Source organism: Indicator indicator, chromosome 6, assembly GCF_027791375.1.
Source record: "Indicator indicator isolate 239-I01 chromosome 6, UM_Iind_1.1, whole genome shotgun sequence".
Lineage (NCBI taxonomy): Eukaryota > Metazoa > Chordata > Aves > Piciformes > Indicatoridae > Indicator > Indicator indicator.
Window position 1 is genome coordinate 7,875,503 of NC_072015.1, and position 71,467 is coordinate 7,946,969.

The 71,467-nt window shown below is 44.4% G+C and overlaps 1 protein-coding gene across 1 annotated transcript; it reads right to left on the minus strand.

The window, feature by feature from the left end:
- Window positions 1-13,921: 13,921 nt before the first annotated feature.
- Window positions 13,922-56,952, minus strand: NEDD9 (neural precursor cell expressed, developmentally down-regulated 9). The gene is made up of 7 exons (XM_054381955.1): window positions 56,800-56,952; window positions 37,398-37,838; window positions 19,972-20,073; window positions 18,712-18,813; window positions 17,051-18,280; window positions 16,222-16,311; window positions 13,922-14,431 (listed from the first exon to the last, which is right to left on the minus strand). Exons 1-7 carry the CDS (start codon window positions 56,950-56,952, stop codon window positions 13,922-13,924), a joined length of 2,628 nt encoding a protein of 875 aa, XP_054237930.1.
- Window positions 56,953-71,467: the final 14,515 nt, after the last annotated feature.

Consider the following 71,467-nt stretch of genomic DNA (forward strand, 5'->3'; position numbering starts at 1 on the left):
ATTTCACTCCCAAAAGTGATTTTCAGTCTTTTTTGTTTTTTGTTTTTTTTTTTTTTTAGACAATTGATGCTATTTTTTTAATGTTGCTGTGACATAGCTGCCAATACGTGCTCTGCCTAGTCTATAACTTGAATGATCTTATTAGTAGCAGGCCAAAGGTTTATATTAGGCGGTTTGGAAGAATTTTGGAACAGTGATGTCTGCTGTCAATGCATCATTTTTTCTGAAGGAATCTGTAGTAGAATCTTTGTACAGGGCACTTCGTGCAAAGCTGCTGAAGCGAAGGTCTGTGTGTGGAAGCGTACATGTGACAAGGCCTGGGTTGAGATTGCTGGCAGTCCAATATACTCATGTCTTTGAATATTTTTACCAGTATACTTCTGCTGAGTGAGCACTTAACTTTGAATTGACTTATTTGAGTCAGAAACCTTATGAAGGCAACAGGTTACACAGTTGGTCTTGTTTTGTGTGGTAGGAACTATTTTAAAGCTGTTTATTGCCTTATTGTTGCAGCCATTCTCTTGAATGTATTTTGGGTTTTTATTTTAAATACAGTCATATCACCTTTCTTGCAGGGGCTGTGTAACTTTGAGCAGTAATTGATTACCTGTGTTGGGTGTGACAGTTAACTGAAAACAGTAACTGCAGTGAAGGGTGGAACAAACACAAGTATAGACCAGTGGGAAACAATACAACTTTGAGTGGTGTAAATGACTTTGTTCATGCTGAATTGTAGAATTCAGACCCATTAGGGAGCCACTGAGGTTATCACGGTGATTTCTTGTTTGCCCATGAGGCTGATTCTATGCAGTTCATCCACTCAGCACTGCTGCTGTAGCTTTACACAGTAAATGCCAGGCACCATGCTGTGATTTGTGAGCCACTTGCTGCTCACTATCAGGTTTTACACTGTACTAGACGCATGTGTGTACTTCTGTTTGGAAGTGACCAGCCTAAAGAACGTGTTCAGTGTGGTCATTTGCTCCTTCAGTGTTACAATACTGTACTTAAAGCTTCTGTGGTTGTCTGTTTTCATCGTTAACTGTTCTTTTAACTGACTGCACAGATGAAAAATAAAGTAACCAGACTTGATAAGAATATTTGACCTGAGTGGTTTTCTGACTGACTGTTTGTCCAAGTTTGGTCTACAACAGAACTGTTCTATTCAGTGATTTGGCTTTTCAGTGATGGCACTTTCTGAAGCTGATGGCATGTTTTCACAGACAGTGGCTGCTTCTAGCAGTGATGATGCTGAGGATTCTAGCAATAATAACATGATGAGGGATCACGAAGGTCAAGCCTTTTCTCCAGTGGCCATTGTCTGAGGAGGTCTCTGTTCTGCCCTTGATCCTGATCTGTATGTTCCTGAATCCAGCTCCTGAATGTGGTTCCTACCTGCTGCTGAGTCCAGTCTGGGACTTCCTCAATGCCTGCCCACAGGATCCATGGTGACAGTGACATAATTGCCATGAGGGGATTGGGTTCAATATTGGTTTGTATCTATTTAATTTTATTGTTATTATTTTCATAAAAGCTGTTAGGTTTTTTTTAACCCATCAGTCTCTCTCTTGTTCCCTTTCCCTTCCCCTTTGGAAAGGGGAGGGGTTGATAGAGAGCATTGGTCACCCATGTAGTGGCAAGCCAAGCTCTGACAGTTTACACCTGTGTCCTTCCCAGAACTGCTGCAGAGAAGATAGGACCTCTCTGCATGTCCTATCAATTTCCTCTCCTCTGTGCTAGCATATTTTAACTTAATTTTTAGCTTGATGAGTTCTAGAGATCCCTTCCAGCCTCTAACATTCTGTGATTCTGTGGCCCTGCTGTAGCAGGGGTGGACTTGATCTCCAGGGAGCTCTTCCAGGCCCTACCATTCTGGGATTCTTTATTTTCCAACGTCACGAGATTTTTTTTGAGCAGTTGTTACATTTAAGTACTTTCAATGACGCTTAATCTAGCCTTAGTTTTTACATTTCACTAAAGATCCAGGTACTGAGGGCAGACTTGATTTTGCTTTTCCTTATCCGTGCTTCTGGGATGTCCTGTTTCTCCTGAATCCTAGAAAGAAAGAGCATGGCTAGGGGAAACTGCTGGACTGGCTGCTTAAATAGCTGATTGCTCACAGAGCAGATCCAGTCTGAAACTCCAGAGGCTTTTGAATATCCAGGGTGGGTAGAAAAGGGAGTTTTGGGGCTAGCCTTTCACCACTAGATGGCATAGGCTATCAAGTTTTGCAGGCTCAGCTTTCAGGAGAATGGTTGAGTGCCTTCGTGTTTGCTGTTACTGTTTTTAGTCGTTCTGTTGCTGTTACAGCAGTGTTGGGAGGTAAAGGGCAGCTCTAGAGCCTTGTTCTTGTTTGGCTGTGTGTTTCACGCCAAAAAAGCTCTGGGACAAGTGGAGTCCTGTGCCTAAGGGGACTTGCACATTGCTCTGCAGCACAGGAGGAGCACTTGGTTTTACTGTGTAAAGGAAAGCAACTTCAAGAATTATGTACCCCAAGAAGAGAGGTATTAGATGTGCTAAAAGAGATCTGCTTTTCTTACCTCTCACCATGCTTAATTAAAAACAACCCCAAACAAGCTACAGCAGCACTTCTTCAGGGTCTCAGGGTTAAAAACAGGCTGTAACATCGTGTCCTGGTTTGAGCTAGAACAGAACTAATTTTGGTCAGTGATTTGGTTGCTTTTTCCAGGTCAGTCTCTTCCCAGTGATGGCACTTTCTGAAGCTAACAGCTTGTTTTCACAGATAGTGTCTGCTTCCAGCAGTGATAATGCTGATGGTTAGAGTTGCTGCCAAGGGTTGGGGTGCAGGAAGGCTCTTGCTTAGACTTGCTCCTGTGCAGACCAAGGTCACTGCTACATCTTCTGTGCTACATTGAGGTGCAGTAAGAGAACACCCCTGCAGGAAAGAGTGGACATGTTAACCAGGAGTGTGGGAAGTTTCAGAAGTAATTTTGAAGGACAGCAGGGTGAGCCTGTTCTAGGGAAAAGGAAGAAAGGAGGCTGAGAGGAGGAGCTGGTGGGCTTTGGTCTGTGCTTCCTGCTCAGGGAAGGGAACACACTGAGGACAGTGGTTCATAGTACAGGCACATGACTGGAGCAGTGTCTTTTCTCCAGGATCTCCAAGTACTTCAGAGGTGGCTGCAGCAACAAGTTTCTTTACATGTCCCACCTGTGGGTAACTGCACTTCAAAGAGTAGGTAATGAAAGCCTGTAACCTGCTGCCACAGGGTGTCACAAAGATATGTTTGTGGACATGTAGATACAGGCTAATGGAGTCTTCCATGGGCAAATCCCAAGTTCACAGGATAATGAGAAGTCTCTGCTGGGCTGTATTTCCTAATATCTGTGGTCCAATGATGACAAGCACAAGTCAGGTTTGTGAACTTACCCTGAACATACCATTCTGCCTCCCATAGAATACAGGGGGGCTATGTGCACTGTGGCCTGATCCAACAGGGCAGTTTTTAAATGCTGGCAGGCTGACAGCTAGAAATGCTCTGAGAACAAAACCAATGAGAACGTTTAGCCTGGAGAATAGGAGGTTCAGGGGAGATGTTATTGCTCTCTACAGTTACCTGAAAAGAGATTGTAGTGAAGTGGGGGATGAGAGGAGTGATCTCAAGTTGCACCAGGTCAGGTTTAGGTGGGACATTAAGAAAAACATCTTCCCACAATATTGGCTGTAAAGGGCTGGAACAGGCTGCCCAGAGAAGTGGTAGAGTCCCCATCTCTACAGGTATTTATAAGACCTGTGGATGTGGTGCTGAGGGACATAGTTTAATGGTGGACTTGGCAGTGTTGAATTAACAGCTGGACTCGATCTCAAAGGTCTCTTGCAACCAAAATGATTCTATGATTCCAAAGTGCAAGAGCTAGAGACAAATTAGGCCTGAAGGACTCACTGCTGTGTGCATGGGATGAGCTCTATAAATAGATGCCTTTCAGCTGGTGCTAGGCCCACAGCTGTGGCTTTTCTGAAGGCTTGTGCTTCCATCTCTGTGTCTGTGAAAAAGCAACATTGCTGTGGAATGGACTGGGGAGCTTGCTGATGTCTCTTCCTGGCTGCTTCTTTCCTCCTGGGAAACCATGAATGGATTCAGGTACAAAACACCATACTTCACCTTTCTACTTGATTGAGGTTTTTAAAGGATTGGAAGGGGAGAAATGTTCACAGGGCAGAGAGGTTTTCTTCTTTGTTACCTTACCTGGAGGTAGAGGTTGGTGTTTTCTGCTGAAGTTAATCCTTGTGAAATGGGCTCGTGGGTTACCCAAAAGATTTTGGTTTGCTGTGGAAGGGATGCCATAGGCTCCTGTTCTACTGCCCTCTTATGGGACTCTGATCAGTAGCTGAGGAGGGTCATGGTTCTGTGTGAAATACGTGAATGCTGGGCTTTACCCCTGTGCCAGCACAGCCTGGGGCAGATTCACCTTCTGGAAAACCAGTCAGCTACAGGAGTCTGGATTGCATGGTGCTGGTCTGGTGTCTCATGCTGGCCTCCAAGCAAACCAATGCTTTGATGAAACCAGTACCAGCTTCAGGCTTGATGGGCTGGGGGGACCCCATGAGTTTTTAAGGTGTTTTAGTGTTTGAGTTGTGACTTGAACTGTGTTTGTGGCCACAGCAAGTTTCAGGACACAGGTGTAGGCTCTGTAGGTAAGGGTCATCATCAAAATTTAGAAGCCTATGATATAGTCATTTGTACCTGAGCTGCCCTTGAAGACCTAATCATTGGAGATGATTAGAGAAGTGTTTTATCTCGTCTTAAAGTAGATTTAATCATATGACTTGATCTCTGTTCAGTTTAAAGGGGACCTTGATGATATCTCACATGTAAATGTCTTCAGGTAGGCAAGACAAATTGCATGTGGGGTGTCTCACACTGGGAGCAGAGCTGGGCTATTCAAATTGTGGCACTTCTGAAGGGAGTAGAGCACAAATCTTCTGAGGAGTGGTGGGAGGAACTGGGGTTGTTTAACCTGGAGAAAAGGAGCCTGAAGGGAGACAGTCTCCCTTTCTACAACTGCCTGAGAGGAGGTTGTAGGGAGGTGGGGATAGGTCTCCCAAGTCACAAGCAACAGGATGAGAGAAAACAGGCTCAAGATACACCAATGGAGGTTTAGGATAGGATAGGAAAAACACCACTGAAGGAGTGGTGGCGCATGGAACAGGCTGCCCACGGAAGTGATGGAGTCACCATGCCTGTAAGTGGTCAAAAAATGTGTAGATGTGGCACTTACTGATATGGACTGGTGCATTTGGCAGTATGAGGTTAATGGGTGGAGGCAGTGAGCTTGGAGGTCTTTTCCAACCTTAATGATTCTATTACCATCTCTCTGGAGGAGAAAGGTGTGAGTGAGAAAGAGGCTTTCTCGCTTTGTGTGTCTGGGTGTCTTCAGCAGCTCTACTCCTTAGATGGAGCTGGTGGATTGTATGAAATTTTTGTGAAGCCCAACATGCCTGTGCAGTGAGACCATCAGGTTGGCCAAGGAGAAGGGACTGTGTCACCCTGCATGGTCCCATAGGCTGGGATTCATCCAGGGCTCACCCCAGTTCAGCACAGGTTCATGGGATGTCTTGATTTCCACATTCTCAGAGTGCAAAGGCAACTCCAACCTGCTGCTGCTGCAGGATGCAAATGGTGGATCCTGCACCCACCTCCTTCTGTGTATGTATGCCAGGGAACGAGGTGTCCTGTGCAGTGCAGCCCTGCTCTAGGAACAACCTTTTGGTCATCATGGCAATCCCTGTGAAGGTGATACCAGGTGCTAGCAGTGCTGTGCTCATTCCTTAAGGAAATCTGTCAGTTGAAAGCGGTGTCTTGAGCAGTGTGTCCTGAAAATGACTGCAGGTCAGGCACTGCAGAACACACACAGACTCATTCTCATTTATCAAAAAATTAATTTTGCTTTGAAACATGGCATGAAGAAATGCCAAGTTGAGTGAACTTCTCCCCTTCTGGAATGCAAGTTAATTACAGGTACCTGTTTCCAGCTCAAATTGCCTCCTGAGATAAAAAGGCCTTTGGGTGGGCTGCTCCTACCATCCTTCATAAAAACAAAGAACAAGGTGGAAAAAACCAGTCAAAGTCCATTTTTTATTTTTTTCTTATTCATGGCCACTCACAATTGTGGGGGTTTCTCTTTGAGCTGAACTGGGAATAAAGCCAGACATGAATCAGTGCAGGGGGAAATGCCCTGGAGCCTCCTACCTGCACAAAACGCTTTAAAGATCTACTTTGATTCTTTTCTACAAAACAATCAAAAGCCAGAGTAGGCCTTTCTTTTTCTTTTTTTCCCGTCTGCTCTGTTCTTTCAGGTTTTTCTGTTTGTCCTGCACTGTAACCATCATCTAACTACCCTGAAGTCTGCCTTCACAAAAATAGCAGATGCTCCTGGGATACTGTTATTGCGTCTTCCTGGTCTGGGTAGCCCTGGCTACAGAATTGAGCAAGACAAAACTGGCTAAGGAGGAATCTCTAAAGGGCTTCTTGGATTTGGTTTCCTGCGGCTTTGCATCAAGGAAAGAGCTCCGATCATTTTCCCTGCAATTAAGGGAAATTAGAAGAAGAAAAAAAAAATCCCCTGTGATCTCAGGGGACAACATCCCTCAGCCAGCAGCAAGATTTTTACATCCCCTCCTTGGCTGACAGAAGTTGATACCCCATGGGACGAGTGTTTATGAAACCAGGGAATCTATGTTTTGGCTCATGGTTTGTTTAACCTTCTGGGAGCTGGCTGTGTGTGGGGGTGGCTGCTGCTGCTTGTGCCTTGCAGATGAGATGAGCTTTATCCTGGAGACCTGATACTTCATGCTCCTGCATTCTGTTTCTGACATACCAAGATGCTGGTTGCATGCTGTCCTGGTTTAAGCTAGAACAGAACTAATTCTGGTCAGTGATTTGAGGTGACTTTTCTGCTCAGTGAGGGCACTTTCTGAAGTTAACAGCTTGTTTTCACAGGTTCTAGCAGTGATAACGCTGAGGTTTAGGGTTACTGCCAAGGGCTGGGGTTCAGAAAGGCTCTTTCTTAGACTTGCTCCTGTGCAGACCAAGGTCATTGCTAAATCTTGTGTGCCACGTTGGGAGTGCAGCAAGTAAGAGGTGGTACCTGCAGGGAGGAGTGGACAGCACAGGTGATCCTAAACCGAGTAATGAGGGAATCCATTCCATCTTCTTCAATTCAGTACAAAGCTGAGGGGTCACAATGGTCAAGTCTCTTCTTCAATGGCCAGTGTCTGAGGAGGACTCTGACCATTCTGCTTCATTCCCAAACCATGCCTTCCTGAATCCAGCTCCTGAATCCGATTGCTGTCTGCACCTGAGTCCAGTCTAGAATTTCCCCAGTCCCTGCCTCCAGCATCAGTGGTGACAGTGATGTAATTGCTATCAGGAGGTTGGATTCAATACTGGCTTGCATATATTTGTTTCTATTTAATGTTCTTATTATTTTCATTAAAGCTGTTTTAGTTTTCCTTTCCAACCCATCAGTCTCCCTTATTCTCTTTCCTTTTCCTTGTTTTAGTTTTCCTTTCCAACCCATCAGTCTCCTTTATTCTCTTTCCTTTTCCTTTGGGAAGGGAGAGGTGTAAATAAGAGAGGTTCTGTCACTCATCTGGTGGCTGGCCTAGCCCTAGCCCTTGACATACACACAAAGATACTGTGTCTTATGGTGTTCAGCAGAGAAGAAGAAACCCTTGCCAGGGAGGTGATGAGTATGCAGCTGCTGTACTGCTCCTTGGACACTGACTTCCTAGGTGTTTGGTTTCACCCTTGGCAAGGGACTTTGAGGAATCATGGAGATGGAGAAGTCAATAGCAACAAGGCAGAATCCTGTGGGCAATATTGATGGACTTGTAGGTGTGCAGGGCCAGAATTTAAACCCAGGGAGGTGCAGAAAGAAAGTAAACTGCAGAGCCATCCTGGGTTGAGCCTAGCCCAATCCTATCTGCTGAAAGGACAGAACTGAAGCACTAACCCCTGTGAGGAGCTGCACTATTGCAAATTACACCTCAGGAGGTGGGGGGGAAAGTCATGTTCTGCTCAGAATTGTCTTCCTTGGTGCATTTCAGCCTCTCCTGTTCAGAAATTCACACCTGTGAGCCAAGACCACATTACTACAGAGACATGGGCTTATCAAGAGGCACAAGGAACTTTTTGTTGCCTTCCTTCTTCCCATGGCACTGGCAACTCCTCATTTTCTTCTGTCCAGAAGAGAAGAGGTTGAAGAGAAGAAAAGTTGATTGGTTAGAGCTGGGTAATCAGTTGGACTGGATGATCTTGGAGGTCTCTTCTAACCTGGCTGATTCTATGATTCTGTGAAAAGGGCTTTGCAAATACCCAGCTATGCCCTAACATTATTACATTCATTAACCTGAAACTCTCTGCCAGTCATTTGCTCTGGGAGGCCAACCCTAAGTGGTCCTAACCACTGGAAGGTGGTAGGATGAAGAGCACCCTGCTCTGAACCCAGCAGCTCTCCAGAAGCTCAAAGCAATACCCCGGGAAAATACCTGCTCTCACGTTTGGCTACTGAGTATTTCATGCCCTCTGGAACTCACAAGCAGCAAGGGCTAACTAGTGTTCGGCTTCTGAACCCGGAGCGGTGTACTTGCATTTCCAAAGTGATTCCAGTGGCTGGCAGCATGGTCCAGCATGATCAGGTTCTGGCTAATTATGTGAACTGTGCTCCAAATTTAGCTCTAATCAAAGCAAAATTGCCTCTGGGCACTTCATTGAAGGGAAACAGGTGCTTTGAGTCACTAAGAGTCTATGCTAGCCCTCATGCTAGCTCCTGGGACATTAAGTTTCGTGTTGCTCCTGCTGTCTCTGACATCACCAGGCTAATGATAAGGCTGGATTAGTTGCACTCTCCAGCTTAAATTCATGAATTTATCATCCTTTTTGAGTCAGAAGAACTTCTAGGAGGACTTTGCAATGCTAGGTGTAACTGGAGATTTCCATGTAGATGCAGCACCAAGGGATGTGGTTTAGTGGTGACCTGGCAGTGCTGGATTCATGGTTGGACTCGATGGTCTTAAAGGTCTCTTCCAACCAAAATGATTCTCTGATGCTGAAAATCCACAAAGTTGTATCTAAGGCTTCACAGACAGAGGAAGCTGCTGGCTTAGGTGGACTTTGGGTGCAAATAGCAAAAAGGAATTACTTATAAAAGTGAAAAATAACCCCACAGTTTCTGGACAGTCCATCTCAGAGATGGAAAAATCATCTAGCAGAAGAAAGGCTCCATTGATTTGAAGTGAGATGTTTATATTGCTTTTGAAACTGGCAGCTCAACAAGTTAAGATGAAATGAAGATTTTTCAGAGCTGGAAGGAATGCTCTGTGTTGTCCTCTGAGACTGGCAAGTCCCTGTCTTGACCCTTGACATGCCCCTGTCTAAATGTGGTCTGATGCCATGAACATTGTGAGAGGAGAAAGTGGCAAGGGAGGGTTAAGATCCTACCTTTGGAGGAAATCCTACCAGTTTCTAAAGCCTTTTGATTGAGCCTGAGGCATGTTAAGATGGAACAGGCAGCCTGGAAGTGGGATTCAACAGGGAAAAGATGGATTTGGAGCAGAACAGCTACAGATGCTTGGCTCATGGGCAGAGGGAAGGTGTTACTGGTATAGCAATACTCTGGAGTGCTGGCAATAGATGTGGAAGGAATGTTTCTGAAGTGTGGCCCAGATGTACATGTTGGAGAGTGCCAAAAGCTCTAGGGTCTAGAAGTCATGGGGGATGTGAAGATGCTGAGGTGTAATCATGGAATCACAGTCCTTTAAGATCTTGGTTGCCAAACAGCAGCGGTTTCTTGGCAGATGTGTGGGGACACTGGCTTAGGGACGAGAACAAAGAGACTCTGGTTTCTATTCTCAACCAGTTTGGTTGTCCAGTCCCTCCTTTGTTGCTAGCTGACCTTTTTAAATTTAGCGGAGGAACAAAATGGAGCACTCTCAGGAAGCTGAGAAGACACCATGAGCCAGATCAGGCTCTTTGCTCTCAAGGCTTTCCTTGAATTTACACTCTCCAGCAAGAATACCTTTCACTGGCAACTGAGAATTGGCATAAGCACAGAACTAGTCCTGGGCTCTTTCTGTCCTCTGTGCATACCCAAGGTATTTGACAGGATGTAGGACAGTGCTTCAGCAACCGTGAAAGGGAAAGGTAACTTGGGAAAGACTCAATGATTCTTAAAGCCACATGTTTTTTTCAGACAGAACCCACAACTAAGATATTGCTCAACTGGGCATGTAGAAGACACATCCTCTTACCATTGGGTTAGTGGGGAAGGATGGCTATACTGAGCACATACAGATGCTCTTCCAGTTCCTGTGTGGATTGTGGCTTCACCAGTAAGTGCTGGAGAGCAAAACAGGTGGGCAATCACATCTGTGTCCTGTCACTCCACCTTACGGTGGGATGGAGAGGACCTGCCTCATTCACCTCAGGGACCAGTGCCTGTGCTATGATGAGATGGTTCAGGAGGCAGCTCAAGCAGGATTAGACACCAGGAATGGGGCAGGTGTGTGCTGTAGACCTTAGTGGTTGTATTTTGGGTAGCTGAGTTGGATAAATGCTTCATCTGCTGCTTCTGGGCAGACATACTGTCCTTCCTTTTCTCAATGTCTTCCTTTCCACTGATCAGCACTTATAGGGAGAAGATGGAAAGGGAACTCCTCATTTGAGAATGGCTTTGATGATTCTAGCAAGCATTAATATTTTCTTTTACGATGCTTAGAAGACCCAGAAGACAAGAAAAAATAAGACCAAGTGTTACCATTTTTGATTTATATTAAAAAAAAACAACAACAAACAACTGGTCATTTAATCATTAAAAGAAATGACTCTCTACACGGTAACAAACTGTAATACAGGCTTGCAGTAAAGGTTCTTCTTTTGAAAGCACAAACTACCAACATTTAACCACTAAGCTTCAGAACACTTTCACTTTCTAAGAGTATACAGTGAAAAGGAAAAAAACACACACACACAAAAATGGACAATGAAATCCAAAAGAATCCCAAACAACACAAGTACAAAACAGATTCACATGGATTGATATTTGGCCACTGGCTAGTGGTTAGAATGGCAAAAATTGCCCTGTCTGGGTATTGTACTGGAGCCAGTTCTCACTGACTCACAGAATGGTAGGGGTTAGAAGAGACCTCTGGGGATCATCTACCCCAGCCCTCTGCTAAATCAGGGTCACCTGGACCAGGGTGCTGAGGATCACATCCAGGCAGGTTTTGAATCTCGCCAGAGAAAAAGACTCCACGATCTCTCTGGCTAGCCTGCTCCAGTGCTGTGGCACACACAAAGGAAAGAAGCATTTCCTTAGTTGAGGTGGAACATCCTGTGTTGTAGTAGTTGTAGTTGCACATTGTGGGCCAGCTGAGATTTGTACCCAGAAGTGACATTATGGCACTTAAGAGTGGTCTTCACTCTGAGACAAGACATTAAGGCCACAAGATTTCATCCACTGCTGAAGTGATTTTGTTATCCAAGACAACAAATCCTATTTCAATAAGGCACATGTTTGGATCCAATCTGAGGAAAAGTTAGGCAGAAGGGCTGCTGCTCTCACAACTGTCTATTTACCCATGATCCACTTGCTGATGCCAACACTAAGGACACGTGAATGTGGGACTACCTTTGTTTCTGCCAGGACAGTAAGTGTTTCTCCTTCAAAAATGCCAGCATCACCTGGAATTTACCTGAGCTCTTGCTCACTTAGAATCATGGCTTTTAGTCTGAGGTCCACAGGAAAATGGCCTTCTAAGATTGATTTTAGGGCATTCACAAAATGCAACAAACCAAGTGATGTGAGTTTTGGAGCAGCCAGCATACATGACGTTTCTAACGGAGTCTTACTACTCTTCTAACAACTTTTAAAAGTCTCAGTGGAAAACTGCTGGGTAGGTTTGTGTGTGCTTGCTGATGGAATGGCCCCATTAAAACAGGAGGTCTTTTTTTGACAACAGTGTAGTGAAGAAGGACCAGCACCTATGCCACAGAATGTGGAGGGGGAAAAAAAAAAAAAGCCCAATAATTGAAGAAAGAATTGCAGTAAATGCAGTTATTCCTCCAGAATATGTCCTGGCAAAAATAAGTGCTATTTAAATCTACATTATGTTGTCTGTGCTGTAGAGATGTTTAAATATCTGTTAGAGCAGATTGAGCTGTTTTCTTTCCATAAAAAGCACAGAATGGTGGGGGTTGGAAGGGACCTCTGGAGATCAACTAGTCCAACCTCCCTGCTAAAGCAGGGTCACTTAGAGCACGCTGTCCAGGTGGGTTTGAAATCTCTCCAGAGAAGACGACTCCACAACCTCTAGGCAGCCTGGTCCAATGCTCTGTCACCCTCACAGGAAAGTTTTTTCCATATTACAAATTACAATTTGTATGTTAATCCTTCTGGAAGGGGCACTTTGAGACCTTGCCCATCTGCAGCTTCAAGGATGAGCCCAACAGATCCTGGGATGCTCTCAGGGACAACTCTGAGTGCATGACCATTAAGGGGTTTGGGCCTGACTCTTCTATTTAATTGCCACTGCAAATACATTCAAGGTAAATATTTACATTTACACACTTTGAAATGCCACGTTGCACAGTTTTATTCACAGGAACAGTGAAATCTGAATGCTGTAGAATATTAAATATACAGGACTCTGCCTTCCTCTTTTAGAAGGTTCTGTTTCTTCTGAGGCCTTGTTGTAGGCTAGAGACTAACTGTCCTACCATAGGGATACAATTCCTCCAGAGGACCAGAGTGCCCAAGGGGGCAGAAAGTCCATCCCAGAGGGTGGACGCAGGATACCATAATTTGTTATTCCATCCCATAACCCTGCACCTCCCTGTATAAGGGGACCTCCCAGCCAGTTTGCTCTCTCTCTGCTCTGGGTGTGTAGCTGCTGCTCTCTGGTTTGTGTGGAAGTGCAGCCTCATGGGGAAGCTGTTTTCTTGCTGTGCACCTGAGGCCTGGTAGGCTCAGCTTGGGGAGGGTGTGGGGGGTGCGCAGTGAGGCCTCATGGGGGGATGGTTAGATGGCCGGGGGGGATATTTTTGATGCCTCATGGAGGCCTACTGTTGCTGGGGGAGGTTTGTCTAGTGGAGCCCTGCTGGGCTGATTCTGATTGTGGATGTACATCCTTTTGCCTTTCTACCTTTTGTCTTTGTTTTTGTAAATAGTATTTCTACTTCGCCCCCAGTTCTGTGCAAGTGTGTTGATTTGCTCCTTTGGGGTAACTTCATTCTGTCCTCTGTCCAGAGCAGTTTCAGCTAACACCACGACAGGCCTAAAAATTCTCTTCTGCTAAAAGCTGTGCACCTCGCTTGATGTGTTTGCTTGTTGCCATTGTGCAGACCTGCTAATCAGAACAACTGAACCTTGGACAACAGGGGGACATCAAGAGGAGGGATAAACGTCATGGAATTAACCTAGAGAAAGTAATTTCTTAGAAGAGAATGGAGTTCTATGAGAACCATTACACTTGCTTCGTGGATTGCTACAAGTCGGTTTCACAGCCAAGTCCATGTGCCAAAGTGAAGATGGAATGAAACGAGAAGAGTGCAGCATCCAGTTAACAAATACACTGAGGAAACAGGCGCTATGTACAGAAGATAGGCGCTGCTCACCCAACGCATCATTTTTAAGGTGCTTAATTGATGGTTTAGGGAATGTAGCAACATATACATATATATGCAGTGTATGCAAATCTAAATGGGTATTAGAAACATCATCCAGAAACAGATATTTTCCCAGATCCCTGATTTCATTAGAGTCTCTAACATGGTATTTAAAATAATTCATAAAAAAATACCTAAAAAAAAAAAAAAAAACCAAAACGAACATTTGCATAAAAAATAGCTCTAGGTTGTTTGCTTTTCTGTTTGGCTGCTTGTGGACTGGGTTCCAGTGGCTTTCATAAGGAGGCCATTTGGACCAGCGAGAGTTTGAACAACTGTGCATGGTGAGACAGCTCTGTTACTCGGTCCACCATCTTCTGCAGGGCTGCAGTGTTGGGGTACTGCAAGGCAGCCATCTTGGTAGCCAGAACGATGCTCTTCAGCTGCTCGCACAGCTGGTTGCTGGAGTTCATCACTTTGTTGCGAATGTCCTGAGTCATCACTTGCCTGGTGAGCATGTCTCCAATGAACACAAGTTTGTGAGCGCTCAGAATGACAAATTTGCTGTGAGCCACGAAGATTCGGGGGGGCTGGGAGGCATTGACGCAACTGAAGAAGGCATCGATGGCGTTTAGGAGGGAGTTGAAGTGAGTCTCGCATTGGTCAGAGTAGAACAGGAGCAGCTGGCTGTCACGGGAGGTGGCGGTGCTGTTGGCAGTCTGGAGAGCTTGAGCTGGCTTCCACTTTGAGATGTCATTCTCCACTGGCTTTGTGATTTCTTGCTCCAGACGTTGAAACTGATTGATCTGCAAGGCAAATCCAAAGGCTCTCTTCAAAGAATATTCTCCTAAGATGTTATTATGTGCTGCAATTTCACCTCGTGCCTGAGGACACCCCAGCTATCCTAGACTGACCTTATGCTAAATAAAAAGAATAAATCTTTTCTGAGATCTTTTGTTTTGCAGAGTGAGGGGTGATCAAGTACTTTGGTTACCACAACTCCAAATGCATGCAGCTCAGAAGAGAAAATGATGTAGAATAGTTTATTTGCATTATGCAACTCAAAACACCTCCTGAATTTGCAGCCCGTTGCTCATTTGGAAGAACCCAAAATCACAAGTGAGAGAGATGGATCCAAGTGACAATGACTCCTACACCCTCTCTCAAAAGCTGCCATTTCTGTGGGATTTTGAGATGACAAACCTCTAGTTCTCACCTCCACGCTGCTTGTTACAGTTTTCTGCCACACAATATGGCAACAACATACCGAGGAATTAATGAGGGCCAAGTGACAGCCCTCAAACCCTACAAGATCTGCTTCTAAAAAGTGTTGAAAGTGATGTTAAGTGCAGTAAGTTAACGGCCTTGATGGTCACTGAGGAGATGTGCAGGCAGCAGATGTATTCAGTGTGGACCAGTGATGAAAGCACTGGGTTGCCAGTCAGGAAAGCCAAGATCACAACCTGGCTTTGTGACTGATCCACTGTGAGACACTTCAGAAGTCCCTGTGGTAAACCTTTGGAGGCAGAGACTGCTTTTCCTTATACTCTTGCAATAGGCTCACCACAGTGGTGCACTGTATTAAAAACAATAATCTCATCAACTGAGATGGTCAGAAATTGTTTTCAAGGGAAAGGCTTATTCCTGCCACAAGAGATGTTCTAAACATCTGAGAGCTATGGCTGGGCTTCCACTCAATTTTGGAGTGGCAAGAAGGAAATGAGTATGACAGAGGTGCTGTGCTCCAGCACAGCTGCTCTGCTGGAAATAGATTTCTTCGGTGTAAGGAATCACTGATACAGATGCACAGAGCCAGGAAGGTGCTAAATCCTAGAATCCTAGAATGGTTTGGGTTGGAAGGGACCTTAAAGGTCATCTAGTTCCAACCCCCCTGCCACGGGCAGGGATACCTTCCACTAGACCAGGTTGCTCAAGGCCTCATCCAACCTGGCCTTGAACACCTCCAGTGGGGGAGCATCCACAACGTCCCTGGGCAACCAGTTCCAGTGTCTCACCACCCTCACTGTAAAGAATTTCTTCCTAGTATCTGCTCTAAATCTCTGCTCTTCAAGCTTCAACCCGTTCCCTCTCATCATTGCAACTCACAAAGATGAAGCTGCTCCCAGTTTGAGAGGAGTATTCGTCCAGGCAGAAGCAGTCTGTCATTCTGTATTGAGAATGGACATGAACCCCATGGCATCAGGTACCTATCATTTGTAAATTGAGGGCTTCGTGGCAACTGCCTGTTTAAAATCTTGATGTTCACCATTTCCCATTTGGAGCATGACAATGCATGTCCTTGTCCTTTCTGTTGACAAATCCATTGATGGCAGAGCCTGTCTGACACAAATCCCACTTGGAAAGAAACTAAGCTGGAGCCACTGTTTAGCCAGGATCTAATACCTGCCATTTTCACCATCTAGCACCTGGGGTTTTCCAACTCTGTCTGGTGGCATCCTGAACACCTCCCAGCCATGATGCAGCACCTGCACGCTGCTGAGGGAAGGCTCCCTCCTGCTTTCTTTGACCTGTACTCCTTACATGCAAGGAATGCTGCATTTCTGTGTGATCGCTGCACAGGAGTGCACCAACATACCTGATGGTGCTCCAGCTCCAGTTTGCTCTGTTTGATGATATTTTCTTTTTCCAGCAGCTCCTTCTGTTGCCTTTCAAACTCTTCTTTCCCCTGTTTTGCATAACACAAGACACCGTGTTAAACCAAACCCACTCCTGAGCTAAATAACAACTTATAGGTCAAATAACAGACTTTTTTGTCTACCAGTGGAAAAGCCAATACATCACCAAGAGTATGGAGAAGAAAAAGATGGTGTGACAGAGAAAAAGGCTATTGCTGTGACACACCAACAGTTCTAGCTGAGAGGAAGTAACCACCCTGCTGAAGCTGCACTTGAATATGTAGTAGTGTGGCAATCTGATTGCTACTTTCCTGCAAATAGCTTCTGCAAAACCCACAAGATGTTCTAAACATCTGAGAGCTATGGCTGGGCTTCCACTCAGTTTTGGAGTGGCAAGAAGGAAATGAATATGGCAGAGGTGCTGTGCTCCAGCATAGCTACTCTGCTGGAAATAGATTTCTTTCGTGTAAGGAGTCACTGACAGAGATGCACAGAGCCAGGAAGGTGCTAAATCCTAGAATCCTTACTTCATGTCATAGAATCATTTTGGTTGGAAGAGTTCTTTAAGATCAAGTCCCAGCACTACCTGGTCACCACTAAACCACATCCCCAGCACCACATCTACACAGCTCTTCACTTTCTCCAGGGATGGGGACTCTACCACTTCCCAGGGTACCCTGTTTCAGGGCCTGACAACCCTTTTGGGGAAGACAATTTTCCTAATATCCAACCTAAAGCTCCCCTGGGGCAACTTGGCCTTTTGCAGAGGAAGGTGTTGGGTTTACCTACCTGCAGGTGAACGTAATCGTAGTCATCCATCCAGCTCTTCTCTGAGCTGTCGCTGGTGGCATTGTGGGGGGGCTGAGCTTTGCTTAGGAGGGGAGGAAGGGGACTGCAGTGGTTCTGTGCTTTCTCTCCGTGACACTGCATATGAGGATTGTCATACACATAGTCAGGAGCGTTCATGATGTTCTCTGGTAAGGTTTTGAAACGTGAGGTGCTCGACACCGGTTTGAAGAGCACCTCTGCGTTGACACTGATGGTGGTGGTCAGCTGCTTGGCATCGTCTGGGACTGTCCTTGCCACCATTACAAACCGATCCAGGTCATCACATTTGTTCTGCAGCCTGTTGACAGCTAGAACATTCAAAGACCAGTTGTAGCTGTTCAAGTCGTGACTGGTTTGGGTAAGAATTTGGTGAGAGTCCTCCAGCCTTTGCACCTCTCTCCTCATTTTGTTCAGGAGGCTGACCTCAGGCAGGCAGGAAGCATTGGCTGCTGATCCTTTTGCAAACTGGAGGTACTCCAACAGGGACTGCTCTACTTTATCCACAGCAGTGTGAATTTCATTGATGTGCTTCTCCATATAGCCATAAGACCGCCAGTCTGCTGTAATGAAGGCCATGAGGTTATTGACAGCTGTCTCCACCGTCTGCTGGAGGTGATAAAGCCTCTCTATAGCAGTGTCTGGATCAAGGATTAGTCTTTTCTCCTGTGCAGTGGCTGCTGAGAAAGAGTCTTTTGATGCTGTTGAAGACGTGGACATGTTACTCCTTGTGCTTCCTGTGCTGGAGAAGGACAACCTGTTTATCCCATCAGTCACATCCTGTAAGCCTTTAGTGTCTTGGAGGACTGGTGGTGGCACGTCATATACACCTTCTCTCCCTTCTGAGATGAGACTTTCACTGAGTCCTGTCTGTTGTCCTGGGAATGAAACTCCCCTTGGGGTATCATAAACATCTTTTTGAGGTGCAATTTGCTGTCCAAGAAAATGGTTTTGATGGTTCAGAGGGATGTCATAAACGCACTGTTTCTGTGGCACTCCATCTGGCAATAAACGGCTCTCAGGAGAAAATTTATGGAGTTCTTTCCCAGTTGCTTTAGTGATGGGAGGAGGAATATCATATACTCCTTCTGGTCTTACACTGTGTACACTGTGTGCCACTGAAGATGAAAACTCCTGCAAATTTTCCCTCAGGCCTGTATCATCTCGGCATGCAGATGGAGGTGTTGCATAGACCTGAATCACAGAAAGCCAACCATGAAACCTTTGGCTTGACTAGCAAAGTATTTTACATCTTCCACACAGGCTATAAAATCCTGGGATGGGAGATCTGTCATTGACTATTACAGAGTCAGATACTTATCAGGAGTTTGACTGCGCATTGGTTTTATTATCTCACTTTTTAACATTCATCTCAATGTAAAATCTCCTAAGCAGCAAAATCCAAAAAGGCAGCCTGCTGCCACAAAGATAACGTGGCTCTATCAACTCACAGCCCATAATAGTATCATTCTGATGCAGTGCTTCGACTTACCAGGTTTTAACAGTTTAAAAAATCCTAGGGAAATCTCTCAAGTCCTGAACCTCCTTTTCTTTCCTGTTGTTTAAATGTGTTGTTTGGTCAGACATGAAAATACAGCACCTTGTGGAGACAGAGTAATACTTACGCCTTTGGCAGGTGGTATGTCATAGATTCCTAAAGTTTTTGCTTCTCCCATGGGAACTGGAAGTGCAGGAACCTTAACCGATGTGGGGGGGATGTCATATATCTAAAGAAAGAACAAAGTGGTTACAGGAGCAAGTCACCTCAGGAAAGCTCTGATCTCAGATGAATTTTTTTGGTTTCCGTGTTTCCCCTCAAGCAGCCTGAGGATGATCAGAGCTCTTCAGCTTGCTTTCATATGGGAAAGATGCTTAGATTTGCCTGGTACTCTGAACAGTCAGGAGGCAATGCACTTTGCTAGGTCCCCGTCCCCTCTAGGCAGCTGTGTGGACAGCAGGTTGGAGAACTGAAGTGACATTTGACTTCCATCCCAAGAGTTAAACCAAAGCCAGTTTATTATAGATAGCTGTTGGGGTGATAGGGAGCAGTGTACTCCTGTGACCAGAACTGATCACACCCTTACTGACAGAGATTAGAGGGCCTGGAAAATAAGCTTTAAACTCTCTGAAACTAGGGCTGTCCCTGTCAGCACCACTTACCTGCTTTATCAGGGACAGGGTGAGCTGTCTTACTAGCAGAAAGTACAGCTCTCAGACGTTTCAAGTGTCCCACTTGGTGCCATGTCCTACATTAAAGTGGGTTCTGCCTGTGGTATAAAGTCACTGTCTGAATGTCTCTTAACTCAGACTTCCCAACACTTCCAGCCATTCTGTGTCAGGCTGTGTTATGTACTACGGGGACTCAGTATTGTTGCCTAGAGAAGCTGCTCTGTCAGGGAGCCATGGAGATATGCAAGGTCCTGCAAGCATCAGCTCTAGATGTCTGTGGCAGCAGGGAGTGAATGCTAAGGGTGTTCCCCAGAGCAAAGATGTATTTCGAGGTCAGTGGTGAAAACAACTCCCTGCATAGTAGCTGTTCATCTGGGTGACAATTTTACCCTTACTGAGCGAATTATTGTCAACTGTGCAACAACAAAGCAAGGGGAAAAAAAAAAACCAACCCTGTTCCCAAGCAGCAAGTTTATTCTGTTTAGATAAACCCTTTGATCAAAACACAGACTTTGGCATTTGGTGTGCTGCCAGATCTTATTCAACATCAAATACAACCTTGAAATACTTCATTGCTCTGTGAATAAGCCACAGCATCTAATTAAAACATATTTTCTCTCTGAAACGAGAGAACTTGCTTTGCTCATAAACCTCTGGTAGAAATTCATCACCTTTTGTGCCCTGTTAGTGCTGTTGGCAGTTTTATTGGTACCTACCCCTTGGAGCGGGCGAACAGGGGGGATGTCGTAGGTATCCTTCTGGTAATTGGAAGGGAATTCATAAACATAACCTTGTCCTGACCTGACTGGAATTATTACCTGTGAGATGAAAGAAAAAGAGGAAACATAAGTCTCTGAGGATCTTGGCATGTTCTCTCTGAAACTGCAGAGGGTGTAAACAGTCCAGTGCCATTAACATTCACACTTCATGTGGCAATGTGAGTAGCACAGCTCTGCATGTGCCTCTAGCAGCTGAAGACTGCAAAATGGCTGTTAGTAACTACATAAGCACCATCTTTTCCTTCAGACCAGTTCTGACACAGCTGCTTGATAGTGCTACAGTATCATCTGTTTGTCATGCACAGACTCTCCATGCCCTGGTTTGAGCTAGAACAGAACTAATCACAGAATCTCAGAATCACAGCGACATTCAGGTTAGAAGAGACCCTCAGGATCACCAAGTCCAACCAATAACCCTACTCTGCAAGGCTCACCCCTAAGCACCACATCCAAACCACCTTTAAACACATCCAGGGTTGGTGACTCAACCACCTCCCTGGGCAGCACATTCCAATCCCTGACCACTCTTTCAGTGAAAAATTTTTTCCTAATGTCCAGTCTAAACCTACCCAGTCACAGCTTGAGGCCATTCCTTCTTGTTCTATCACTCATTACCTGTGAGAAGAGACCAGCACCAGCCTCTCTACAACCTCCTTTCAGGTAGTTGTAGACGTCAGTGAGGTCAATCCTGGACAGTGATTGATTTTTTTTTCAGCTCAGTCTCTGCTCAGTGATGACTCTTACTGAAGTTAAGAGCAAGTTTTCACAGAGGGTGGCTGTGCTTTCAGCAGTGATGAAGCTGATGGTTTGAGTTATTGCCATGGACTGGGGTGCAGAAAGGCTCTGGCTTAGATTTGCTCCTGTGCAGATGGAGGTCACTGCTAAATCTCGTGTGCTACATTGAGGAGCAGTAAGTAAGAGAAGACACCCGCAGGGAGGAGTGGGTAGGACAGGTGACCCTAAACTGACCAATAAGGGATTGCATCCCATCTACATCATATTCAGTACAAAGCTGAGGGATCACAAGGGTCAAGCCTCTTCTTCAATGGCTGGTGTCCAAGGAGGACTCTCTTTGTCCTGCCTTTGATCCCGATCTATGCGTTCCTGAATCCAGTTCTGGAATCCAGCTCCTGATTTCTGAGTCCCCGTCTGGGACTTCCCCAATGCCTGCCTCTAGCATCAGTGGGTTTGGTTCTATATTGGTTTGTATCTATTTGTACCTATTTCAACTTATTATTTTCATTAAAGCTGGTTTAATTTTTCTCTTCCAACCCATCAGTCTCTCTCTCTTATTTTATTTCTCTTCTCTTTGGGAAGGGAGAGGGGATAACAGAGAGCTTCTGTCACTCATCTAGTGGCCAGCCCAGCCTTAACCCTTGACACTCCAGCAGGTCTCAGAAAGCTTGACCCCTTCTCCCTGCTGACCACCCTACATGAGGTGATGGTTACACCACCTGCTCACTGAGACCAGGGCTACATACATGCTGATCCTACTGAGGTGCTGAGTGTTCCTGCTTACTGACAGGCTGAAAATACTATGTTCAGGCTCTGGGAGTCTATTCCTGTGCTTCTGGAGGTATTTCCCACCTACTCTGGCCAGACATCTTGTGTTACTGTGCTCTGTGGCACAACATCCTGGCTGACTGTATGTGAGCTGTGGCTTTGGAAATCATTTACAAAGAAAGGCTACAAGTGGGAGGTTGAGTTTTTCTGTTTCTCTCTTGCTTACTTTATCTGTATTAGTAGCTCAGATAGGAAATGGTAAGTCATTCTTGGAGTATATAATGCAAAAAAAAAGCCTCTGAAAGAAAAAAAGGCTTAGAATTTACCTTGGTTTTTTTCCTCCCCCTGACATTTTCTAAACCACTGACTACCATAATGAGTTCAAATAAAATTTGGTGCAAAATAAATGCATTGAGCAGCACCTGAGTGGCAGGATTTCAGTATAATGTGGTATAGAAGAAATGTTACCTAACCCCAAGAAAGAGCTCGGTTTATAGTGGAAACACTAACATCTTAACCTCTGCTGCTGCTATTCAGCTCTAACAAAAGAAAAAAAAATGCAAATACTTTAACCCAAAGGCATAGAATGGTGTATGACAAGCCTGGGCAAGACGTGGCTTTGTACTTAGCTGGACAGAATTCTCTACCAGAGCTACCTAACTGCTTTAAAAACTTAGGCAAGAAGTAAATGCTCAATAAAGATCCTATAATGGTTTTTGCTGTACGAAATCTGAGCATTCTGCCCAGATTTCACAGTTTTGTTTGACTGAGGTCTTCAGGAAAAGTCCCAGATGCTATCCCACTCCCTTCCTTCTGCTATGTTAACCACACAGGCCTTTCTTCTTTTTACTTGCTGCCCAGATGTTGCTGTGTGATCTCTGTACTGTGAAACAATCTCTGAAGAAGAGAAGGCTCTGAGGAGTCTGTATTGCAGCCTTCCAGTATTTGCAGGGGGCCTGCAGGAGAGCTGGAAAGGGACTTTTCACAAGTGCATGACAGGATGAGGGATAATAGTTTCAAACTGGAAGAAGCTAGATTGTGATTAGGCATTTTGAAGAAATCCTTCCCCAAGATGGTGGTGAGGCACTGGAACAGGTTGTCCAGAGAAGTTGTGGGGGCTCCAGTGCTGATCTGAAGATCATCTAGTCCAACCTGTCCTCCTAAAGCAGGGAGATCCAGAGCAGGTTGCCCAGGATTGCAATATCCAGGCAGGTTTGGAATCTCCCCAGAGAAGGAGACTCCACAGCCTCTCAGGGCAGTCTGATCCAGTGCGCTGACACTGTCACGATGAGTAATGGCTTCAAACTGGAAGAAGTTGGATTACAATTAGACTTTAGGAAGAAATTCTTCACCATGGAACAGGTTGCCCAGAGAAACTGTGGAGGCTCCAATCCTGGAAAAAAAGTCAGGTTGGATGGGACTTTGAGCAACCTGGTCTCATGGGAGGTGTCCCTGTCCATGACAGGGGAGTTGGAACTAACTGATCTTTAAGGTCCCTTCCAACCTCAACCATTCTAGGATTCTATAATCGTTGAACCACTTTTTGTGGTTTTGTATGTTTGGTGGCAGTTTAGTTTTGAAGCTGCACTTCAGAAGGAAATAAATGGCTGTGAAAGAAAAGTTCCCCCCTCACTCGCTTCTGGAACTGGGATAGCAACCCGGTCTGGTCCTTAGGAATTTATTTCCTAACAAATGTCAACGGAACTTCAGACCTCGTGAGAATTCTTTTTCCTTTTACCTCTCCTCTTTCCAGCATGCCTGTGGTCGTCCGAGTTTAAATAATCCTGCATTTCAAACCAGCAATTTTCCTTGTTTATGTGCTGAAGGAAACAGATGGTGTTCCCACAAACTAGCCAGCCCAACAGTCTCAAAACATCGTTAACCACTTAATCCATGCAGAGCAACTAACGGGGGTCAGGTCTGGTTTTGGTGAAACATGTAATGAGCCTGCTTCAAACAACTCTCAGTACTGCAAAACAAAGACAATTGAGCAGAAAGTTTGTTCTGTTCTTGCTGAATATCATGCTCTTCCAAAAGAAACTACTTGGGTCTTTTCCATGCCAATGGCATGTTCCTAACCAAGAAAAAGTGCTGAATGTGCATGTACTTTGCAAAATATCCACTGCTGTGGTTCATTAAATCCCTCTTCTTTAAATACAATGAAAAAAACCAAATTTCTGTGTCTTCGAGGTTTAAAATCGACGTTAGGCTGCAATAGAGAACATTCCTAACTAAGGCAGCAACAAGACTGTTCCCATGTGCAACACTGTAGTTTACATTGTTTAGCAAGGATAAAGAACAAATAAACCTACTGAAGCCAACACAATTTCTCTGGATTTATAGCAGCTCTTTAGAGGACAGAATTTGGCTTGTTCCCATGAACAATAGTTCCTGACATGGGGAGCGATGGGAAATGAGCTTTGCTCATTTTTACAGGTGAAAGAACTCAAGCAGAGCTATGTGGCATCTTGGCAACACCTTTCCCCACCCACACCACAGGCAGACAGGGGAGTTGAAAAGGGCAGCTTGTTATTTCAGCAGGGCAGCAGGTGGAGGGAGGTTCTCCTCCCTCTCTAGTCTGCCCTAGTGAGGCCACATCTGGAGCACTGTGTTCTCTTTAGGACTCCACAGTCCAAGAAAGATAGGGAATTACTGCAGAGAGTACAGTAGAGGGCTACAAAGATGAGGAGGGACAGGACCACCTCTCTGATGAGGAAGGGCTGAGGGACTTGGGGCTATTTAGCCTGGAGAAGAGAAGACAGGGGGATCTTATCAATGCTTATTAGTATCTAAAGGGCAAGTGTCTAGAGGATGGGGCCAGTGTCTACTTAGTGGTGTCCAGACACAGTACAAGGGGCAATGGAATAAACTGCAACACAGGAAGTTCCAACTGAACATGAGGAAAAACTTCTTTCCTGTGCGGGTGCCAGAGCATTGGACCAGGCTGCCCAGAGAGGTTGTGGAGTCTCCATCTCTGAAGAAATTCCCAATCTGCCTAGACATGATCCTCAGCAACCTGCTTTGGGTGCCCCTGCTTTAGCAGAGGGGTAGGACTAGATGACCTCCAGAGGTCCTTTCCAACTCCCACAGTTTTGTGATTCTGTGATTTTGCAGGATGGCCTCCCAACCCCAAGAACCTACTTACTGCTTTTAAAATAGACCAGTGCTTTCTGAAGGAGGGAAAGAAGATAAAGTTTACATATTTGTTTTAAATCTGGATGAAGACCTGCATATTTGCTCCCATGATGCTCTCCTCTCCACTCCATGGGTAACTCTGCAGCTCATGAACTCCTGCTATCAAGTGCTGCCAATCTCAGCTGTCAGTCTTGTGTCTATTAAAATCATCTGCAGCTTGCTCTGGGAGGAGGCTAAATGGTGGTGCATAAAATGGGGCTGTTAGAATGTTTGGATGTGGTAATGATGACTCAAAATATAAGTAAAAGAGAATGTTGTTGGTTTGGGTTTTTTTTTGCTGTTGTGAATACAGCACAATGTATTTGTTAATACAAAACTGTAGTTACTGAAATTCTGTTCCCCAGCCTCTTAGGTGGATATGTAACATCTAGGCATGTAAGGAGAACAAAATAGCCAAAGTTGGGGAAAGCATAAGAGAGAGAGAATTAGGGGTTTGGGGGGGGGGGGGGGAACCTAATCTCTACTCTCTTGAACTCCTGCACCTTTGGAAGGCAGTGGCAGAAGAAGAGATTTAGATTGGATGTTGGGCACAAGTTCTGCACCATGAGGGTGGTGGAACACTGGCACAGGTTGCCCAGGGAGGTAGTTGAAGCCTCATCCTTGGAAATATTCAAGGTCAGGCTCAATAAGGCTCTGAGCAGCCTGATCTAGTAGAGGATGTCCCTGCTCACTGCAGTGGAGTTGGACTAGAAGACCTTTGGAAGTCCCTTCCAACCCAAATCATTCTATGATTTTCCTGTCTCACACAAGCTGCATTAAGATTTCCAGTGACTGATAATGCATTTCCTGACAGCAATACCTATTGCTGAGTATTTTCTGCTGTAAAAGAAGAGCAAAAATGGTTTTAAGAAGCAGTGTTCTTGACTGACTTATTTGCTACACATGATGACATACAATGTATTTCTCAGCTGTCAGTGAGGTTTCATTCTCACACATGCTAAGGATACTCGCTCTTACAAATGTTTGGCTTTCTAAGTTGCTATAGGTCTTAGGAATATCAAAACATAACACTTTATGTTAACCTAAATAACGTATGAACCTCAGGCCACACTATAAAATGATCTAGTAGAATTCTTTTCTGCCAAGACTTGAACTGTTGGAGAGCTTTTCATCAAGGCTCACAAGCTGAAAGAGGGGAGGAAGCCTAAAGAGCTATTTCCTCTAGTGCACCAGGCTTGTAGCTGCCACTATGAGCTGGTTCTAGTGCTGTGAGGCCAAGCATTTCTGCAAAGCAAGAGGAAATGAGCAGCAGTGACTGCATTTGCTTTCCTGGGCTGAGTGAGTTAGCAGCTCTGCTGTGTGGTTGAACTGCGGTATCAGCACACGTTCTGACACTGCCACTTGCCTTTGATTGGGTGCTCTCCAGTGGATTTTCTGAGAAGTAAGACTCAAGATGTGTGAAGATAAGGGTATGTGACAAACACGACCCTGATACAGAGCGTAGCTGTAGTTCTTGATAGTGTTTCAATCCTAAAAATAAGAGGGTATTTTTTTCTACAATTTCTGTCCATTTGTTGTCCAAGACCTATACCTCCGAAGATCTGCTTTTCTGCCTGGACATCATCCCAGGCAACCTGCTCTAGGTGAACCTTCTTCAGCATGGAGGTTGGGTTTGATGACCTCCAGAGGTCCCTTCCAACCCCTATCAGCCTGTGATTCTGTTTCTGCTATAACTGTGCATGTACTTGGGGCTAAAGCACGTCCAGATGTCACTGATTCATGGTGTGTTAAACTGAAAATGCTGAACTTTGCAGGCTCAGGGATTTAAACAGAAACTTTGAAATGTGGCTCTGAAGTGCCTCATCAGGAGATGCTCAGCCTTAAAAAATGTCCCCATGGTACTGTAATGCAAATACCAAGTAATGAAAATGGGTGTTAGACTTTCCTCCTTTTGAGGTTGCTGAGGTGATTGTCTCCTTCTACTCAGCACTGGTGAGGCTGCACTTTGAACACTGCATTCAATTTTGGACTTCCTCACTACCAGAAAGACACTGAGGTGTTTGAGTGGGTCCAGAGACAGGCAACAAAGCTGGTAAAGGGTCTGGAGCCCAAATCTTATGAAGAGCAGCTGAAGGAACTGGAGCTTTTTAGCCTGCAGAAAAAGGAGGCTTAGGGAGGCTTTCTCACTTTCTACAACTACCTGAAAGGAGGTTGTGGCAAGGTGGGGGTCAGTCTTCAGTCTTTTCACCCAAGTAGCAAGCAATAGGACAAGAGGACAGCCTCAAGTTGGCCCAGGGGTGGTTTAGATTGAACATTAGGAAAAAATTCTGAAAGGGTTGTCAGGCACTGGAACAGGCTGCCCAGGAAAGTAGTGGGGTCCCCATCCCTGGAGGGATGTAGAAGACAACGTAGATGTGGTGCTGAGGGACATGGTTTACCAGCAGACTTGTTGGTGCTGTGTTACTAGTGCTGGTTGGATGTGATCATCTTAAAGGTCTTTTCCAACTTAAATGAGTTTATGATTCTGACCAGATTTATGCAAACTTTGGGTTGTGAGTTGTGAAGATGTAGAGCAGAAGCTGTGAAAAGGATTAAAGATAAAAAATGTGAAATCAGGAGGTGGCCTTGAAACAAATCCTCAGCTGCTGGCGATGGGAGCACAGACAGCTGCTCTGCAACCAGCCCAATCCTGACTGTTCAGGTTCTGCTGTGACACTTGCCAATACCCAGCACCCCAAAGTAGGTTCATTACACTGTTTTGTAGTTTTTCCTCAATCTAAAGTGCAGGTTTGTTGTCTTCCCAAACAATGCTGCTGGGTTTGGTTTCATTCGGTTTGGTGGGGTTTTTTTCTGTTTTTTTTTTTCTTTGGTTGCTGTTGGGATTTTTGGGTGGGGTGATTTATTTTTTGAATTTATTTATTTTTTAATCTATGAGGTTACATAAAGGCCCTAAGTTCCCATGAGAGCAACACGACAGGGCTGTATGAAGTGTAGTGGAATGGTGATGATATCCATCAGCTGTACCCTTGGATTACGGTGCTGCATTTTTCTTGCTGCTGGTGTACATGATCACAAACTAAGGGCAGATACAAGAGGCTATCTCTCTACAGATCTTACCAAATGAGCTGCACAAGGCACAAAAAAAACCCCAGAAAAAGCTCAACAGTTTTGTCACTGACAAGATTTTACTGCTTTTTTTGTCTGTATTTTAATGATGCATTCGTGACCTGATCCTGCTCACACTCTCATCATTTCTAGGGCTTTCTGCCAGTTGTGTTATGAGCAATACTTCTGCTTGCTTCAGTGCAACAGGCTTGGTGCTGGCTGGCCTTGAATTGCAAAGCTGACTGGGAAAGGGTATTTCCTAGCTTCTGGTGGAGTCGTTCTTGCTCAGAAAATGTGATTAAAGAGAGGCAAACCAGCACTTCTGAGCATGTTCCCATTTTTTTTTTTTTTTTGAGAGGAAGGGAACAAGAGAGACAAGCAAAATAGAGCTGTTACTATAAAAATATCAGCAATTTTAAGAGGATACTTGCTCAGTGTTCTTGGTAAGAGTTTTAGCAGTGCCATCCCCATGACAATTACTCATTTTTAGACACTGACATCACTATTTCTGCATGTGTTGGCCAACAGGGCTAATGAGCTGATGTGTTACAGTACTGGTGATAGAACAGGCATGCACTCAGAAACAAATGTCTGTGAATGGATCTTACAGAGAAACAAAATCTCCAAATTTTTGTGTGATAAGTCCTTCTAAGGGAGAGATAATTTATCTGATAAAGCATTCTCTGGAAGCCTCTGATTAAATCTGAGCTGGAAGTGCATGGTGAAACTCAGTGCCTCGATGTTTTGGTATCTTGCCCACAATAGATACTTCAAGCAGCTTTGGCCATCCCACACTGTCTCCCTGCTTTAAAAAGGTTGTCATGTGAAGAACCATTTGGCAAATGTGCACTTGTTTTCTATGCTGGTAATACTATGAGTGTCTCTTCTGAAGGACAGAAGACTACATTCAGGGTGGGCTTAGAGGAGGAGAGGAAGGAAAAGGATGAGCAGACAGGGTGCTGGGACAGATAGGAAAGAGTGGTCTTACTGCTGTGAATTGCATAATAGCCTGAAGGCTCAAACAATAACCCAGTTTGGTTCAGTCTAAACAACTTCTTCTAATGCTCTTGAGGAGATACATCTTGTTTCTGTTATTTCTTCCCTCCTATATTGAATTTCTGGATGGAAGGTGGGGGGAAAGCTTCATTTGGGAATAGCTGAAGTAGGGTATTTCTGTGAGTTCCCTTCAAATATTTTCTTTCTTCTTTTAAGACATTTCTCAGAACAGATCTTTCCTTGTCACCAGTTTCAGTTTTGGTGGCCTGGCCTTTCCCAGTGAGCAAAAATAATAATTGAGATGAAACACTCTCAAAGAGTTTGAATTCCAGAAGGGTGCTGTTGGAGGTATGCTTGGGCAGAAACAACAGAAGTGCCCCTAAATCATTCAGGTTGGGAACCATTTTGCTCTGAGAGAAGTAGGCAAAGAAAACTTTCCAGTGGGAAGAAACTCAACTGAATTTGATTTTTTAAAGGTTTTCTGGCTCACAAGTTGCAGTCTGGCTCCATTGAGGACTGGGTTTCTCAGGGCAGCCATAGAGACAGGTGCTCCTATGAACTGGTGTTTAGATTAGCACAGCTTGCTTTGGCAGGTCTGTGGAAGGCATAGATACCTTTTAAGCAGCTATAAACTCCATCCTAAATTGTCTGTTGCATCCGTTTAATAATTACACCAGACCTCAGTCAGGGATGATTGTGCATATGAAGTTGTGATGCTGAGACCCAATGGAGACATGTTACAGTCTTTGAAAGATTAGGGATGAACTGTCTTATGGAAGGTTTCTACCTGCAAAGAAGTTAACTACATTAATGTCACTTTGATTCTATTCTAACAACTTGTTCTGGGGGAAAGCTTAATTTAGATGATTTTCTATAAAAAAATGATGGGTGGAAGGGAACCTAATGAATTTCAACAGGGATAAGTGAAGGGTTCTGCACCTAGGGAGGAATAAACCCACACAACAGTACAGGTTAGGGGTTGTCCTGATGGAAAGCAGCTCTGCAGAGAAGGAATGGGAATCCTGGTGGGCAGTAAGTTAACCACGAGCCAGCAATGTGCCCTCATGGCCAAGAAGGCTAATGGTATCCTGGGGTGCATTAAGAAGAGTGTGACCAACAGGTCAAGGGAGGTTCTCCTGTCTTTCCATTCTGGATACTGTGTTGAGTTCTGGGCCCCCCTGTGCAAGAGAGACAAGGAACTACTGGAGAACATCTAGGGGAGTGCCTCAAAGATGATGGGGGGACTGGAACATCTCTCTTACAAGAAGAGGCTGAGAAACCTGGGGCTGCTTAGCCTGGGGAAGCCTGAGAGGGGATCTTACCAATTCTTTCCAACATCTAAAGGGTGGTGGACAACAGGATGGGGCCAGAGTCTTCAGTGCCCAGCAACAGGACAATTGGCAGTGGGCACAAACTGGAACACAGGATGTTCCATGTGAACATGCAGAAAACTTTTCCTGTGAGGGTGCCTGAGCACTGGAACAGGTCACCCAGAGAGGTTGTGGAGCCTCCTTCTTTGGAGACATCTTTAGATGTGATTGTGGGTAACCTGCTCTGGGTGGCTCTCCTTTAGCAGGGTGGGGCTGGACTAGATGATCTCCAGCAGTACCTTCCAACCCCCACTACTCTGGGATGCTGTAAAATTACCATTGCTGTTTGAAAAATAGGGCAGTGGTGGAGTCATTGTCCCTGGGGGTGTTCAAGCAGTCTATGGACTTGGCACTGAGGGACATGGTTTACTGTCAGCCCTTCAGTGCTGGGTTGAGGGTTGGACTGGATGATCTCTTCCAATCTGATATATTCTGTGATTCTGACTCTGTTCCATGCAAGACATGTGGAATGCTGATATTCTGATGCTAATTAGTGTTCTTAAAACAAAACACATCCAAAATCATTCAAAGCCTGCAAAGCCTTTCGAGTTCAACAGAACTATGTTTCCTGACTCTCAGCAACCCATCTTCATCTGTCCATTTCCTATTTCCAGAAACCACACTTCCCCTTTATGATGACATTCACTTTTGGGACAGTTTTCCACTCTTGTGTTTGTAAAGTGCTCCACTGCTGTGCTTGGATTTTAGCACCTACAGGGAAATTTAGGTTACCCCACATTATCATTAGGTCATTGTGTTTTCAGATGTAACCAAAGGTCCTCTTTTTCTTGACAACAAGAGACAGGACTAGAGGAAATGGTTTTAAGCTGTGCCAGGGGATGTTTAGGCAAGATATTAGGAAGTATTTCTTCACTGAAAGGGTTATCAAACATTGGTATGGTCTGCCCAGGGCAGTGGTGGAGTCACCATCCCTGGGGGTGTTCAAGCTTAGGGACATGGTTTAGTGTTGGCCTTTGAGTCAAGGTCGAGGGTTGGATTGGATGATCTTTGATGTGTCTTACAACCAAATATATTCTGTGATTCTATCCAGTCAGGTTTCTAACCACCAAGAATGCCCATAAGCATTTTTTTTTTAATTATTCATTTTTTAGCTAAGGGTTGATCCTGCAGGCAAGTTTGTGTGCTCTGGGCCCTCTGTTGTTGGATGAAATTGCAGGACTGTTTGTTTTTTTTTTTTTTTTCTGATACTAGAGGGGAAAAAACCCAAGCATGACTCTGGTCTGCAAATAGAACTGATTAAAGAGAGCCCTGAGCTCAGGGAGAAGCAGGGAGTGATGCTGAGCTCATATGTTTGCTCAGCCTAATAAAATGCAGTCACTCTTTTTCTTAAAATACATCTCTACAAATCACACCAGTGACCAACTACTGCTTACTCTGACTTGTGGAAGAGAGTTTCTTCACTCAGTGGTTTTCGTGGAGACCACTGAGGGCAGATTAGCTGTGCAGGCTTTTTTGCAGTAAAATGACTTTTCTCCTGTTAATGTCACGTGGAAAGCTACAAGTGAAAACTCTGTCTCAAGAAAATGCAGTGTGCTGGTTTTACCACCCAGTTTGCATTTAATTTCTGAGAATTTCATCCTGTAGAGCACACTTTGTGAAACAGGGCACCAAGGAGGTACAGGTCACTCTGCCTGCTGCAGGCTGCAAGTTTGCTGTGTGTTCAGCACTCCTAACACTGAACCAGGATTTTGTTAGGAAGGATACAAATCCCCAAAGTAGAATTTGTAATGTGAAAGCAGAAGAGAATCCATAGAATCATAGAAGCATAGTATCATAGAATGGTTTGGGTTGGAAGGGACCTGCAGTGAGATTCTTCATTAGGTCAGGCTGCCCAGAGCCCTGTTGAGCCTGACCTTAAATATCTCCAAGGACAGGGCATCAACTACATCCCTGACCCACCTGTCCCAGTGTTCCACTACCCTCATGGTAAAGAACTTGTTCCTAATGTCCAACCTAAGTCTACTCTTCTCTAATTTAAAACCATCATCCCTTGTCCTATCACTGCAGGCCTTTGTCCCTCTCCAGCCTTCTTGTAGGCCCCCTTCAGGTACTGGAAGGCCTCTATTAGGTCCCCCTAGAATCTTCTCTCCAGGCTGAACAACCCCAGCTCCCTCAGCCTGTCTTCATAGGAGAGGTGCTCCAGTCCCCCCAGACCAGCTGCATCAAGTCTATGTCCTCCTTGTGTTGCAGGTGCCACAGTGCTTGTGTCAAGGGACTAGAAAAGGACTGAGCTATTTAAGTAAAAGCTGTATCACAGGAAGCTGAGGTATTCCAGACTTAAAGGTAAACAGTGATGTTACTCTATCCTGGAATGTAAACACATTTTGCCAACAAGCTACAAAAGACTAGATACACTCCTGTTCTTCTGTTGATGACAATATATATGCCACAGCTCTTGACTATGCTTAATATATGTGGGGTTTTACTTCGTAATGTGCAAAATAGGCAAGAAAAAAGAATAATACTGGAAAGGCAGGCTCATTACTGGAGCAAACATTCTGTGCAGCTGTTTGTTTCCTCCCAGCTAAGACAGTCCTTGTTTAATTGGGAGGAAAAACATTGTAACGTGGCTAACTGGCTTCTGCTGCTCAAGCCTGTGCCAGAACCCTCAGGGTGGTGCTGCTTGTGGGGTGGTGTTTCTACTTTCTCATGGATTCAACCAATGTGACTCTAACATAAATAAAGACCAGGGAATAAGGTCCGTTCCATTAGCTGTGTTTTTACCCAAACCTCCTGCTGAAGGAAGGCAGCAAGCTCTTGAAAAAGGTGGAGATTGCAGGATGGTGAGGTGTGAAACCCTTGATCTGTCAAGGACATGTTTATACTTGGAAATAAGCCAGGGAATTTTCGTTTGAATAGGAGTTCCTTCCCTCTTCTGCTTTATCCACTTCTAAAAGGTGGATAAATCTGAGTGTTTCCTGAACTGTAAAGATCTAGTTCAAACAGAGCAACAAACAAAAAAGCTGATGTGTTCCAAGTTGGCATTAATCTCTCTTTGCCTGAGTTAGTCTGTGCTTTGTGAGAGCTGTGGTTCAGGGCTGGTAACCCCTGTCATCTAGCTTCTTCCCTGGATGAACAGCTGTGGTACATCAGCCTTGTACTGTTCAGATTTCCCTTGCTCAAAAGCTCTCTTGAAAGCTACTGGTTCCTGCAGAAAGCTTGCAGAACTTGTCAGAACTGTTTTCCACGTGAAAATATTTCCCTTATGCTTTTTGGGGGGCAAATTACTCTGTAATTCTGTGAGCCTAAGAGCAGAGTAAGACCAGGTCCTAAGGGATCTATGCAAGGACATAGGGTCTGGATCTCTAAACACAACTTTATTGAGGAGCTTCAGCATGAGACAAGATGCAACAGGCCAGTGCAGGCATCAAGGGCACATGTCGGGGTGCACAATGCCCTGCATCCATTTTCAGGCTGGTAGAGACAGCACAACAGACCACTTAGCAGAAATGCTGGACCAGAAAAAAATGTTTAAATTATGGTGGTGACTTTTTTAACATTCAGCTTTCCCTTGATAAAGCTCATGTGTGAACTAATGATTAATCACAGATGCAAAAGACTCTGTGCTTTGACAGCACCTTTCCCAAAGGATGTTCCCAAAGCAGAATGAGCTCCCTCGTAATTGCCCTGCATATTTTGCAGATGAGATTGCTGAAGTGCAAAAGCACCACTCAAGACTATGCAGCAGCCTGTGGCAAGGATAAAACCCTGGGTTCCTGAGTGTCAGATTTATCTGAAGGTTCCTTCTCTTTGCTGCTTGCAGCAAAAGCATTGAGTTTGAAGGCAGATCACCGAAAGAAGGAATTCTAAAATACAGCTTTGGTATCTTTATGCTCCTCAGCCACTCATAGCACTTAAGGGTGTAGCTGGTTTGTGACTAATCTTGCAGCATAGCTATAAAAACTTGGGGCTAACCAAGGCTAATTTTAAACCATCTCTCATTATCTCTGTCATTTGTAGGGTGAGTTTTAGAAGGTGGTATTTTTATTTGATAGAAGAAGCTGATACAGCTCTCTTGTCAACAACTAACTTGGCCAGAATCAACCCATCATTATAATTACCTGCCTCAGGACTCCTTTTTGACTTGCTTCACCTTTCTGGTGAAGGAGATGCAGTTACCTCAGCACAGCTTTATTACATGCCTGCTGCTGATTTACTGTTGCTTGAGGCTAGACAATTCCTGCCTGACAGCAGTTCCTAAGCTGTGCCTGTAAAACCTGTATGGCAGCCAAACCACACATTTGCACAAAGAAATGAGGAAAATGCATGCAGAAATGGATAGGAGAGAAACTGCTGGTCCTGCTTTGACTGGTTTCTCATGGATACAGTCTTCTCTAGCTACTGCTATGGGAAGGAAGAAGGTTTACTTATAGAACGACCTCAGCACCACCCTCCCATGTCCTTAAAGCTGCCAAAATGCAGGGCTTGTAAAGCAGCTGTTTCTGCTGATGGGAGAAAGCAGAGTGGCTCACTTGAGCCATCGGGGCAGGTGTCACAACTCTGAGAAAAGAGCTTCATCATTTGGAAAGCCAAAGCAAAGATTCCCCACATCAAATCTTCAAGGATTTCCAGATTTCCTTAATACTGGCTGCTTTTACAGATCCCTAGAGGAAGAGGATTTGGAGGAGGACAGGCTGTTTTCTCGGACAAAGGAGGCAAGTGCTAAAGTGCTTCCCCCTAATTAGCTTTTCTTTCACAAAGGCATTAGCAGGCAGTTGCAGCTGTAACAGTAAAAAGCTGTTTTGCCAAGTTAGAAGGATAAAGAATGAAATAGTTATACCCTAGACGCCTCCCTTACTAACTACCCTCCAGTTCTCTCCTATCTACCATGGTTTCAACCCTAGTGGGCTCTTTTCAATGTAGAACTGAGCAGCTCCGAGGGACTGCCTCTGATCAAAGCAGGACACTGCCATAAGGTTTGCTATCTGGCAAGCCTACCACTAACATACAGTGAAACTGGGGGTTCTTAGGGTAAAGAAATGTGAAGTCGGGCTTAAAGTTATCCTATGCTAAGTAAGAAGAATTGCTTAGTTCTGAACAGGTTAGTAGCTACTTTGCTGAGGGTAAAATGCTTTATAACAGGTTAGTAGCTACTTTGCTGAGGGTAAAATGCTTTATAAATATGTGTGTTTACTACATTCCGCAGCTGGAAGCAAAGTCAATTGCTTTTGTGCAGCACAGCTGACCTCTCACAGGTTGCAAGGCGTTAACTAAGTTCGAAGTCAGCCAAATAAATGGTCTTAGTTTTCTAAACAAGGTGACTTGGATTCAGAAAAATGCATATTCAAGCTTGCTGAGAAATTTCAAGACAGAAACATGGAGAAAAGTGCTGTAGTGCTGTTGATTTTCGCATCTCAACAAGAAGTTTGCACTTAAGCAGATCAAGTCTAAAACTGCAGTACACAGCACTTACTCCAAGCTAATATCTTGGGCTTCCCAACAGACCTGAGTGCAGCTTTACAGTATGGGGTATCTCCTGTGGCTCCCGGCAGCAGGCTGAGGCATCTCTGCACAGTACTGGTGCAGGCTGCCAGGAGAGGCTATGGCATGTCCTCCTGTGGAGAGATTTCTAACCCACCTGGACACTGCAATTCTGGGCAACCTGCTCTGGGTGAGCCTGCTTTAGGAGGGAGAGGTTGGACTAGATGATGTCCAGAGGTCCCTTCCAACCACCACCATGCTGTGATTCTGTGACATACATTAAAATGTGATCTCTTCTGTCTTGTCCCATCAATAGGCTATTTGCCAGGTGTTCACTAACCACCTTGGAGGGTATCTAAATGCTGCCGTGGAGAGGGAAACTGTACTGCCCCTGAAAAACATTTCACCATATCTAGTCTGTAGGGAAAGGAGAAAAGGAGAGAAAAGACGTGAGGTTTCTCAAGAAAACCTACATAATTGCTCCAGCAAAGTTTCAATCGCTTTGCAAGCGCAATTGTCTCACTTTTATCTTCCTGCACATCCTACTAAGCACAACTGTGGAAAAGCTGAGGAAACCAACCTTTATAACTTGACTTGGAATGATTTCACAGATTTTTTTCTCTTGCTCAGAAGGGAAAAAAAAAGATTTTTTTTCTTATAAAGGAAAATTGAATTATAACAAGGAAATATAAACATTAGAAGACACCTGATATGAAAAAAGACTTAGTTGGGAGTGTGGTGGGGGAATAACCTGAAGCAGACTTTCTTGCCCATCTAAATTAGCAGATGGAAATTTAAACTAGTCAGGATCTTCCTGATAAAGACATCATCTGCTCACATAACTTGGATACAAATATCATGCTTTAAGCTCTAAAGGTAAGGAGGGTGCTAATAGCTGTTGAGCTGGAATGGAGGGACTGTAGAAACTTCCTTTTTGGCTCGGGTCTGAGAGACCAGGAGAATCTCCTTTCTCCTTTTGAACCATCAGGGCAGTGTGCATCCCCAGGTACTCAGCACTGTGTGCCACCAGCGCACCTGGCAGGTACCCTGTGAATGTAAAATGAGGGAATGCTAGGAGGAGAGCCTGGGAGGGACTGCAGGAGTAAGGTGGGATCCACAGTGCCTCTCCCTGGAGCCTTAGGAGCTCTTGGCTGCTGCAGTCATGGCTGCATCATGGGGCTGTTGCAGATCCCAGTTTCAATCAAGAAATTTAGCTGTAGATAAACATCAAATGCACCCTTACAAACTTTAGGTTCTGTATTAAAACATCCCTCGTTTTCATCATCCTCACTCTTCCAGGTATGGCCCTTGTCTCATCAATCATTGCTTCCTCTTTGTAGTTTAGACCCAGTGGGACTCCTCCAGCAAGGCAATACATCATTTTTAATTAAACAAAAAAAATTACATGGGCAGATGATGTAATTGCTCATTAATTTGTGTGAGAGTTAATCTCATGGCAGCGGCTCTCTTTTGAGCATATTTATGCAAGAGTGCTGTAGGCCAGATTTGCTTCAGCCTCCCTGGGGAGCCAGGGAGGATGCAAGATCACAAATTCCCCCTCACCTTCAGCAGCTGCAGTAGCACAGCTCCAAAAAAAGGTATCTGAGTTTTGAATGAAGGAAGCTATTAAGAACTGGGCCTTTCTCTTCTTCCCATAGCAGTAAAGTTACTGCTGTAACTTATATATATATATATATGTTTGTCCTTCCTATATCTGAGGTCCACAGGCTATGACTAGACATGAATCACTTTACTGGTGGTCAGCATAAGTGACCTGCCTTGGAGCTATGGCATGAAAGCAAATGCACACACCTTGTTAGTCAGACCTGGGCCATCAATAGGTCGCTGCATGGAGGGTGGCACCTGGTAAATATCTTGTCCCACAACTCCATGACCAGTGGGTATTTGGTAAATTCCCTGATTCACATGGGAAGGAGGCACTTGGTAGACAGGATCCCGTGCTGAGGCGTGTGAGCTTGGCACTTGGTAGATCTTTTGTTGGTTGAAGGACTGAGGCATCAATCCTGAACTGGATATATCCTGGCCGGGAGGATTGTCCTGTACCACTGGACCTATCAGGAGTTTGACGCGGTTGCCTGGAACGATGCCCTGCCGGCCGTGCAGGGAGCAGAGCCACCATCCTTCCAGACCTTCAGTGTTCTGTTCTATCACTGTCAAAATGTCTCCTTTGCGGAAGGCCAACTCCTCTGCACACTCGGGGACGTTGTCGTACAGGGCTCTGGCCATAAGATTCTGTGGGGAAAAGAAGAGCAAATGAACACACAAGCTCCAGTTCTTCCAGAACTTCGAGCACCTTCTCTGTGGAGAGAAGCAAGAACTGAAATTGAAAAAGCAGTGTGGATGGAAAATCATGCAGCACAAGATTCCTCGGTCTCAAGTTGGAGAAAGGAGAGACTTGTGCATTAGCAACACTGCTGGTGAGAACTTTTCCAGTAATAACAGATTAGCTAGAAGCTCTTTCTGTGACCTGTCAGGAAGGTTCTGCTCTTGGCATTGAGATTTGAGATCTTCCTGTGAATGGGGATTCATACCTTCACCTCTTGACGTCAATTTCCCTATAAACACACTCCCTGTACTGCTACAGCTAGCTGATATTCAAAAGAGAACTTGACCAAGACTCTCAGGGACATAACCCTGAGCAGTTGTTTCCAAACATGTTTACATTTGCAGGGTCCCAAAAGACTTTCCACTGGAGGTGTGGAGCCCATTAGTGCAAAGGCAGTGTGCTGGCTTTTCTGAGCTGCTCTTTAAAGCCAGGGATCTGTAAACCACCTGGGGAGAAAAACTGCCCTAAAATACAAATTGACTAAATGTCACATGTTGTAAACTGCAGTGCTCATGTTGATATGTAGCTCTGTGCCTTCTCATTCCTCCTGTAAACGTCCTTGGTGGCACAGTGCAGCACAGCACAGGCTTAACTGGTAAAAAGCTGCCTCAAAACCACTATCACCAAAAATAAACCAACCTAAAAGGACAGGGTCCCTCTGAGTCCCACTCTCTGCAGAACAATCAAGAGGACATTATGTAAAAACTAACATCCCCATTAACCCCAGCTGGTGTCATGCCTTTGCCATGGGGAAAGCTGCACCAGTCCGTGGCATGTCCTTTATGGTAAAGAATATAAAAGGTTAGGTGCCAAATATTACCATAGAGTGCATCTATATGTAACTTGGGAGGAGTCTTAAGGGTGGCCAAGAAGTGTCTTTGACTTTTATCAGGATAGCTGAAGCTTTCTTATATGCATTGTGCTTGATTGAGAGAGTTGGGGTTGTTCAGCCTAAAGAAGAGAAGGCTCCAGGAAGAGGTTATTGCAACCTTTCAGTACTTAAAGGGGACCTATGGTAAAGATGGAGAGAGACTTTTTGAAAAGGATTGTTGTGACAGGGCAAGGGGTGATGGTTTTAAACTAAAAGAGGGGAGATTTAGCTAGATTTAAGGAAGAAATTTTTTTACACTGAGTGTGGTGAAGCACTGGCACAGGTTGCCCAGAGAGGGGGTAGATGTTCTGTCCCTGGAAACGTTCCTGGTCAGGTTGGACAGGGCTCTGAACAACCTGATCTAGTTGAAGACGTTCCTGCTTACTGCAGGGGGTTGGACTAGATGACCTTTAAAGGTCCCTTTCAATCCAAACCATTCTATGATTGTGCCAAGTGGACCAGCAGCATTAATACAGGCAGCTTCACACAGGTCTGCTCACAAGCATTTGTTTGTTGCTTCAGGCAGGCTTTGCTGCCTGCCCTGCCTTCTGCTTTGTTGTGGCTATGCTACCTATTGTGGCTATGCTACCCAGCAGTACCTCTGCTGAGAGGTATAGAAGTGTTACATCCCGAGTTGATGTAAGATTGTGGTCTGAGAGGTACAGAAATGTTACTAACAAGTGACATCTCCTCTCTTGGACTCAACCAGCTCCCTTCCCTCTTTCTTTGCAGGCACATCCAGTTCCAAATAATCAGCCAAGCTTAGGTATTCAATGGAAAGTAGGCAGGCTGTCGGTACTGACGTTCTTGGACCCCTTACAAAAGCCATGGACGCTTTATTTCTTGGCTCTGGTGGTATTTCCAAATGGTTGGCAACAACTGCTCCATGCCCGCCTCCTTTGCCTGCCTGCCTGCCTGCTTTTTGGTGAAGACAATCAGCAGAGACTGTTACAAACTAATTGTAAGCACTTGGAAAAATACACAGAGTCCTGGATCAGGAGCAGTCCAGCTGAAGTATTTGGATGCAATGCAAAAGCTGAAATGGTGCTAATCCACCATAAGATAGGATATGCAGCTGTCTTGGAGAGTTATCGTCCCTCTGTTAAAGGGATAGTGTCAAGTACCATTGAGTGGTTTTATCGGTCATATTTATCCTCCTTCTTGGACACAGCAAAATATGTTTGGATATGGGTGGGTTTTTTTATCCTCTACTTCTTATATCTTTCCCCATCAACACACACTGATGTTCTCCCATCACCTCTGTGCTTCATCAAGGCAGCAGACTTCCATTCGACCTTGCTCAGCTCAACTTTTCCTTTGTGTAGCATACAGTCAGGAGGTTGTATGAAGGGCTTACTGGTGGATGTGTAAAGGGTAAGCTCAGATGTCATGTAAAAGGTCAATGAAGATGCTTTTCCCAAGACATTCAGTGTTGAAATGGGGTACATGAGATCAGTTTTCTCTCCTCTGAATGGGGGATCAGCTTTCAAATGTATGAGAAGCACTGGCTTTGCCTTTCATCAGCATCATTAGTGAGGTCAGTATAAATTAAGCTTTGGCTTGGGAAAGCAGAACTGCCATTTTGAACCCCCATGTAAACAGCAGTGCTGGGGCCCACCATTCTCTCTGATGTACGTCTCCTCAGCTCATCAGTCAACAACACTAAGAAATGTGAACAGAGATAAAGCAGGGAGCAAGTGATAAAGCAGGGAGCACTTCTGTCCATGCCTTGGCAAACTGTGAAACTATTCTTTAGCATGGCCAGCACCAGAGCTCTCTTCTTGAACATTACATCTATGCTCTTGCCATGCGGACCTGGCTGCTCAGCTGAGTCCAGCGAGCTCAGGAAAGAAAAGCTCCTGCTTAGGCTGAATATGAAAGCTAATCTCTTGTCTTTCTACATTTCTTTCTAGTGTGTCTTTCACAAGAAAAACCCACTGGCATGACTAGCTCAGCCTGTGCAACTATTTAAAGGAGGCTTTCACAGAGAATGCTGTTTAAAGAAGGAGGAAGATTACAGAGGGGCACAAAACAAGCAGGCTAAATCAATGATAAATGCTTATTCTTCTATACTTTGGTGATTAAAGGTATTTGAAAAGCCTGATTAGCTTTTACAGCAAAGCAATTCTCAGAACAAAGCTGGAATGGTGATAGAATTAGAGCAGATAAAAATTCCCATGTGAATTTTTTTTCCCCAGTTGCTCATTATCTCTGTCCCAGTGACCTTCTCACCACCTGGCATGCAGCATGTTAATACTTTCTGGATGTGCTTCAAGAACTTCTTTGCTGCAAACACAGCTTCAGATTCTCGTTGTCAGCGTTAAGTCAGGCACCAGTATGAGAATTACACTAATTGGTTGCCACTTGCTTCACAGCAATTTCCCCAAGGCCTTTTAAATAGCCCGGAGCCATGCCACCAGCATCAGTCACTGATGGAGCAGTAGAGCAGGCAAAATATTTCTCCAAATAAGCACTGGGACCAGAAACATTAAGCCTGTTGTTTATTGCCAACAACATAAGCACTGTGCCTGCTAAGGAAAGCTTCTGGGTTTTGAGCGTTTCCCTGACTTCATTCTTCCTTCCAGGATTTCTCAATCTGAGCTTCAGGAGCAGTGTCAAAGTTGCTTTTATTAGTCAGCAGAGTCACTCCTGAGAAAACCGAAACTTTCACCACAGAAGGTCATCAGGGAAGCTTTGGAAAACCACACAGCTGATTTAACCTGCTGTGGTGATCAAGATGGTAGACTCTACTTTTCCACACACAAAGAAGTCTTGATCAAAGACACCCCTCAACGATTGTGGGTTTGACCTGGATTGCTCTGGCAAATTAGAATGATTTTTTGGATGCTGTGGGCATCATAGCCCACACCTCACAACATTCCTTCTCATTGGTCTCATCAGCTTACAGATGGGAGGGTTATCTGCAATTAATTGGACTTGCTTTTAGAAGCATGGATCTGTCACTCATCTCTCTGTGAAACAGACACCAAATAAGCACCAAAATCTGACACAAAAAGGCAAAGGCACAGCAATGACCTTTTTGTATGACTATGTGCTAAAAAAAACAACAAAACCTTGGCCATTTCCTAATAAAAAATGGCAACAGAGAAAGGGATGTTTAAAGACTTTGTTGCCCTTGTCTTGAAGCTTGTTTTCACAACTGGCAAGTTGCACAGAGGTCCTTTTATATTTCTAATACAAAGAGGAAAAGAAAAAGGAGGGCAACAGAGGAGGCCACAGAAATTATCAGAGGGATGAACACCTCTGCCATAGAGAAAGACTAGTTGGGGTTGTTCAGCCTGGAGAAGAAAAGCCTCCAGGGAGACTTATTGTGGCCTTTCAGTCATCGAAGGGGCCTATAACAATGACAGGGACAGACTTTTTAGCAGGGCCTGTTGTGAAGGGACAAGGGGTGATGGTTTTAAGCAAAAAGAGAGGAGATTTAGATGTTTTTTACACTGAGGGTGGTGAAACACTGAGACAGGCAGCCAAGAGAGGTAGTGGATGTCCCATCCCTGGAAATATTCAAGAATTGGAACTACAAAGTTCTGTAATAGCAGGGGAGAAATCTGATCCTAGTAGGGGGAAAAATTGTTTTGCCATAGACATCAGATGTGCTTCATAAGACAAACATACTGGCACAGCTACCACCTTCTTTTGGTAAGATAAAGGATGTAAGTCTCTGTGCTCTTCTTTGGTCCACTTACAATAACTGCATGGAAAGTGCAGTGAGGCTCTCCTCAGAATCTGGATGTACCTGTGGTCCATACACAGCTCCATTCTCCCACAGAATCACAGAACTGTTTTGGTCAAAGAGACCTTTAAGATCATCAAGTCCAACTATTAACTCAGCATTGCCAGGCAACCAGTAAACCATGTCCCTCAGCATCACATCTACCCAGCTTTTCAACCCCTCCAGGGATGGAGATTCCACCACTGCCCCTGGCAGCCTGTTCTGGGGCTTGACAACCCTTTTGGGGAAGACATTCTTCCTAATATCCAACCTAAACCTTCCCTCCTACTACAATTAAAGAGTGCTTCTCTACAGCTAAGGGTTGACTGTAAGGATTCAGTTCAGTCTCTGTATCCTCAAGCCTTGCTAGCAATACTGGAATGTTTGGAAGTCAAAGCCAGGGTCAGGCCCTCACTATGTTAATACTCTGTACAGACAAAACAAAACAAAACAAAACCCAACACATTTGTTCTCAAGAAGATTGAATTCCTCTTAACCTTGGGCTCTTGAGTGGAGTAGAAAGCGTTTTCTGTTAAATCACTAAAAAAAGGAAGTTTTTCAGTCTCATGTTAAATAAAGTACTATCCCAGCCATCATCAGGTCAAAGTGAAAGAGAGCCTGACCCTAATGACTGCTGCCTGGGGACTTTAGCTGGAACGTGCTGCAAGAAAAAGCTCAGCAGACTTCATTGATGCCTTGTGTCAGAAACTCTGCCTGAAATAAAACTGAAATGGATACTCTCAGGATTAAATGCAGATTACAGTGCCTGTGGACCCAACTTTCTACACTGGTTGAGACAAAAGTAAAGCTTTCAAGCTGTCTCTAGGTAAAGTGAACCTGGGATTTGAAACTTCTGTGCCGGTTTTCCTTTAATGCCAGTTGTGAGTCCATTAGATAAACCCCAGAAAGGTGCAATCTGTATTCTTGGCACACCTTGGATTTTTCCCTCCCTTTTGCATCCAGGATGCATGTCCTAGTAAAAGCTGACTGAGAGCTAATGTTGCTGCTGTAAAAGCTGTCAGCTGTTCTACTTGCAGAGCTTGAAGAACAAAAAGACTCTGCAAACCATTCTTCTTCTCTGGTGCTGAAGGAATTAAAAAGCCAGAGTCAGATGGATAAATGAGGTCTGTTATATAACAGTCAGAAAATCTCAGAATGTTGTGGGTTGGAAGGGACCTCTGGAAAGGGATCATCTAGTCCAACCTCCCCTGCGAAAGCAGGGTCACCCACAGCAAGTTGCCCAGGATCATGTCCAGGCAGGTTTGGAATCTCTCCAGAAAAGGAGACTCCATAGTCTCTCTGGGCAGCCTGGTCCATCACCCTCACAGGAAAGAAGTTTTTCATTATGTTTAGGTGCACCCTCCTGTGTTCCAGTTTGTGCCTGTTGCTCTTTGTCCTGTTGCTGGGTGCCACTGAAAAGAGTCTGGTCCCATCCTCTTGACTGGCACCCTATAGATATTTTTAGCTGAAGTGAAAGGTGTCTACTCAGCCCTTAGCCTGCTGCAGATATGGTTAACAGGCCTGAATAAAGACACACAAAGATATCTGGAAGAATGTGATCTGTTTTGGTTGGCTTTCCCTGCAGTGAAGGGAACTGATGGACTTCTGTATATTGTGGTTTGGAGGATGAAAAGGTTGGTTGTGGATGAGGCCGAGTGGCAGAAGAGGCAAGAGTTAAAGAGAGTGGTGGAAACATCTACTCTTTCTGTTAGAGTAAACACATCCAGTGACGTGAGTATCAAGAGTGTGTGAGGTGCCCACAGCCATGGAAGCAAACATAGGAATAATAAATTACATGCTCTGAGATTAAATACAATGGACTCTTTAAGGGCTGAGTGTTGCAGTGCCAAGCTCTTAGCACAGGGTTGTGGACTTGACTCCTCAGTCAGCTCAGCAATGAATGAACCCACGAGGAAAAGGTTCAGCCAACCGTAAGCTTGAAGAAGTTCAGTCGCTCCCCTCAGAGATGCAATACAAGGATGTCCCAGAACACACAGACTGTGGATGTGATCCCTGCTCTGTGCTTGCCTGCTGGGGTGTGTGGTTGTGCTCTGCTTTGTCTTGCTTTTAAACTCTATGCATAAGAAGCAATATTTATGTGCAAACAGAATTAGGGAAATCACCTCTCCACTGAAAAAGGGTGGGACCCCATTTTTCTTTACTGTTTTTGGACAAACTGTTTCTTAAAAGGCCAAACTGCTTCTATGTATAGCTAGCTTAGGAGAAGGAAGGAAGAGAGGAACAAAGGAAGGAAAGGTGGGGGGAGACCCCAAAGGAGTGTCTGTGCACAAAGCAGTAGCTTCATTTTGGTTGGATCGCTTTTAATTACCCACCACGTAATATTTTTAATAGAGATTCCCTTGTCTTTAAGGTTCCAAAGTAAGCTTAAGCATTAGGATACCCTTGCTCAGCTGCAGTAGGCCTAGCAGTAATGATTTCCCTGTGGGACTGAAGGCCTGGTCTGAAGACCCTGTAAAGACCAAGTTTTATTCTGAGATAAACAGCTTGCTGCAAGCAGTACTGGTGGAAGAGAGGGAAGTTTGTGCTCTGTTTTGCCTTCCGAGTACACCTCCTTGTCTATTTCATGCTGTCACTGCCCCTGAAATAAAGAATTTACTGTGCTGCATTTGCAAGGAAGGGAACTATGGAGGCACAGTAGGTAATAGGTCTATCTGTAACAAGCAACTTTTCATGAAGGTTACAGTTCACTGAATAAGGCATTCAGCTGTGAAAAATGTCTGCTGTTGGTCTCCTCAAAGCTGGAAGAAGGTAGTGTGAGCAGCAAAGGTTGTATCTGGTATGCACAGAGCTTAACTGGCATGTTCTTAGGTATGTCCCTGTGGGCACTGACCTGGGCAATGGAAAAGGCACTTTGCTGCTGGGCAGTAACAATCCCCTACGTGTGTAGACCTCTAACAGCTAATCAAAGAATCTCAGAATGGTAGGGGTTGGAAAGGACCTCTAGAGATCATCTAGTCCAACCCCCCTGCTAAGTCAGGGTCACCCAGGATCACATCCAGATGGGTTTTTAAATTCTCCAGAGGAGACTCCACAACTTCTCTGGGCAGCCTGTTCCAGCATCCTCAAAGTAAAGTTTTTCCTTACATTCAGATGGAACCTCCTGTGTTCCAGTTTGTGTCTGTTGCCCTTCAGATGCAGTACTCTGGATGTGGCCTCACACTAGGAGGAGAACCTCCCTCAATCTGCTGGTCACACTCTTAGTGCACCCATTGGCCTTCTGGGCCACAAGGGCACATTGCTGGTACATGGTGAACTTATTCTCCACCAGGACTCCCAGGTCTGCTCCGCAGAGGTGCTTCCCAGCAGGTCAACCCCTAACCTGTACTGGTGCATGGGGTTATTCCTCCCCAGATGCAGGACCTTACTCTTGCCCTCATTGAACTTTGTTAGGTTCCTCTGCACCCAACTCTCCAGCCTGTCCAGGTCTTACTGAGCAGCAACATAGCCTTGCCAGCAACAAGCAGTGTGCAGGTACTTGTTATCTGAAGCCAACAGCTATGTAGAGGAGGCAGGAAGTGCTGCCACACCACATATGAAAGAGCTTGCTGAATTACCAGGGTGTTGTAGATAACTGCCGCTTTGGCAGGAGGACTTTGAAAGGCCCTTAGCATCTAATTCAGACTGCAGGTCTGCCTGCTGGCTCTGGGAACTGTGAGCTTCCTTGCCTCAAGGCCAATGACAAAAGTGTAACAAGCAACAAGTCAAGAGAAAACAGCCTTGGGTTGCTCTGGGGGAGGTTAGGTTGAGCATTAGGAAGAATTTCTTCCCTGCAATGGTTGTCAAGCCTTGGAACAGGCTGCCCAGGGAAGTGGTGGAGTCACAATCCCTGGAGAGTAGATGATGTGCTGAGGGATATGTTTTAATGGTGAGCTGGGTTAATGGTTGGACCTGATGATCTTAAATGTCTCATCCAACCAAACCAATTCTATGAAATAGGGACCCTGGTTGCTCAGGGTAGTCAGGTTTCAATTCACTCTTACAGGCAAAGCCCACAGTTCCACTTCTCAGGCACTCTTCTGCTTTCTTCCACAAAAAACCCACAAGTTTTGTTCTAGTGGAGATATTTTCTGGTCAAGCATTGCTAGCCCAAATTTACCCATCAAGCAGGACTTGGAATTTAAGGCAGTTTTCCATACACAGATTTGGAAGGCTGCTTTACAGCTAATGAGAGAGCTTTAAGCTAACGGCCTGAGCAGAGCCATAAGGAGGACAGATCTTCATCCACCCTAAGAATCCTTGCACTCTGCTCCTGTGCATCTCTGTCTGTCATGCTAAGTATTCCAAGCTACTTCGAGGTTGTGGAGTGGAAAACCTTGGATCTGCAGGGGAGAAGTGTCTTATTTCAGTGTTCCATCAAGCAGTCCCAGTCTGTCTGTCTGGCCTGAATTTCAGCTCTGGTGGAGTTGGTTTCTTCTTTCTTCTTTTTTTTTTTTTTTGACTTCTGACCAGTTACACAGATAGTTAAGAATGGAACTGTCTCTTCCTTAATGGATCACACTTGGATAAGGCAAAGTAGGCATGATGGCTGTCATGCTCTGGATATATTCACTGCCAAGTTTTGTAGGCACAACACTCTAGCCAGCAGGGGTTCCAGACAATGAGCAGATTGACCACTCCTCCATTCACACTCCTACTCAAGATGCTGATGTGGTCCATCAAGGTGACCCAAGACTAGGATTCAATTATAACCTAAATATGTGAGAGACTGAGGGCTCTCTGGTATGAGAACATCTTTTGTTTCTGTGTAGCTCTTCCATTTCAAGCAAACAGGAGATATTTGTGTATCAATCTTTTTTTGTAGGCAGTTGTCAAAATACTCTGTGAAACTGAGGCATAGCAGTGAATCTGCAACTTCAGAGGAAAGTAATTAGGAGAGTAGAAAAAGTGGAGGTCAAGTGAAAAAGGAAAGAATACAAAAATTAAGTTTCTAATTGATACTTTTGTCCTGTGTGAATAAAAATATGTCATTGTTCTGTGGGGAGTACATCAGCTTCTTGTTGTGCCTGACATTTCAAAGTGTAAGTTTTCTGGCTCCGTATCTATACAGATTGAGAAAATGCTAACTGTATGCTGACTACAGGGACAACAAACCAAGCTTTGTCTGATTGCTTGGATGATATTCTTCTGTCTCTTCACTGAGTTTTATATTTTTTGCTTGGCTGGTTTATCTTCACCACGAGGACAGCTAGAGAGGGACTTTGTACAAAGGCATGTCGTGGTAAGATGAGGGGAAATGGCTTCAAACTGGAAGAAGACAGGTTGAGATTAGACATTAGGAAGAAATTCTTCCCCGTGAGGGTGGTGAGGCACTGGAACAAGTTGCCCAGAGACATTGTGGAGGCTCCAAGCCTGGAAGTGTTCAAAGCCAGGCTGGATGGGGCGTTGAGTGGACTGGTCTAGTAGGAGGTGTCTGTGCTGTAGGGTTAGAATTAGATGATCTTTAAGGTTCCTTTCCAGCCCAAATCATTCTATGATCCTATTTTGCTTAGAGGGAATTTGAGGTGTGGGGCTGATGCTGTGGTCTCCTAGGCATTGCAAAGGCAATTATAGTAACATAATTTGATGTCAGATGCTAAATAAGGAGCGGATTTACCCCTTCTGTCTCTGACGCAGTGAAGGATGGATGTATTGTGTCACAAACACCATCTGAGTCATACAAAACCTCTGAAGTGCTTGGTGAATGTATAGGGAGAGTTTAACAGACATGGCAACTCCCTTTTACTACATAGCAACCTTCTGTTTGGAGTCTACTGTGAAACAGGTCACAGCCACCCTAGGAAAGGGCGTATCTGAGGTAATGCTTTTTTGCTCAGCCCTGGGGAACACCCCTGAGACTCATGCCCACTGCTTCTGTGCTGTCAGACCACCCAGCCTGTTTTGGAGCTGTGGTAGAGAACCCACAGGGTTCATGACAGTACCGTTTGCTGTGAGGCAGAGCAGTGACCCACTGACAACATACTCTGATCTTATTCCCCTGCCCTCTGAGTTCCTGGGGTTTCACAGGAGTGCTGAAATACTTTGCTCTTTCAGGGAATGCAAACCACATCCCCTGCCTTACCTTCAAGAACTATTAATATTTTGGGAAATTCCACCACACCTAACTCGCAGAGTTTTCTGTATATGTTTTCCCCTTGTAACCAGTTTCCTTTCCCCCCCGCCCAAGGAAGGGTGTGATCGAGCTCCATGACTTAAAAAGGCCTTTTCAAATCTGAGGGCTCTGTGCCTTCTGTGACATCAACAGGGGGGAGGAAAGGAGGAAAAAAAAAAAAAAAAAAGGGAAAAAATAAAGCATGCAAACAATAGCCTTAGAGTAAATATGATCTCACTGTGATTAAACCACAGTACATCAAAATCAAAAAGCAGATGGAAAACCCAACCTCTTTCCCTCAGGCAAGCAATTAAAAACTTAATGAAAGGAGATCGGATGTTGAATGCTCACGAACTGAAGGAGCAGAGCAGGAGGGGAAAAAAAGGGATAGAAAGAATCCTGAAACGTGTGTTTTGAGTTCTCAGTTTTCCATTTTCTGGCTTTTGCAAGCAGTTTTCTCCTAGACAAAGTTTCCTTTAAAAAAAAAAAATCCTTCTCCTAAATTTAACCCTTCTCTGTGCAGCTCTGGTGAAACAATCACAACCTGACTGTCAAGAAATCATAGCCCTGTAGGCATAGCTCAGTATTGTCACCAGGTTATTCCTTGCTGATGTTCTTCAGTTCTGGAATGGATGATTTTCTTTTCTTTTCTTGTTTCCTTTCTTCTCTCTCCTCTCCTCTTCCCTCCCTTTCCCTCCCCTCCCCTCCCCTCTCTTTTTTTTTTTTTTTAATCTAGAACCTAGCAGAACTGGGACATGATCCCTTTCCCCTCCAAGTCTCTCCAAAAATTCTCCATAGAAGGGAAAGCCACCATTCTTAGTCACTTCAGTGTCACCATCTGGGATGCTGTACAGCACTTGCAACTTAGGATGCCCTGGGATTCCAGCTTACTGAAGAAAAACAACTGTTTCTCGTGTTTTCCTGTTTCCAGCCCTCAGCAGGCTAGTGGGGGAAACAGGCAACAGGCTGCCTGTGAATCAGACACACTTTGTGGGGAGCCAGGCTTGGCTGGCAGTTGAGGTTTCTCCTTGACACAGGGCAGCAGCCAAAAGTCAACAAGCCTCCCAGAACAGCTCAGTTTTGGTAAGCTGACATTTTCTAAGGAAGTGTGCCCTCAGAGAAGGGAGAGTGTGTGGATGTGTCTTAACCAGTTATGGTTATTACACTTTGTCTCAGACTGAAATACAACCTTAACTGTATCCCTGATCACTTGAGAGATTGGTTTGTGCAGATTCTGGGCTGCAAACAAGACAAAGCAAGCAGAGAGAGAAAAAATAAAAGAAGATATCTGCTTGTAAACTAGGGCCCTCTATAACAATAAAAATGGGTTTATTACCCTTAGCATTTTAACTGGATATAAAGTCCACAGGACAAGGGCATTCGTTACCCTACCTACTGCTAGCTCGATGTTAACCATAAGAGTGCACTCTTCCAGTTGTTTTGTACTTAACCCTTTGGATCAAAGAATTATTTTGAAAGAGAATCTCTGAATTTTCACCTGCATTTTCCTCCCCTTTCTAAGTTTTGTTGTCACCAAATGATTTACAATATTGCTACTGCTACAATTTGCAACTATGCTGTGAGTGAGGCCTGCTTAAGAAATGGCTTCTGATATGCTCCTGTAGAGTAAATCCATTCATATTCCTCTTCCTTTTCTGGGCAGGTTCATCCACTCTGACTGTGAATTGGATGTTTTTAAAACAAACACAAAAATAGAAAGGCAAGAATGGGCCTCATCCCTTCGTAGGAGAGCAAGATTAAATTTTTTATGCCGTGCTATGAATTGGTGTTTCTAGGACTGCAAACCCTAGCAGCCCTGCTTCTTGTCAAATGCAAGCTACGTCCAAGTCTGCTGTGGAAAAATGACCTCCTTAAAATTAAAACTGTTTCCACTACTGTAATGTCTAGACCAAAAGGCAAAAGAAAAAACATCACTTGCCAAGAGTGGCCTGTGATGAACAGGCAGACATATTCAAGGGCTGTACTCACAGCTGCTATGAAGTGACCCAGCTTCACTGATTCTGAGAGCTGCAGCTATTTAGAGGAAGCAAAGAGCACCTCCAAATGCAGCCTTACTTAGCAGTAAGCCTGATTTAACAAAGCATAAAGCATCTTTCAGGGGTCAGAGTTCTGTTGCAACAGGTAAATGTCCACTGCTTTCATAGATGCTCAGACTGCACATGCTACCTAAAGAAGCATCTTGAAAAGTGACCTCCATGTTTACAATTTCAAATGTCACTGAACGTGGGCTCCTACAGAGGAGTGTCTCAAGAAGTTCAGCTGCTTGTCTCCATCAAGTGCTGCCAGAAATGGGAACAGTAGAAGGCAAGGGTTCTCCACAACTGTTGCAGCTAAGGCAGATACCTGTGCGTGCTCCTTTTAAGTGCTTATGTCACTTTAAAAATGAAATGAAACTCTAGATCTTGGAGACAGGCCGGTTTCTAGTTGCTGCTGGTATGAATGGGATTTAAGTACTTAAATGGCTGTGATAAGCCAGTCCAGATAAAATAAGCAAAACAGAAGTGACTTTATCCTAAAGTGACTGAAGCCCATCTATTGCATGCAGAAGTCATTCCCATGCCCCTAACATCTTTGATAACAGCAACGCGACAAGGGGGAAACCATGTGCTCCACTCATAGTCCCCTACTTTTTGTAAGCACAGAGACACGGGCTGTTTGCTATTTCCAGATACAGAGGGAACATCCTCTTCTCCTGTATGTCTGTGCAAGGGCAGGACCTCATGCTTGGCTTGTGAGTGCAAGCTCTTTGTGAGAAGGCAGGCTCCTTTTCTCCTAGTGTTTATAAAGTTGGCCAAGGGCCTTGAATACACATCCTGTGAGGAATGGCTGAGGGAACTGTGGTTGTTTCGTCTTCAGAAGAGAAGGCCGAGGGGAGACCTCATGACCCTCTACACCTCTCTGACAGGAGGTCAGAGCAAGGCGGGGGTCGGTCTCTTCTCACATGCAACAGTTAACATGACAAGAGGAAACAGGCTCAGGTTGTGCCAAGGGAGGTTCAGGTTGGATATTAGGAAGAATTTCCTCACAGAAAGGGTTCTCAGACATTGGAACATGCTGCCCAGAGAGGTGGTGGAGTCACCATCCCTGGAGCTGTTGAAAAGCCCCATGGGTTAGGTGCTGAGGAATGTGGGTCAATGGTAGTGGCTTAGCAGCAGTGGTGAGATTGTGAGCTCTAGGCGAGCAGTTGGACTTGATGATCTCAAAGGTCTCTTCCAGCCTCAACAGCTCTATGATTCTATATATATCAGCAGTAGTGCATGGGAGTAGGTGCATGTAACTCAGGAGAGGTATCACATTTGAACTTTTAGTCAGGTCACTAGACACACCTGGGCTTGCTACAATGGCTGGTATTTATAATGGAGCAGGTGAACAACATAAACTTCTCCTGAGCCACCACACGTACAAGTACAATGTTCAGTGATAAGATATCAGCACAAATATAATCTCTTCTAACCCCACTTGTTGCTGTGCTTGAGATTGTAAGATTCCAAAGGTGAGTCTGTATGTGGCCTTAGGAACTGTGCTCCAACACTTAACGTGTTCACAGTAACGCTTGATGAGACTTCTCCAAAGTCTAGCCTACATCCTGCAAAATGTTGATGACAAGCTTAGAAGGGCTGCAGAGTTCTTAAACATTTCATTTTCCCTTTGTAGAAGATGTTTCCATAAAGTCTTAATATTAAGTAGTTGTCCTGCTTTTTGATCTGGTAGGGCCCCCCTGTAGGTCCTTTGATATTACAGCACTGCTTGGAAAGACTAACGTTGAATCAAGGTACCATGAGGCAAAGTAATAGTATAATGTGTCTGCAACCTCTAGTACAATTTTCAAAGCCTGAGTAAAACCCCCAGATTAGTATCCAGTGCCTCTTGTACTGTCTAAGGTCAAAGTAAACTGGAACTATCAACAATAAGGAAAACTGTTTATCTGGCAGTTCTGCTTCTCCATCATATATTAGGAACTACTGGACAAAGAGACAGATTGGACAACCAGTTTCATGATGAAGTAGGTATAGAGCTACTTTACTCAAGAAGAGCTATTAGGATAGAACCATAGAGGTTTAGGAATCATGCAAAAAAACCTGTATGCTGTTAGCCGTAGTGTTTGAGAGGAAGAAGAAAAGCCAGCACAAAGCAGGTCCTGTAACACTCCTAAGCCTCAGCACCTCCATCTGTGGAACAGAATGAACAGCACATTGCTGTTCTATTGTGTCTTTGGGAGGCAAATGAATTCTGTAGTGGGAATTTCTCATATGGAGAGGAGGGGATACACAGAGACTACAGCAGGGAAGAATGAGAATCTGAAAATTACAGAGGTTCTCCAAGCTTTGGGAAGGAGCCAGTCCTACTGCTACATCTCACTAGTGCTGCTGCTGATTGAGGCCTGACCCTGCTACACTTCTACCACCTCCCTCTGTTCAGTCACAGACACAAATCACAAAACTTCCATCGCAAATCCAACGGTAGCAGAGATGACACAAACCTGGACAGTTTTTCCCTGTTGGTTTGTTCCTCTAGTACCTTTTACAAGGTTTTACAGTCCCTATTTACTTCTTGGTTTGATTGCTAAGATCCAAAGCCAAACAACAACAACAACAACAAAAAGAAAATAAAACAAAGAGGAGTGTGAGGAATAAACAAAGCAGAGAGGATCTGGTTAGTAAAGTACAGGCAGTTCTTTTCCCTTTACATGGCCCAACTCTCCAAGTCTTTCATTGCCAGGGTTACAAGCAGCTTTTCACAAGCACTCTGGTTGGGAATATAGTATTTCTTCCCAGTGACACTATTTTGTTTGTCTTGGCATGCAGGCATTGTAATCAAGTCTATATATTACAGGACTGTGCCTTAGCACAAATGGCAGGCATTTCAAACCCTATTTACTTAGGTTTCTTCCTTGCCCAACAAATTATCTAAAAATAGATAATCAAGACCTCATACTTTACATCTACGTCATTCCTTTTGGCTTAAATGAGGTAAGGAATGTATAGGGTTTTTTCTCCTTTCTTCTTTCACTGTTTGGATCTGTTTACTAAAAAGATAAGCCCCCCTTTCTCCTTCCCTCTCTTTTTTGTTTCCTTTTTGTCTTGCTCATGAACAGCCAACAAGCTACAAAAGCCTTGTTATGATAATGTTTTCATTTACTTCTGTCACACTTTTATTGCCTGAGATAAGGGCACTGGAATTGCAGGTCAGATATATCTTCTTGCATCCATGCTCTTCACTGGTCACTGGTATTTATGTTCCTACATAGTACCTACTACACAGGGTCTGGAGAACAAGTCTTAGGAGGGAACTGGGGTTGTTTGGCCTGGATAAAAGGAGGCTCAGGAGAGACATCCTCACTCTCTGCAACTACATGAAAGGAGGTTGGAGCTAGGTGGTTGTTGGTGTCTTCTCCCTAGTAACAAGTGATAGGACAAGAAGAAATAGCCTCAAGTTGCACCAGGGGAAATTTAGATTGGATATTAGAAGAAACTTGTTCACTGAAAGGGTTATCAAATACTGGAATAGGCTCCTTAGGGAGGTGATAGAATCTCCACCCCTGGAGGTGTTTAAAAGACTCAGAGATGTGGTGTTGAAGGATAAGGTTTAGCACCATACTTGGTAGAGTTAGATAATAGTTGGACTCAATGATTTGTAAAGGTCTTTCCCAACCAAAACGATTCTATCACATTAGCTCTAACTGCTCCGTCCTTGGAATCGCAGTCTGGGGTTTGTTTCAGAAGGGTTGACCCTACCTTCTGGATTACAGGATACTAGAATGGCATCCTGTGAAAACTAGGTGGGATGCAGTTTTGTGGTGCATGATGATGTAGGACAAAAGGATGCTGTTGTCATCAAACAAAGAACTGTGGCATTGCCATAATCAAACTGCAGCCTACAGGAATTAGTTGCTGAACGCAGCCTTCAGACAAATAGAACTAAGAAATACTCACAACCAACCTAAAGTATTTGTCCTGTCTTTCCATGGCTCAAAAATAACTTGTGTTCTCCAATATTTAACTAGTATCTGAATGGTGAAACAGAACCTAAGCTGGGGTCAAATTTGTCTTTGCTTTATTCAGTCACATCTTCACTGAACTTCACACACTGTACAAAGGACAGAGCTGTAGAAATATATAAAAGGTAGAATCCTGAAACTGCTTCAATCCACAGGGACTTCCCCAGTAGCATTCGGAGGATTCGGGCTTAAGTATTATGTTGGAAGAATGTTTAAAGAGTGGGATGGAAAATAAAATCAGCTTAAGTGAAAGAAGAGAGGTAACAAGTTTTCAAAATGTGTATATGTGGAAAAAAAACAGTAGCTTTAGTAGCAGAGGGAATTTCTATGCCAGAAATTATTTTGGGTTTAGTCACATTGAAAGTGAAGCCATGAGTGATGGAGACACATACTCGAGGTCTCACACGAGTCAGTTCCTGTTCTCTCCAACAGTTAATTCTCTAAGTACACTCTAATAAGTATCTCAACCATTTCATTATATGAGGCTTTATCACAATGAAAGTAAAGAAAGACTCCAATATAACACTAGGAGTAGTTAAACAGACCCAGCACTGCACCTGGGAGCTAAGCCACCTCTGAAGTGATGGTATGTCCCCAGGCAGGCCATGAGCACTCTCTGTTCCTTTATTTTCTGCACACAATAAAAACTACATGCCTTTTCCTACAGGAAAATAAAGAAAATACAGTAAGAAAATAGCAGAGACCAAATGAGCAGGTATTTTCTTTATATCTTACTCCAGGGAAAAGAAATAGATCTAAGGATGTTTGTCCTAGAAATGTGACTATTTCACATTTCCCAGGGAAAGTAAACACCCTAGTCTGACCAGAAGGTTTTTGAGTCCAAAACCCTCCGTCTTCTCTCTCTCTCTTTTTGGCTTGGTTTTTCTTTGTCTAGCTTTCTCTGTCTAGAATTACATAATCACAAACCCAAACTAAAAACGTTCATTCCAACCAGACAGTGCAAAGGAAACAACACAGAGACGGGAAGACTTCTCCCTTTCGAGCCACATTATTGGTCCCTAATCTTGCAGTGCCACCGGGCTACATATGAAGCATGGCCTTGCAACAGGAGAAAGACAGAGGGTGACAGGAGAGGTCAGGAAGCTGGACAGGAAGCTCTGGGATACAAGTGTCCTTTAGCCATGAGCAGTTGGAAAGCAGTACATGAGCTCTGGAGTAACAGTGACGCTGCTCTTCTACCCAGTGCCTGATGTTTTGTAGTAAAGTCACAGCTTTAAGGAGGTATAAAGTCTACCTGAACTGATTTCAAGGGGATGTTGTAAGGGACAGAAGATGAATTTGATCTCAGACCTTAGATCACCCAGTGATTCTGTTTGAGACAGAATTAAAAGCAATTAAAAGGCCATCAGGTCCAGATCAAAATTTCAAAAGTCATGGAAGTATCTTTGTCTTCATACAATTTGGTTTTCCTGGTTAATCTTAATCATCATGAGATGGAGAAACTTGGCAGCAGCTTTGCAAACATAACTCTGACCTTTCCCAAAGCTGGGCAAGAGAGAGACTAAAAGCCTGGGCTGAGCTCAGAAGATACATGGAAAAGATAAGAATCTGTGTGTATTCACCAAGGAATAGCTTGCACACCTGATTCTGCCCAGGTTTATAAGCCTCATACGTGTAGCATCAGGGCTCTTTTATACCATGATGCCTAAATTCAGTCCACTCCCGAAGCACATTACTCTCCAAGTAAGTGTATAATGTGTGACACTCCCAAACCACGTTTTTATTGATGCTGAAGTTATTTTTGGCAAAGGAAGGGAAGTTTTTCCTTCCCCTCCCCCCCTCCTTTTTTTTTTTCCAATCACACAGGATTGTGGTATGTCTGTGTGATAATCTAATGCCCTGTAGGCAATTCAGGACCTTGCCCAGACGTTTTTAAGTACAGCGATGTTAGGATGAAAGCCTCTGTCAAAAACAAAACCACAACAAAAACAAACAAAAAGCCCGCAAACAAACAAACAAAAAAATCTGGTAAAAGGTAACGCTAAAATAATTTATTTAACGTGGAAGAGGGCTACTATTTTTTCTTTTAAATGTAAATATAACTTTTCATGCTTGTGACCCATCAGTCTCCACTGTGATAACCAGACGTTCCCAAACGGGCTGTTAAATTTTACATCGCGGAGAGAGGCATCGATCCCTGTCCTACACCAATGCCGGACATCCCATAAAAACCCTCCTTTTCCGAGGTACCGGGCTCGCACTGTCAACCAGCGCTGGTCGAAGAGGCACCGACCCACCGAGAGAAAAAACGCCTCTTTTCCCCCCATTACGAACCCACCAGAGCACCCGGAGGGTACCCGCCGGCTTGTCCCCTTTCGCTGTCCCACTGCTTCCCACCCCAACCTGGCACCTCCCTTGGGGATAGAGCAGAGCGGCAAGCAATAGGAGGCTGTACCCGCCTGCCTTGGAGGGTGCCGAGAGGAAGCCCCTGAGCTGCCCGCCATCTGTCAGGGCTTCAGCGAGGGAAGCCGCTGGCAAACCCACGAAACTTTGTCCACCGCAGTAGCAGTGCCAGCCCCGGCACCCGCTGCCGCCGGCCGCTTACCTTGTACTTCATGGCTGCGGAGCGCTGAGAGGGGCCAAGCTGCAGCTACTCCACTTCCCTCCGCATCGCCGCTGCTCCGCGCCTCGCCGCCCGTCCTGCCGCCAGGCTGCCCCGCTCATTTGCATAGAGCCCCTCCCATTGGCCGTGCTCGGGGACACCCTCCCAGCCCGACCCTCTGCATGCCTCCTCCGCCCCTCCTGGATTGTGCTGCCGGTGGTGGCGCTGAGAGGGGAGCGGGCTGAGAGAGGAGGGAGCGGGCTGAGATGAGCTGAGGGGAGCCGGCTGGGGCATTTGTTTAGGGATGTGTGTTGAGCTAAGGAGCAAGCGGGGGATCCATGGGCTAAGTGTAAGGGATGCTTTTTCTGGGACCATGAGGGGAGCGAGATAAGGTTCCATGGGGCGAGTGGAAGGAAGCAGGCAGAAGCTTAATGAGCTGAGCTGAGGTGAGGAGAGCGAGCTGAGGATCGATGGTCTCGGCTGAAGGGAGCGGGCTGGAGTTCGGTGGGGTGAGCCGAGGGTAAGGGATGTTTTATGGGGAACTACAAGGGCAGCACGCTGGGGCTCGATCGAGCGAGCTGAGAGGAGTGGGCTGGGACTCGATGGGCGGAGCTGAGGGCAAGGGACCCTTTTTGGGGACTGCGAAACGAGCAAGCTGCGGCTTAATGTGAGCTGAGAAGAGGGGGCTGGGGATCGATGGGTTCAGCTGAGGTGAGCAGGCCGAGGCTCGACAGCGTGAACTGCACTCTCCTTCCGTGTAGAGGGAGAAAAAGTCCCACAAGAGAGCCAGGGCTGACGGCCCAGCTTCCTGTGCCCCAGTCACTGTTTCAAAGCTGCTTCACCTCGTGTTGTCTGCACGAAATGGACACTCAGAACAAAAGGCTGCCTGTCTGCTGCCCCCACCCCAGCTTTTGCCTTCTGTGCTGGGGGTATTCTGTGTCTGTCAGGGTCCAAAGTGGCCAAGCTGTCAGTGAAGGCAGCCCTAGGAAGAGCGTTTCTGAAGTTACAAAGTGGTGAGGCACCAAAACCACCCCAGGCAGCGTAGCCTGGGCTGGGGCCTGCCCCGCCAGTAAAGACTGCAGAGATTGCTGCCTGCTGCCAAACCTCCCTGGTGCTATACCTTTTTCAGCGGTCCCTCCCATGATTGCCATTTTCTTGTGGAGTTGAACGCTTCATGCTGCTCCATTCCTAACTTTGCAATCTATTCCTGTTCTTGTTTGTCCCCAAAAGATTATCTTTCCCTACTACATCTTGAATCAAAGCACCAAGTGTTCCCTTTGCCTGGGAAAGCCTCTGTTTAAATGCTGATTAGACAGCAGAGGCCGAGATGGCTTTAATGATCTAGAAATGGCCATTATAAAGAGTGACCATGGCAAATAGACACTATTTGGAAGAGAGTAATAATTAACTCTGATCTCTTTGGGGAAGAAAAGAGCACAGAAAATAAATGTGTGGTGATCTTCCATGCTTTTTAAGTCAGACAACTTAATCAGGCATGATTAATATGGTGCACATAATAGGAATCTTTCTATGTGGGGCACACTCCAGCTTGTTTAGATGAACAGGAAACAAATTCTCTCCTTTTTGCCCAAGTTGGATCTTACCCAACATTTTGAGGTCGCTAGTGGACTCAAGACTGTTTGTAATGGCCTAAGGAAAAACTGCAAAGAATAATCTTGTACTACCAGATTACAAACATAACTTCATTCCATAGTACAGTGATATCCTTCAATTCTCATGTGACTAATCCTCTAGAGAGGGATCCTATTGCTAAAATGGCTCCATGGCTTCTAAAGAATGTCATACTTTTATCTGCAATCTCTTCCATTCTCTATTCCAGTATAAAATACGTGGTTGGACCATGCAAATTTCCAGACGAATGCAAAATTTTTTTTCTATACCATCTTCTTGGCTGCACATGGACCAATAGTTCATCAGTACATGTCCCTGTCAACACAGAACATGCCTCAGTTATTAGTGAGAAAAGTGAGCTGCTGCTTTCTGCAGCACAGAGCATGTCACTGTGGCTGGGCTCCCTGTGCAGTCCTGTAGCTTCAGTGGCTACAACCCTTCACAGGGGTTTTTCTCTGGGTTTTTCTTTCTGGTTTTGTTGTTGCTGTAGATTATTCTGATTTTCCAAGAAGATACCTGAAATAGTTAATGTTTTATACATGCTGAGTTTAAGGCAGCATTGTTTTGAGTGCAGTGTTGAAATAAATTTGGGTGGTTTCAGGAGAATAAAGTTCGTTTGTATGCTGTGTCCTTAGAAATTTCTTTTCAGTAATTCTTCCAGTGATTATATATAACCAGCTTCCTATTAGGAGGGGGCAACTCTCCTTGGGATGTTTCTTAACTGTAGAGTTTGACCTTTGGTTTTCTTTTTGTGTATTTTTGCCCTTCATACTCCAAGGATAAAATTTTCTTCTGGGAAGAGAAATTTTCTCCTGAATACAGAAGATGTGATAGCTAAGGCTTTAGCGTGGTATCAGACTAGCATCCAAATCCTGCTCCCCGAATCAGCTCCGTGTAATCATAGAATTGTTTCAGTTGGAAAAGACTCTTAAGATCATCAAATTCAATTGTTACCTAACTCTACCAAGTATGGTGCTAAACTGTGTCCCTCAACAGCAAACACCTCTGGAGATGGAGATTCAACCATCTCCCTGGGGGAGCCTGTTCCAGCATTTGATAAGCATTTCAGTGAAGAAGTTTCTTATAATGTCCAACCTAAACCTCCCCTCGTGCAACTTGAGGCTATTTCCTCTTGTCCTATCACTTATTACTAGGGAGAAGAGGCTGACCTCCACCTTGCTGCACCCTCCTTTCATATAGTTATAGAAAGTGGGAAGGTCTCCCCTGAACTTCCTTTTCTCCAGGCTAAACACCACCAGTTCCCTCGGCTGCTCCTCATCAGACCTGTTCTTGAGCCTTCAACAGCTTTGTTGCCCTTCTCTGGACCCACTGCAATACCTCAATATGTCTCTCTTTTGTAGTGTAGGTCCCAAAACGGAACATGGGGTTCAAAGTGTGACCTCACCAATTCTGAGTACAGAGGGACAGTCACTTGCCTCTTAATCTCCCAGAATCTCATTATGTAACACTATTGTCATGGTGATAAATGCCATGAAAACTGTAAAACCACATTAATGAGCATAAGAGATAAAACTAAGGAAAGTATAATCATATTTCTGACTTTAGCTCTAAATGCAGAGAGTGCTTTCCACAAACAGTGACACTTTGCATGTATTTGATATTTTTCCATTTTCAGAATGCTTTCTGATCACATTCTGAACCCCACGGATGTTTGAGAAGCTGTGCCTTCTGCTTTTATCTTGGTTGCTTTTAGTGTGTGTAAAATGTCCCTGAATGATCTTAATGTGAGGTAATGTGCTAGCTGGGTTGTTCCCTTCTATATATTGTTTTGCCTTTATCACTCTCCATAACTTGTATTAAAAACTTTTAACTAGAAGCCACTTTGGACACAAAAACATGAAGACTGATGGTGTTGATAGCTATACATTACAGTCCTGAAGCAGCAGGTACAAGAATTGGTATTCTACAGGGAGAAAAGAAATTGCCATCACACACCACCTACCCAGTGAAGTCCTACTGCTTGTTTTATGCACACACTCTCCCTCTCCTTCCCTCACCTACTCTGTTTACCATTGTAGGTTTTCTTTGCACTGTGAGGGTTTTTCTTTTTTCATTTCCCCAAGGGTGAAACCCTCCCGCTCGGTGCAACACTTACAGCAGAGCTAGCAGCATGGTGAAGCTCTCCAATCTATCACATCTACCAGAAATTAGATACACCTTGAAAGAGAGTTTTGTAAACACAATCCTGTAACCTTGACACATTGCTCTAAGAAGTCAGAATGGTGGCAAGCACCCGTGTGGCTTGCACAAGCACTTTGCTTTCCTTGCTGACCTTGTTGACTGCTGTGCCTTTACTATGCAATATTGTGTTTCAAGCTTAGCCCAGGGAAGTTTTGAGTTGGTTGCCTTGGATAATCAGCTCACATATACAATGGAACATGCTGATGAGGAAGCCAAAACCTGGTGTTACTGATGTCTGTGTTGTAGAGGCAACTTGAGCTATATTGCCAGGATTTATAACTACAGGGCCCTATTGAAGTTCTCAGGAGGATAATTCATGTAATGTGTCTTTTTGCTTCACAGCACAGCAATGGCTTGATTCATCACCTCATATTTCATGCTGCCACAATTCTAGCAGAGTAGCAAATGGGTTGTGTGACTTCGCCTTGTGCCTGCATCAATGGCTTTTCTTTGGTGCTTTGCTTTTGCCCAGGGCAGTTAATATTACTCTCTGCTCATTTGGGCAACTTACTGCTTGTCTCCTGCTCTCATACACCGTCCTTGTGAACTTATTACTTGCTTTATTTCTCTGTGTCTTCCTGGTGCCCTCCAGATTACTAGCTGGGGTTCTGGAGTATTTGGGGGACGGGAGCAGGTGACATGGTAGAGCAGCCAAAGAGACTGTTCATCAGTCAGGCTCTGCAGCTCATCCACCAGCACACAAGGTGAAATGGATCTGTGAGCCAGGCTGGGAAGGGAATACCCACTGAAGCCAATCAGCCAGCTATTGCCCTGTGACAATTGACAGGAGAAGAACACGAGACACATATCCTGCTCTCAAAGGCTACTCAAACAGCAGTCCCTTGTTCCTATTCCCCCATGGCACAACCTGAGAAAAGAGAGACACAGCGGAGTGCCTCCCTCAGAGCTTAGAGGGTCTTTTCAGAATGGGGCTGTGAGCTGTGTTTGGGAAACACTGAGCTATCTTTTATTTCTTCCCTGTACAAAGCCCTTACTATCCTTTGGATAATGTGGTGTGGCATCTGCATCACTTCTTGCTGTACAACTTGGAGGCTGGGTTGAAGTTAATTTAGTTAAAGTGCCACAGAACTTTACAAGCAAAGGAATCATGGTAGTTCTCCTTGGCCCTGCCACCTCTGTAATGCTACCCAGACTGGTTCAGTGGGTACTCAGTAGATGGAATTTTTCCAGTACAGAATGGTGGAATTTCCTTGCTTGGACAATCTGTTAAGAGATGAAACACTGCTGTTTCCTGAAATGAGAATTCAGCACTGACGTGGGCAGACTTCTGTGCCTGTCTGCACAGAAAGGCACCACTGTCTCCCACCTCACTAGGAGATAATGAGGAAAAGATTTCATTCTCACCCAAAGAAGGGAATACTCTGCATTTCAGTGAACCAAAACAAAGTCTGCTCTGTTTTTCTTTGACCAGTGAGGAAAATATTTTCACGCAAGAGATCTATTCTGTTTTAACAGTGGCAGAAGCCTGTCCTGGCAGGCAGAAGGGTGGGTAGTGATCGTTGTAGCAGTCATGTTTAAGTGCAAGGATCAAATTGTGAGCATAAAAATTGTTAATAGAATCATCTTTTTAAGCTTGACTGTCCTTTGCCATTCTGTCTAAGGTGCCTTTTAATCACAGAGCTGGCTCGCTTGCCTTGTTCTAGAATTCTACATTTCCTTCAGTATCTATGAACTAACCTTACAGGCATCCCACCTCCTTTCATAATAAGGCACAAAAGCTGTTCACAGTCTCAAGAAGGGCAGCGTTTATGCAGTGCTTCTTCAGGGAATCGCTCATTTAACTTTGTTAGTCAACCATCAAGGCCTTGTTTAGTGAACCTCCTTCAGCTAAAGGGAATAACTGCAGCTCCCTCTGTCCTCTCCGTTTTGCTTCAAATGCCAGCCAGAAAGAAACATACTGGTGTCCTCCCACCCAAAAGGTCTGGAAAGTGAATCCAGTCTTTGTTAGCATGAGAAATCATGAAGGCAGTCGGAGTTTAGATATTCTGGCATCAGCTATCACTGAGCCAGCAGCATGACCAGTGAATAAAAGCTGAAAAGCTGAAGTTCAGTCAAAAAAAGAAAAAGGGGAGGAAAAGAAGCAGGCAGTCGCCTTCTAAGGGTAAAATGAATATGGGAAAGGAAAACACTGGAGTCAGTATGAAAGCAGCGTGACAGGACCTGTCTCAGCCTGGAGAAAGGAAAGGAGAGAATGTGAAATTGAAATGCATTTATGTCTGGTCTAACGCTGAGTGCTAATTGCAGGTGAGGACAGAAAAGAATCTCTTCTCCAGGTCCAGGCAGCACAGCAGATCCTCAGCCATGCACTTGGTTCAGGGGTACTTTGTGTTTTCAGTAGCATGGGCAGGAGTTTGAGGTAGCTGAGCTGCCATATGTGCTTTGCAAAGCCAAGGTGAGTAAGAGCTCCAAGAACCTCCATACATGCACTGGTGCAGTTAACATCAGGGCATTCACAAGAAGAGATGGAAGAAGCTAATGACTTCAAGAGAGGGGCAAGACTTCAAGATGGGGGCAAGGCTGTGGCATACTGGGTCCCCAATGCTTGCCTGCCCACAAACCAGTGGCGTTGGGAGGGCAAGAAGAATGTGGGGTATGTGGAGAAGACTGGAGAAGGAAAAGAATGTCAGGATGGAGCACTCACTGGTCTGTTTCTTCTAGAGATACTGTCAAAGGCTTATTCATTTCCCAAACAAACAAACCAGTCTAACAGTCACAGAATACACTCCTTTATTTTCCCCTCCAGCACTGAATATTTTTAATACATGGGTTAAAAAATACAGGCTGGCTTCCAGACGTGTGGCGTGCATGCCATTCAACCTTCTGGTGCCAAAAGAGGGTTTTGTTGTCTTTTTTCTTTAAAAAAGCTGAAAAACAGCACAACTACTAAGACTGCAAAAAGCTTCTCTTCCCTCTGGTTCACAATTGTGCAGATGAAAGATGATAAATATAATAGAGGGAGGTTGCTCAAGAGGAAATGTATGTTTAACCATCACAGCTTGTTTAAGATGAAAGGAATCCAGAATTGGAACCGGAATTGCCTCAGACAAGAAACTTAGGCACAGAGCTTAGGCATGTTCAGCTTTTCATGCAGTCATAAGAAGTCACAGGGCTGGCATCCAATAGCTCAGATCTTTACCTGAACTTTCTACTCGTGCTTTCCTCAGTTTGGGCGAAACTCTGGAGCAGAGATTTTTATCCATGTGGATCATGTTACATTATTCCACCAGGTATTAAAATAGGAGTGAGACACATAAGGTTTTTCTTTTCTTTTTTTTGGTGGTTTTGGGGTTGGGTTGGTTTTGGGTTGTTTTTTTTTTTTTTTTTGGTGGAGGCCAACCAGCCCACTGTGATCCCAATTTGGAAGCACCCCAGGCTCTTTGGAATGCATGAATCTGGCACCTGGGTTTGTGGGAATGATGTCCTGACCCAAATAGCACTTTTCTCTGAATTTCTGTGGAAGGAGGTTGTACAGAAATACAGAGCTACAAAGCATGTACAAAGAGGGGTGTACGTTAAAGTCCTTACACACCTATTAGATTTAAAATATTGCATCAAACTCCTTTGAAATCCCCTGAATCCCCTTTGCAGAGTAACTCTTAATCTTAGTCCCATTTTAGGGAGCCAGGACCAAAGAAACCCTTATCTAAGCACTCTCCCCTTCCCTCTGATTTTCAAAATTCACACTACTTTAACTTGGCAAACTCTCAGAACTGACCCTAAAATACAATGTCTCCTGACTTTGAATCATTGTGCACATCATCCAAAGACTTGTCCTGTGAGTGGACCAACCAACTGTGCCCGTTTTGCTTGCAGAGCCTGTTCTTTTTGTTGTCTCTAGTTTTAGGAGCCTTTTGTTGCATATCTCCTGCGTTTCTTTTAGCAAAGATAATCTGCTGTTGTTGTATCCTCATGTTTTTCCTTTCACCATCTCTCATCAGCAAGTCTTTCATAGCACAAGAAAATCATAAAATCACTTCAGTTGGAAAAGGCCTTTAAGATCATTGAGTCCAACTGTTATCTAACTCTACCAAGTGTGGTGCTAAACCATGTCCCTTAACACCAAATCTCTGAGTCTTTTAAACACCTCCAAGGATGGATATTCAACCACCTCTGTGAGGAGCATGTTCCAGTGTATGATAACCCTTTCAGTGAAGAAGTTTTTTCTGATATCCAATCTAAACTTGCCCTGGTGCAACTTGAGGCCTTTCCTCTTTTCCTGTCACTTACTGCTTGGGAGAAGAGACTAACCCCCACCTTGCTACAACTTCCTTTCAAGTAGTTGTAATCTGCCTTCAGACTCCTTTTCTGCTGCACCAGCAGGGCAGAAGGGAAGCAAAAATGAACATTTAATAAAATGCAAATAGCAATTTAAATAAATAAATTTTTAAAAATCAATCTAAAGGGGAAACTCCTGTTTTGCCTTTACCACCAAGCTTCCCATGAAGTCTCAGCGTGGAGGTATTTTGAGGCTTGAGGCATCTCAAGCAAATTTGATTCCTCTGGAGTGTTGGGAAGAAGGATATGTGATAAGAAAGTGGTCATCTTTTCTCCCTTTCACCTAACCCAGGTCTGTGGAGGTCAGTTGTTATCCATAACAACAGAGAAAAGCACATGAAATATCTCACACTGGCTGACTTATTTTTCTCTTCTCTGGATGCTGTTAAGCTCTTGTCACATACTCAGTGTAAATTTGCATCCCCACAAAACTGCCAAAAATGGTTATCTTTGCTGCCATCTAAATCTGTTTATGGTCTACTCTCCCCAAAACATTCTTTAATGGAAAATGACTGATTTCCAGAACCCTCCTCCTCTTCTGTTATTTTTAACAAGCAGTTCAGTCCGATGTCCTTTAAAGAAAAGATCATTGAGTTACTGCATGTTTCAGGAAACAATACCAGAAGAGAAGAAACGTGGGAACTCTGTTCCCTCTCCTTTCCATTGCTGTCATTTGCAAACTCTGAATACTTCCAGCAACAGGGTAGCCAAAGGCGGGGTGAAAAGGACAGAGAATGTTCCCACTGGCAAAGCTTCTTTCGACTTCACTGGGACCATGATTTGGCCCACGCCACGTAGCTTCCCAAGCCTTGCCTTTGACTTAATTGGCTCCTCATAGTAGACTGTCTCTGCTGAGCGAGGCAGTGCTTGTAGATAACTTGTCTCTCACTAGAATCCCCCATGATTACTCAGCTTGATTCAGTCTAGATACTTAAACTTGCACAGTCTTGGGACCACATGAAAGGAAGGCTGCACAGAGCTGTTTGCTGATCTCTCCTCCAACATGTACATTCTCTTCTGTCTGCCCTTTCCCTTGCATCTCAATTGACTCATGATGTTTTCTCCTGAAGTCTGATGAGGGCTTGAGTCATAAGAGTTGACACAAGGCTTTAACTCCTCACCTCCTGAGAGTTCAGCCCTGTCTGGGAGCTGTAAAGATCGGTCTCCACATGTACTCATGGGTTTTGAGGAGGGGCTTAGCTCATGTGTTGTGCCATGAGGTCCTGAAGAACATAGATCTAGAAACCATTGTTAAGAATCCCTGGGAGTGTCAGGGTACTGGAAAGGCTGTCCTTTACTTTAAAGGTTAGAGGTAGCACATGTTGTCTCTGGCTTTCTCAGCAGTAAGCACTGTAGAAGGACTTTAGTCATGCTTTCAAAAGGAAGGCACCGTCGCATGCCGTGGGATGGGTCCACAGTAACTATTCCAGAAGGTGTTGCTTTCAGTGAAAGACCATGCTATGGATGAGTGTTTAACAAGAAAAAGTACCATGAAGGCCGTATATATGCAGTCCCCTCTTCCCAGAACATAAGCAGTGGTCTGACATGACTGTCTAGTGCTGAAGATGCTGCCTCAGAATCATGAAAGTCAAAGGTGTACTGGAAAGCAGGTTTTAGGTATTGCATCTGTAGATAGGGTCAAAAGGGGAGGTGTTCTTGCTCTCTACAACTACTTGAAAGCAGGTTGTAGTGAAGTTACAGAGTGAGAGGAAACAGCCCCAAGTTGCCCCAGGGGAGGTTTAGATTGGACATTAGGAGAAAATCCTACTCTGAAAGGGTAGTCAAGCCCTGGAACAGGATGCCCTGGGAAGTGGTGGAGTCACCATTCCTGGAGGTGTTTAAAAGAGGTAGATGTGGTGCTGAGGGACGTGATTTATCAGTGGAGGAAGTAGTGTTAAGTTAATGGTTGGACCTGATGGTCTTCAAGGTCTTTTCCAGCCTAAACGATTCTATGATTCTAAATGCAGGGTCCCAAATGCTAACTCTTGGCCTTAGCACATGGGTGAAAGAGAAGACTGTCTGACCAGGTAAGTACTGTGGGGAGAAATGAAGGGAGACATTTCTTTGAATTTGTGGGAAAAGGGAAAAAGGACAAGAGAAGGAAGATGGATAGTGAAATAGACCGTTATTAATCAAAATACTGAGAAAGAAATAGCCAGGGGCACTAAGGATACAAAGCACCCACACCTACATGGTTCAGTATAGCTTAGTGCCTTTTCTGTCTTTGACAAATCTGTTCCTCTCCTTACTTTGATACTTCAAACATTCTGCATTTGATAAATAACAGAAAAATACGCTTCTTAAAGATGGAACCATATTCTGGTAGCAGCCAAGATAACTTTATGAAGACAGACAAACTTGTGTTAAATTAAAAAATATATCTCTATCACGCTAGCAAGTTATGTAAGATTCTATTTTAAAATCATCTGGTCCTAATTTACTAAATTTACTGCCTCAGAGCTAATGCCAAACTGCTACATTTGATTTATAGAAATACTTTAGCACATTTTTCCATCAGGCTATTGTAGGGTATATTTACTGCCTTTTTATGATTGTGAAAAATGCAGACTTCTTTAAAGGAAAATAACATTTTTGAAGAGCTTATTAATGCCAGGAGACATGCAGATAGTAAACAACGCTGTGTGCTTAAGGACATTCCACTCGATTTTCAACTCCTTCCCTATTTTTTTTTTCTTTCTTCCCTTTGTAATTGAACAAAGTGATCCATCTGGTAAATGGATGTTTGAAAATGCCCAGTTTGTGCCAAAACACTTTTTCTTAAGCACAGACTACGTTCTATTATTTTTTTTTCAGGCAAATATTTAAACAGCAGCCGGACTGTGATGCATTGCTAACCATTAAAAACACACACACACAAAACCCAGACAGCGGGCAGGAAGGGGGGATCAGGGTGGAAGAAAGCTTAACAAATATTCCATTAAAAAGCTATCTAAAAATATCATACTAAATAGCCCTCCTCCTTCCCCTTTCTCTCCCTAACAAGGGTTTCCAAATGCGAAATGACTGCTAGGGAGTGGAACCTCTGCCCTGTCCTTAACTTTATGCACGTACTCAGGTCCTTGCTTATTCCTTTTGCATGTGTTTGATTCACTGAATTGGGTCCTTGATGAGTCTTTGTCTGCTTATGTGACAAAATTGCATTCTAGAAGTTGTGTTTTTCAAGCTTTTGAGGAGTCATTGTAGCTTTTTACTCTCCTGTCCATCTCCTGTTGAGCTTATCCATGAATTTTGCACCACATGCAATGAGTTTTCAGATTTGGATGGAGTTCTGGTTCGTGTCTTTCCCCAATTTTAATTCATCTCTTTATACTGACACTCTGGGCTCAGAAGTGCCAAAACACCACAAGGAGGGGGTTTCCAGTGTTTCTAGCTTGAGAAGATGTAGGTAGGTGGTATTAGACACACCTTCTCCTTCTATAGTAAAATCAGACTAATTACAATCTAATCTAGCAGTCATGCCAATAGCTTTTCTCCAGAAGTCCCCATGCAATTGTCTGAAACTTGTAGTGCCTGCTTTCATTTTGGTAGCTCTTTTTCCTCCTTCACCTGTACAACTGCTCTCTGTTGAGTCTTAGATTCAAATTCAAAGTCTTCTGAAGTCCCACAACTAACTTTGAATCCATAAACTCCTTCCCATTTTAAAGCCCAAATCTCTGAGTAATGTTGAAGCTCATGGAATTGGTATTTTTTGCCTGGATGCTCTAATAATCTTAATGCCAGCTTTAAGAAAAGCATCGATGCTTTTGAAGTGTGTGGTCTCCACAACAGTGCTTCCAGGTAAGAGTGTTGAAGAGGCACAACTTTTTCTTCAGATGAAGAACAACAGCTGAAGAGGTGGTTGCTACTTTAGTGAAAAAATGAGAGGGTGTAATTCCAGACCTAGCAAAGCTGACTCAAGTGTGGCTGTGATTTCATGGTATCATCTGTTTAGACTCAAGATAGAGAAGGCTTAGTCAACTCTCTCAGTCTTATAGTGCCAAGACAAAACTGATGTCTATTTTGTACCCATGAATGCTTTGCTACTGCCTCCCAAGATTTTAGGACATTTCACTTTCATGAAGGTTACTAGGCTGTTGTGGTGTTTGTGGTTGTTGCTATGGTTGTTGGAGAAGGACTATCTGAAAGGGGAACTCTGTGTTGCCCAACACAGCTTCTGGCTGAGAAAATTTTGCAAGTGCAAATCCACACAGTCTTCTTAAATGCTTCTGTGGTAGAGATGCTTTAAGAGCCACTCATGAAGACACTGGATGAGCAGGTCAAGGAATGTGCTCCTCCCCTTCCACTCTGTCCTAGTGAGGCTATGTCTAGAATACATTATCCAGTTCTGGATTTTATGGTTCAAGAGAGACAAGGAACTAGTGAAGAGGGTCTGACAGGAGCTATGAAGAGGTCGAGGGGACTGGAGCATCTCTCTGACGAGGAAATGCTGAAAGATGTAAGGGTGTTTATCCTGGAGAAGAAAAAATTGAGAGGGGATCTTATCAGTGTTTATCAATATCCAAAGGGTGAAGGTCAAGAGGATGGAGACAGACTCTTTCCAGTGGTGACCAGCAACAGGACAAAGAGCAACAAGTGCAAACTGGAACACAGGAGGTTCCATGTGAAGGAGAGGAAAAAATTATTTCCTTTGAAGATGACACAGCACTGGAACAGGCTGCTCAGGGAATCTCCTCTGGAGAGATTTCAAACCCACCTGGATGCATTCCTGTGCAACCTGCCATGGCTGACCCTGCTTTAGCAGGGGGGTTGGACTAAATGATCCTCAGAGGTCCCTTCCAACCCCTAGGATTCTGTGATTCTGTGAATTGACATGAAACAGAAGGGGGGGGCTGTGAAAATGTCAAAGCTGGGAAAATGATTCTGCACTAGGCTTTGTGGGCTGGCATTTGTGTTTGCAGGTCAAAGTCAGTGTGAAGTTGTAAATGTTCTTCTGTGTTCTGCTCTGGAAAGGAGATAACAGTGCAAGACAAGCAAAGCACTAAAGTCTAAATTTAATTTGACACACCATGAAAATGAGACAATTGTGTGCTCACTGGTTGAGGTCCAGAGATGTCACGTCCCATTACTATCATTTGTCGAGTGGTTGCCAACGTTTGTTCGTTTTCACAGCCCTATCAATGCTGTAGAACAGTATTTCTAGGACTCCTCACAGTCTGAGGAAGAGTGGAGCTTTGTTTTTTGGAAGCTAATCCTCTAAAACCACTTCCTTTTCCCGTTGGAGTGAGGTTTTCTCAATGCCTTTCTGTGTGTTTTATTTTGGTTTAATGGCCAGTGCTCTTGGGGCTGTTTCCAGGTCTCCCTGAAAGGTCAGGTCTGCTTTTTTCTTTGCTTGCCATTCATGTGGTGAGCAGCAAGTGCTCCTTCTGCCCCCTCCTCTCAGGCTTTGAGGCTGCTCTGTTTGCTGACCTCAATTCTCTTCTTTGATGTTCACAGAGGTTATTTCATCATTTCACTCTTTAGAAAAGGAAGTTCTTTAAAAAGTTGTGAATTTAGATCCCTTTTTTGCTATTTATCACTACTTCATCCAAATAATCTGGGTAAACCTAAAGTACTTGTACAACTTTCAGCCTTTACTTTGCACAGTGATACAATGCAAGACACCTGATACCAAGAGGAATTTGTCCACCTGCACCTCTGGCCAGCTTTCAGCTCTGCTTTAATGTTTCTTTTGTTGTTTTCTCTTGCAAGGTTTGTTCTGCATTTCAGAAAACAAAAGCAGACACACATGTGATGTGTTTATGTAGTCATGATTCCAGACTTCAGATGTATTATGGGTAACAGGGGTCCCCAGATCAGAGAATCATAGAATGGTTTGGTTGGGAAGGGACCTTTAAAAGTCATATAGTCTAACAGCCCCTTGCACTAAGCATGGACATCTTCAACTAAATCAAGTTGCTCAGAACCTAGGCCAACCTGACCTTGAATGTTTCCAGGGATGTGGCAGCTACTACCTCTCTAGGCAACCTGTGCCGGTGTTTCACCACCCTCACTGTAAAAAATGTCCTTCCTCTATCTAGTCGAAATTTACCCTCTTTTACTTTAAAACCTAAAATATGGTTTTAGTTTATAGCCTAAAATATCTCCAGCAT

What these genes read in the sequence shown, in the direction of transcription:
- NEDD9 (XM_054381955.1), bottom strand. Translation starts at nt 56,952, where the DNA reads ATGGGGGGAAAAGAGGCGTTTTTTCTCTCGGTGGGTCGGTGCCTCTTC. An exon ending in TCGATGCCTCTCTCCGCGAT is followed by an intron (nt 37,839 to 56,799) that starts GTAAAATTTAAC and finishes TTTTCCCCACAG; the next exon opens with AATCTTATGGCCAGAGCCCT. An exon ending in ACATACCACCTGCCAAAGGC is followed by an intron (nt 18,281 to 18,711) that starts GTAAGTATTACT and finishes TCTGTGATTCAG; the next exon opens with GTCTATGCAACACCTCCATC.